The following is a 72089-nucleotide window of genomic DNA, read 5'->3' as shown; positions in this document are numbered from 1 at the left end:
CTTAAAGATTTAACCTCACTGTGCCTGCTCCCTGAATGTTGTCTTAAGGATTTAACAAGGGATTAACGGTCGCCAATGAGTAGTTTTCAGTTATAGTCTGTCCACAGTAAAGATGAGTTGTGATCCATGGTCTGCTGTGAATCATAACGTGTATGTGTATATGTTAGAGCCAGATTGTGAAATCAGTCATTCCGTGAAATGACTTAAAAATTCAGTAATTTCGTAAAATGACTAAGAGGATCAGCCATTTCGCTATTGGCTATATAAATAGGTTTGGACGTTTCCATCAATTTTATGTAAATGTGCTTGATAACGATTGCCAATGTTCGTGATGCACGAAACAAATCGCCAGCACGCATTTTGTGGCCCCGACTCTCAGAAACACGAAACACATGAAAAATCAGTATAAATGGCCTGTCCAACACTGCAATATCGGTGCACATAAAGTCACACAGAGAGAATGCCAAGGTTAACCCAGGAAGAAAGAGAACGAGCAGTAGGGATAGTTGAATGACTGACCCTCTTAGTTATTTCACGAAATGACTGAAATTTTTAGTCATTTCGCGAAATGACTGATTTCACAATCTGACTGTAACATATATACACTGGGAAATATGCAGTCCATACTCACGTTCTCCCCCATTTCTTAATAAGTGTATCATCCCGTCGCCGAAATACCTTAGTTGTGCGTGCGGCGTTAAATAAAGAAAATAACTAACTAGCAGTCCATACATTCGATTTTCATTGAAATGGCCAACGTTCAAGTTAAAGTGAGATTTATTGCCAATACTCAAGGTGGACAGAACTTAGTTTATAATGGACACAGATTTTGTATTAAGACCAGGAAGAACACAAGAATCCATTGGCGCTGCTGCAAGAAGGATTGTCCAGCAGCCAGCAACACCCACAACAATCTTATTACCACTTACAGAAATATCTACAACAATCCAGGGGAAGAACAGGACATCAAGATTCAGGAATTCCTTAGTTCCCTGAAATCCAAGGTTAGGACAGTGGGCGGAGCTGTGCCTGCGATCTACCAAGAATAACTTGGCAGTAAGTAATGATACCGAATAAAACTAGTATGTATACATTATTAGTAAGTCTTATGTGTACGAGATCAGGATTTTAAAGTTTGCAGACTATGTGGCAGACCAGTGGATCGAAGCTAAAGCTAACATATTGTTATGATTTAAACAGATTTTATTCATTATGAATAATGACAAGGATTGGCAAACAAGCCAAAGGCTTATCTTAATACCGCTCCAATACAAAAGCATTGATTATATACATATGTATGACATTTCAACAGTAACTCACAGAAATAATTAAGTGACATGGAATTTGATCAATGAAATAAATTAATTTAAAGTAGGCTTACAGTTATGTATTACATTGTAATTCAGTTTATTATTTCTTAAAACGTATATCGACAAGATTTTTTTCAATAAAACAATGAACAGATTTAACAATTTGCAAAGTTTCAGTTTCTGATGCTTCCGTGTTTCCATATAGGACCGAATTGAGGTTACATTCATTTCTAGAAAAATGCATACCATAATTTCTTAAAATATCATAATATGGAAACAGAAAAAATAGTGTAAATTATCTTCACAAATAGCACCACAAGAACAAGATGGGTCATTAGATATAAAACGATTAACTTGTGCGAGTTCAGATCTTTACATCCTAATCCAAGTCAACAGTGCATAATTTGACAGAATCTTTTTCCACAATTTTTACCAAGGGCAAATTTAATACCTGTGTTGTGTGAGATTTTATCTTTGAAAGATTTAGAAGATCTATTTGTTTAATATCATCTCGTAAAAAGTTCCAAAGTTCTACTGTGCTTGGTAAGAATGAGCTACCGTAGAATGTTGTTCTTGAAGGAACGTTTGTAAATTTGTTGAATTTCTCAAATCATCGGAAATATCGCAGATAAGGGTCTGGAAGCATATTACATATAAAGCTAGATGCTTTATTGTGTATCATTTTATGAAAATGTTTAACTTTTGTACACGTCTTCTTTCAGCTAGAGGTAGATCAGTTTCTTCATACAATTTGTTATGGCTTGTACCGCGTGTTGCCCCATATGTAGTTCTCAAAGCATCAAGTTGTAATTTTTCTACCATGCTTTTATGATTTCATTGTACAATTGTCCCATATGTGGCTGCAGTAATCAATCGAGGGTAATATGAAGGATTTATACATGATTTTAAGAGTGTTTCTTGATAAACGATATTTAAAACTTCTCAAGCAGTTTGTCATCAGTGAAACTCAATCTATAATGCTATTTACATGTATATGTGAGGTCCAACTTCCGTCTGATTGAAGAAAGAGTCCTAAATGTTTATGTTTAGTTACATTTTTCATAGGGATACCTTGAATTGATAACTGGGGTTTAAACACTGTAACCGCTTCTTGCTAAAAGGTATACTTTCTGTTTTTTTCGGGATTAAACTTAACTTGCCAATTTTAGCCCATTGTTATATTTGTTCTAAGTCGTCATTTAAGCGCATAGCTGATACATTTTGATTATCTATAACAACATAAAGTTACGTATCATATCTGAGATAACAGTGGTCCTTACACTGATCCCTGAGGGACACCGGCTAGTACAGGCTTATATTCTGAATTAAATCCATTTTTAACAACTTTCTGTGCTCTACCATGAAGATAACTATCGAACTATGTTAGTAGACTACCACCCATTCCAACAGAACGTCATTTATTCAAAAGTCCCTGATGCCATACCTCATCAAAAGGTTTGCTGATATCGCAGAATACAGCCCTTTCCTCCTCACTGTTATCAGGTGAACTTGAATAATCATAAATAATATAAATCCATCAATTGATAACTAGTCGAATCTCCAGCAGTGAAACCAGATTGCATCTTACTTATGATATGGTTGTCTTTGAAGAAAATATAAACATATTTATGTACACATTGTTTATATACTTTTGATACACAACTTGCCAGTGTTACAGGTCTATAGTTACTACAGTCATCAATATTACCTTTCTTGTGGATGGGAATTACTGATGCTTTTTCCATATTCCAGGGAAGGAAGAGGTCTGAAGGGATTGCTTGTACATCTTCGTGAGGGGACATGACAAATTATTTGCATTTAGTTTCAGAAATCTATTCCCTACACCATTAGGTCCGGTTGCCTTTCCATTGTTAAGGGAAAGGAGAATAACTCTATGCTTGGGTTAATTCTATAGAGGATAAACAGTTTTCATTTATCATATTAGGAATTTGGGGAGAGCATTCCGGGTCTTCAACAGAGGCCTTGGCGATGAAAAAAATCATCATTTGATACATATATATTGGATCATCACAGATTACATTTTAATGCGAGATCGGTGGAAAACTTGTCATTTTATGATTTGTATTGAAATAAGTTTTTATCAAGCGCTACCAAGTCTTATTATGACAAAGCTCATTGTTAATGCCGTCTAACTTCAAAAAAAATATTTTCCTTTGCCTTTCTGACTGTTGATGCAACACAATTCCGTAATTTCCAAAAAGCTTCTCAATCAGATTGAAGATTACGTCATTTTGCAAGCATGTGCAAGATGCGTCTGTGTCGGACAAATGCTGCCTATTGTTCATAACTTCAGTTTCATTTTGCTTTCAGTGTGGTATAAACGTCGAAAAGTTCTAACAGTTTCAACAATGTCGTCAAACTGCTTATTTGAGTAATAACACGTTCTTTTATGAAATACGAAACTACGAAATCAGTCGACATATTTCAGCCCAATAGTGCAACACCCTTTCCTTTTATCATTGATCAGACAAGAAACAGGCCTAAAACACTCGGTAGTAACAAATAGGGGCCGTGTGTAGGTGTCAGCACTTCGTGAGACCTTAGTACTCCCGGTGACAAACAACGTACACTTGGTCCGGTCTAGTAAAGTCATATTTGGCGGTCGCGCAATTTGGAACCAGAACTGGTTCTTGAATATATATGCTTGTCACCGGATGTAAGCTGGGCTCCGTCTCGCATACCGCAAGTTGGCGCGCTAAGGGAGCCGGGAACCAGTTTAGTACCGGAAGCAGCGCATCGCGAGACTTACAGGCCCAATTGCTATGTTAATCAATCAAATGCAGTGGACTGTGTGCTGGTTACCTCTCTTTTACTCATATTTTCACCAAGCTCTTTTACTCTATAATTTTGCACGTTTATGAGCTGTGTCTTGAGATTTTAGCTCCATAACTAATTACAACATCAGCAACACCAGTAACTACTCTACACATTTCATTGGTCAACTACCTTGACATATCCATCTTTATTAGTCTTGTCGACATCATGTCCATTGCCGCCGACAACGTTGGTTCCGCCCTCTTGAATTTCTTTTGCTTCAGGTGTTAGTTCCATAAATTCACCATTGGTGTTAACACAATCAGGATCGCATGCTGCAGCATCAGGTGGATCCCAGTTACGATCGGTTTCAGATATCGCGTCCTCACCTCGCTCATCTGAATCAGGTAACATGATATACTTTTTGTTCTTGGCACTCTCAGTAGGGCTATTCTCTTTAACAGCCTTGTCACCCTCGTTCGCCATGTGTGCATCGTTACCCTCAGTAAATGTTGCAGGTTTATCCTGTACAATACCATCAATGTCCTTTCCAAGAGGGATCATTTCCTCTGTTTCGTCGCTGAGCTTCTTTGTAATTTGTATTTCCATGGTGTCCTCCAACGCACGACCGCTGGTTTCATTAAGTAGAAAAGTTGCAACTCCATTCATGAAGATCAAAACGCCCATAGCAGCAAACGGCGACGTAAGGTCATCCGAACCCCCCTGCATAGAGAAATAGAGATATGGAACAAGATTGTGATTATTACTTGTACAGAGTATTTAAGGGCGTTTTGCAAGTTGTCTTGCTCAACTCATATCAGCATAGGAGTTAGAGTAACAGTTGTTGTAAAAACCTCCTCAAAGTCCCAAAAGTACGACCAACTCTACATGAACGCCGAACCTCCTCCTACTCTGCTGCTGTAGAATGGAACAATCTTCCTGAGCATCTCCGCCTCTGTACTGATCTCTCCTCGTTCAGGAGCCACTCAAGACACACCTCTACAATTAGCTTTTTACCAGTGACTCTTCTCTATTCTCTCTTCTTTGACTTACTACGTATATAGTGACTCAGGAACTCGTTTTTTCTGCGCTTTGAGCATGTCACGGACATGGATATATGCGCTATATAAATAGTCTATTATACTATACTAAGCAGCAAAAGAAACTTCAGTTTGGAATTTTCCTTCGCAGAAAACGGATAACTGTAAACTCATTTAATGTGTTGATTGTATATTTTGACAACATCTCCAACTTTACCTGAGCAAAGACATTCCTTCCCAAACTCAGAATAGAACCCAGGAAATGGTCTCAAAAACGCAACCTGATCTCGGAGATGGTACGGTGTTTTCAATCTTTTTCATGCAACTCATGCTGCACGTGCTGTTCACAAGGACCAGCCCTATAAAATGCACCCCCAAACCTGGTTGAAACATTCACATTACAACGTCAGCAGGATGCCCCTTCTCACGACAGCTCAGAGGAACCAGGTGCTAGAAAGACTTGAAACTGGCCACACTGCACACGCCGTTGCCAATCATTTCCAGGTCAACGTTCGGACCATCTACAGGCTGCAGCAACGTTTCCGGGCCACCAACACCACAAATGATCGCCCCGTACTGGCAGACCAAGGGTAACGACAAGACCGCCATGTTGTGCGACAGCATGTAATCCCTTCATGCAGGCATCCAAAACAGCACACCAGACAATTGGAACACACGGAAGACCAATCAGTACTGATACGTCTTAACAGCGGGAACCTCCATTGCCGTAGACCTTACCGTGGACCTATTCTCACCCCTCGTCATCGGCGTGAACGTCTACAATTTGAACTACAACGCCAAAACAGGCGATACAGGCAATGGAAAACTGTTCTGTTCACAGATGAGAGTCGACGACGTGGCCAGCGTTACTCAGACCAATATGTTATGGAAAGAGACTCATGGGGAGGTGCAAGCATCATGGTGTGGGGTGGAACAGGTTTGAACCAGAGTGGGTCCTGTGGTGTTCCAGAACCTTGGTCCAGGGACAGGAGGTGGCATCACAGCGGTGCACTACATCGACCAAATTCTCAGACCCCACGTCATACCACATTTCGAACGTCACCGGAACAACATTTTCCAGCATGATAACGCCCGGGCCCATACTGCCAGAGCTACACGGCACTTCCTACAGCAGAACGGTGTCAATAGTATGCAGTGACCAGCCCTTAGTCCTGATTTAAACCCAGTTGAACATATTTGGGATGAAATTTAGAGGAGACTGAATAATGTCATACCAAGGCTGAACACAGCCGATTTATTGCGCCAGGCCTTTCTCAGAGTGTGGTTGAAGGTGCCAATGGCCTTCATCAATCGATTGGTGCACTCCATGCATAGACGCTGTGCTGCAGTTATTGCCGCTCGTGGTGGTCCCACTAGATACTGAAGTCAACGATTCTGAATGGACTGCAAACGTTCACGTAATGTCTTGGAATTGTGCTGAGGTATTCAGTGATGTGTCAAGATATAGTGCACAAAACAAGTTTTTGATCCTCTTATTATGTCCACTTCTGTAATGATTTGATTACAGTTGCTATCTAATTTTTTAATTCGTACTGACGTTTTTTATGGCTGCTGAGTATGTTATATTTTCTTTTATATTTCAGTTATATCTGATGGGAGAAAAGCCTTCACAGTGGTCTTCTTTCCAGGGATCATAATCAGGGTGAATTTGGGATTGTTGTCCAACATACAGCAGATCCTGAGATGTAAGACCTTAGAAATCTGCACATTTGTTAAATGTTACCCTTTCCAGGTTTAGAGTTTTACACTGAGTATTACCTGAAGATCTCTATCAGAATACCCTCTGAAACCATCCCCCATTCACCTCCCTGCCCTTTCTTGCGTTTCAGGCATGATTACACGGGAAGACTTAGTGCAATGTTTAACATGTGGTCTTACTTACTGCAGGCCAGAACGATAGCTTCTTTTGTGTGATAACTTCACTGACTAACGCAAAATGTCCAAAAGAAAATGTTTATGACGAGGGCATGGTCACACTTAACTTAGATTCGATTTGTCTTTTGACACTCACAGTACTGGTTTGTTTTGTGAACGATATTGGTTCCCGGAACACAGAGCTGAGGGCAAAGTTAAAATCACCCTTGGCTTCTAGGGTTCTGTGCAAGACGGCCCTGAACTATTATTACGCTCCCAATGAGCCATTCCTCACTGACATTGTCTGCTGACTATGGCATGGGTATACTGGAACGATACGTTTATGAAAGAGTCATGGATCAAACAAACATTAAACGCACAAGCGCAATCATTTGAACATTTGAGGGCCTGTAAATTCCGTACCAGTGACAAAACCTGTGCTGCTAGTACTCCGCCAATTCTGGCTACTGTGTTCTGGGACGCATAGGCAAGGTTCCTGGAATCAAAGACAATATGAATCTGTCAATTAGTATCAACGTGAACCATCGCAGTACCTTGCATAATACAATCAGTAGAATTAAATACCTATGTATTTCCAACATACAAAGAAGAAGTTGACATCCATAATATTTTGTCTTACACTTGAATACCAACTTCGATATGCCTCTCAGGAATCTCAACATACAGCTGCTACACAATAAAGAATAATTCCATTATATCAACATGCAAGCAACGGCTATAGTATCAAAACATATCGTTTTAGGATACCTGACTTCAATGGAAATCATTTACTCGTTTCAGCTTAACGTTTCCAAGTCTGCCATGCAATGCATTTTGTGAACAAAAACGATGTTGAAGCTGTATCGTCGTTTGTGGGAGAAAATATTCTTTTCAGTCACAGTCGTCATGGCATACTTTGAAGAACAAGCAGTAAAAGATCGGGTTTGTGATTTAGGGAGGGGGTTAGAGGTATATTTGTACCTGATGACTGTTGGGTATTGCTCACTCGTCAGTGCTTGCGTGAGGGCCCATGCTGATATAGTTAGAAACTTAGCCAATTGTGCAAAGATGTTCTCCAACGTGCCCTTTATGTGAGGAGGGGCTAGATCGAACAGAAAGTCATATATATAACACAAAGGCGAAGGAGCAAAAGAAGCATACCGAGTTCTTCTTTATAAATAATTGAAAAGGGAAAGAACAGATATGACGTTTCAACCACGTAAACCCCACACTATATGACTTGTTGTTTTACTGTCCTGAACAAAAGAAAGTTTTACTGGTTCTCAAAGGTAAACAAAACTACTACCCGTTCTATATTATGCGAAAAACTGTTTTTCGTTTATGTGTAAAACTATTTAAAGAAAATAGTTTTGAAAAACGGTGGTGTTTTTAGTGTGTGTGCGCGCGCACAAACATACACACACACGTTTCATAATGGCTGTTTTGGGAAAGAACTTACCCAGACTGTTAGATATTGCAACTCCACAACACGAAAAAGAAGACAGAAAGAACAAAATTGCACAAGACCATCTTCGTCCAAATCTGAAATATACATAAAAATGCCGTTTCACAATCTCCAACAGAACATTTACTGGGTAACGACTGAAAACTGGTTACTGTGTCCAAACACACACAAGCACACACACACTTCTTTCATATTTTGCACCTTGTGCGTGCTGTCAACATTTGCTCAGAAATATATTGTACATATATTGTAATATAATGCAACACTCACTTCAAAATGATCGAAAATATACTGTGAGATTATTGTTCGAGCTGACAGTTTTCCTCTAATCATTTACATACAGTGATGACACAAGGAGAACAGCAGGCATGGATGGAAGTTCAAGCACCGCAATAGTCATCAAGTTCAAGTAGAAATCTCCAGAAAGTTTCTTCACACCAAAAGAGATGGCATAGTACACAACAGACAAGGCAAACCTGGAATGTAAATATACATAGTCAATGTGAACAACCTGTTTCATAAATGTGTCCTTGTTATTAATGAACAAGGAATCCAGCGAACCTCTGATTAATATGTCCTCGGGTGTGGCTGAAAGTCATATCTGACTAATGTATTACACAATCTGGATTCTCTCAGCATGTCCACAACTTCTGTGATACATTCTGCCAGTTAGGGCTGAGTCCTGTTGGACGGAGTGATCTGGCTAGAGAGTCGGAAGATACACGGGGCTGTATCGGGGATACGTACCATATGTACCATGTGATGACCGTTTTCTTTGTGAGACTTCTGGTCAAGAAAAGGTGTTTATAAGTATATGATTTTGCCTTTTCACCCTCCACCTTCTCCTCCTGAGCAATAAGCTCCAAGATAGATGTGTCCGGCATTGGTTTCTTGTTGTAGGTGGCCATCTTCTTGATGGCCATTCTCGCTTCCCCCAGACGTCCTTTCACAGCCAACCAGCGTAAGGACTCGGGTACATAACTGGAAACGTTGTTTTTGTGAATACATGATGCTATAAAAACGCACATATTTGCAGAGTGGAATGGTGAAAAAACCTGCAGTTTAAAAAAGATTATTGAATTTATACCTCTTAACCTATGTTATATGGTCAATCAAAGTATACCCATTTACACACAAGATTAAAATTATAAGTTATTTTATTTTTCTTTGGAATATAGTGAACACAATTTGAAAACTTAACATCACTTGTCAACGGGAAGTCCTCTCTGATCACATCCACGTTAGCATGATATGATAAGTGCTTCTCAGATATACTGGATAAGCATGTGTGTGTTTCATGGAATAATTGTCTTGAAGCGATCATTAATGATCAGTCGGAGGCTGATCTAGGGTTTTTCAAACGGCTTATTGTGTGACATTTCTTTATTCTCACTCTGGTATATGGTATTCTGTGATATCATGATGCATATGCATATGTACGGACATTTTGTGAGGTTATTTGGTGAAAATACAACATGTTAATCGGTTCTATTATCTGGTGATGCCATGGAACATGCTAGTTTTCTACTTGACACTGTACTAAAGCAGCGACAGACTATGACGTCTAATATGACGTCGGGTCACGTGATGGCAACTAAGTTCATTAACTAGCAGTAGTTTCTGGAACAGGAGTAGTTTTCTTCTTTAAGATTCTTACTGCGTTCACCTTAACCTTGCGCAGAGTTGTAGGGGTTTACAATAACCATATTCCCACAACCATATTGAGCAAGGACGTTATTATGACGAACATGCATGTATGTTATTCTTTCCACCTTCCTGCAACATTGTGGCAAAGGAAAGTGTTCGTTTGAACTGAACCTTAAACTACTTACAACCATCCCAGCAATAAAGGGCCTGACAAGGCTGCCGACGCGAGATGGACCCACTTCCAGTGTTGGATCCACCACACCAGGGCAGCAAATATTACCACCCCCAATGCCCACGTTGGGAGAGATGCCACCAGAGAACGGTACCGTCTACCCACGAACTCCATTTGGTAAGGGTAGTTGACCGTAAACATCATCCCAAGAGCGAATCCAAGGAGCACTCTGGAACCAAGCAAAGGACGACGACGATGATGATAATAATGATTCTGGTGATAATGACACTGGTGGAGATGCTGAACTCATTGCTGGTGATAACATCGATAACATTAGATGCAGCTGAAAATAATAATGAAGATTACGATGAAATTGATTGTGATGGTAATGATGATGACGCCAACGCGACGACGATGATGATTGTGGTGACAATGACACTGGTAGAGAATTTGAACTCATTGCTAGTGATAAAGTCGATGACATACTGAAGCTGATAAAATAATGAAGACGATCCAGACACTGATAATGATGGTAATAATGATGACAATGATGATGGTATTGTCAATCTACTTTTATTAAAACGTGCACTTGTAGATCCTGATGTAATTCTCAGATATATGGTGTTAGTCCTGATTTCTGGAATAGTACTTTGAATATCTGGTTACTGGAAGCTGGTACCAGTTTTGGAATTCCAACAGTCATTTAGCTGTATTTTCTAGCTAGTTTTGATGTAAACTTTAATAGTCAAAAGGAATTAAATACACTTCTCTAAACGAAGCTCTGTACTAAATTAGTTATAGGGCTCCAAGCATCTAGTACTGGAGCAATTTGTTAACATCCATTGTGATGTCGCTCGGTCAATCAATATAACATGTGTGTTGGAAACTTAATCAGTATGGAAGGTTTCAGTGGGATGTGCAACACACCTCATGACAGCAAACATAACCCAGGATACAGAGAAGGCGGTAACAACATTTAAGACGGTGTTCAGAAGTAGGGCCGTGTACAGGACTTTCTTCCTCCCGTATGCGTCTGAGAAGTGACCTGCAATGGCTGCTCCCACAAACACGCCCGCCATTTGGATAGAGATGATGGTGTTTCCGACCCATTGTTTTTCACATACCAGATCCCACTGGAACAATATGACATCATCAGACGTGATTTCTACACGACGCACAGATACGGTGACGATATTTGCAGAAGATTTCACTTTACTTTTAGGATTTATTTCCTGGCTAGTTCTTTGTGTCTTTTGTTAGCAAAGCAGCCAATAGGAACATAAAGTCATAGGAACATATTGCCGAAATCATGATGAATTGTTTTATACAAAAAATGATTTTTCAACAAGATATTGCCCCAGCTTCAGGAAATACATTGCTTCTCTGTATGGGTGATAGAAAGAGGGACCAATGACAGCCTATATCGGCATAGAAAATCAATTTCATGCTGTTCGTGAGTAAATACCTCACAATCATTAGTACCTCGGAAAGACAGAAATAAATAACGATTGAAGACACAGGCTTTCACTACACGAATACAAAAAACATTATTGCTAAAGAACGTTTATGGCGATACGCTGGATTTGATTGTAATTTAGAGAATCACTGAAGAGCTTTTGAGGAATCGTGGGTCATAACATAATCAAATTGGGTGTTGAAACTGTCGAGTAGAGCAGTCTTTTGATGAACACTTTAGTCCTAAATATTTCTAGATTCAATATAATTTAAGTACTTTTATCCACAACCTCCTCAAGGGAAGCTGTAGTGCGGAGAGTTATCTAAACTCTTTGCTGGAGTGTCCAATGCAGGTTATGTTGGGGATAGATGCTCTTGCGTGATGCACACCTGTGACCAACACTGGTAGCAAACCATGATGTAGCTACAGAGATGTTTGAACCAACACAAAACGAAAACCTACAGCGAGAACTGAGAGTCATCAGGTTCATCGCCCAATCACATGGTTAGCATGTGTTCCATATCATCCGGCGGATTTAGCACACTCACCTCTGTAACTATCGTTTTCATATCTTTATCAAAATGGCGGACGCATGTCGTGTTCCAGTCGCAATTCTTGTAACTGCCATTTGCCAAAGTGATTGATGATGTGTTTGACGATTCGTCACGTGACTCACACCACCACCCAGGGTTGACGCCGGCAAACGCCATCATCATCATCGATGACGCCATCACTACTTTGGTGAATCCGATCAAAGGGATGATACATAGTTGATACTTCCCAAATCCTCCCAGCTCGTCGATCAAGGACTCTAGATGCATCTTCTACTATAAATATAGAAACGTGTGGGATGTGTTGTTTCTTGCCAAACGCTCATCTTGTTTTTTTAATTTTCTTGCAGTTGACTATTATAGTATTACCTTAATTGACCATTTGAGAATTTCTTGTATTCATGGTCGTTTGGTCATTATTTCCTTGTTAATATCACAATTGAAAAAAGTACATAATTGGTATTTGGTTGGTATTTATCACTTACTAACCATTTTTCGAGGTACGCGTGTCCGCTGGTCTATATCAAAGTCCATTTTCTATATCCATTTAAAAAGTTGATATTCGTACAGATCGCTGTTCTTATTTCGATTGCTGACCGAAATTTATCATTGTCAACAAAAGATGGTTATTGAATGGTGATGCATTTGATACGGGTATCATAGTGACCTAACATTTGCAGTATTCATGATCAGGCGACTGTTTTCAACAAAGTAACTTAGAAGGTTCGATTCCCCACATTGGTACAATGTGTGAAGCCCATTCCTGGTGTCCCCCGCCGTGACATTGGTGGAATATTGCTAAAGCGGCGTAAAATTAAACTCACTTCACACCAGTTAAAAACTTGACTTGGTGGGTGCATTGGTTCCATATGTCTGCACACTAATGTTAAACAAAATCTTAAACTTATTTGAACAAATAACAGTCAACACATTTTCCATGGTCCACATCTATTATCGAGTAAGACGTTTCAGGCAGTTTGGAAATAGCCAGGAAGGACTTTCATCAGGCAGGACCGACACCTCAAAATGATACTGCCTTTTAAACGGTAAATGGTATGTACAATTCTCACATAGCGAAAACCTACAATGCAAGACAATAGGACTCTAGAATGTTATTAATGCACGCATAAGAATTCCAATCGCCGTCAATTAAATCGTACGTTACCTTACAACAGCTTCTTTTTCTATCAATGTGTCCAAACTGCAGTCAGTCTCAAATATATGGTCCACAGTACTGTAATTTGGCAAATTGGCACATAATGACCGTGCTATGTATACGGGAACTCAATTGGTTATGGGCTTGAAGCCAACAACCAGAGCCAAGGAGACAGTCATGTAATAGCTTATTTCCATACTTTCCTCGGTGTGTCGGCCCATACACCTACAGTTTTTGACGTGAGGAGGGCCTCTGTAGGTGTATGGGCCGACACACCGAGGAAAGTATGGAAATAAACTATTTACACCTCACTTGTAGGCGAGTACTACAAGTGAGGTGAGGTGAAGTTGGGTTTAACGTCGTGCTTGAGAATATTTCGGTCATATGACGACGTGCATGCGTATGTGTGCGTATGTGCGGCTGCTTGTACTAGGCCAGACTTAAGATGGTTTCATAGTGCTAGCCCACTGAGATACCATGCCGCAGTGAAGCATGAATACCCCACTCAGACACATTATACTGACTCCGAGCCGACCAGTTCTTGTTGTACCCATTTATGCCGAGCGCCAGGCAGGGACCAACAAGTACCATATTTTAACGTCTTTTGGTATGACGCGGTCGGGGATCGAACCCGCGACCTTCCACTCTCCGGGCGGACGCTCTAACCATTACACCACGGAGGCGGTCCGAGTACTACAAGTAGTGTAATTTATGTCCAATATTATATATTTTCACAAAACATTTCCTTTTTGGAGCCCCTATCTAAACATACGGCTGTTGTCGATATCAACAGCGTGGGCCTGTGCGTTGCCCTGACATTGCACGTGAATTTCGCTTAGTAGTCATGCCATGGCTCTGCTCCCATGCATTTCACACGTTGTATTTGGGTAAACCATTTCAGAGAATGATTTTTAGTTTTGTGCTTTGGATAGAATCTAAACTTTGCAATATAACTTGTAGTCTTAACTTTAAGATGCGCATTTCCATAAAATAAATTCTTTTCTTTTACTAGCTACAATTAAGCTTCGAAAAGTTTTCAACTGCAGTTTAATTGACAGTGTTTTAGTGGTAGTGTTTTCGGGTACACTTGTGGAGTCGTGCAAACAATGCACCTGACTTGGCCACTTGATAACACGTGATCATGAGCGTGCACCGTGTGCTTTCACGATGGAGATGAGCGACAGTGAAGACGCCATTTTGTCAGGACATTCAGGAAAGGTACGTGAATATGAATTTGTAATATTGTTCATATCGTTCGACATTATAGCATCTGAATACAAGGATGAGCAGCTCACAAGTCTTTCTCCTTGACTCTACTAAACTTTATATACATGTTAGATAATAGTTTTGCCATGTACTGATTACAGTCATAATTTATGGAAACATTATTTTTTTTGTGTTTTCCGTGGAAACCTGACATACAATTGAACTTGACTGTCTCATGTTGCACACAATGAAGTGGACGTAGATGAAGATTGTTATTTTTTAGCACATGGCATATCTGTTGGTCATGATTAACTTGTGTATTAAGTTTGGTGAACCTAGCATGTATAATGTCTTTCAGCGGCATTTAGAAGTTGTACGTTGATGTCCAAGATATTTGTATGGATTAAACTTCATTTTAATTTTTTTTTCTGGTGGTTTTTAATTTTATAGCATCTGATGCTTTATACTTAAAAAAGAAGTTTAATCCATAAACATATCTTGGACTAGCATGTGTAGTTTCGATGATATGCTGTGGCCAGGTAACCATCAAACACGTTTTGCACCAAGTCATGTAATGATTAACATGTGTGTGAAGTTTGGTGAATCTAGCATGTAAACTTTAAGAGATATGCTCCGGACAAACTTTCGGGACGGAAGGACTGACGGACAGACACAGACAGACGGAATGAACGCTACTTTCTAACTTCTTTGATCAGTACGTAGCGGGGGTATAATTAAATGTTTTTGATGCTGGTAAAATGGCTCGCAAATATTGCAATTATCGTTACAATAGTTCAGCTGCGTATGCATACTTTGAATCGTTTTTTACTTGGTTTCAGGTTACCACAGCTACACGTCTTTTCGGGAATCAGGTCGATGAACAATTGGTCATGGAACGAACAGGCAACATAAGCTCGGCAGTAAGGCTGTACAAGAGAACTTCTGTCGGTCTTCAGAAGGAGATATCGGACATGCTGCAACCACCAGCACCGGGCACGAAGGCCACGGGTACATCTTCCCCACCATCAAAGAAGATCGAAATCGAGACAGCAGATAATCAAGATGCCGCTGATGAACAGCGAATCAAAATTACATGTACTAACTCCCCGGGAAACGTCATTAATATCAGTTTGTAACAGGTCCAGAATAAATGACTAAAATGATTCTTGTTATTTTTAGAAGTATAACAAAACTGTACGTGTATGAAAAAACGGTAGGTGTATCGGCTCATACACCGACAGTTAGAATAAAGGTATCCCATGGCAACGAGCCACAAGTGAGGTGTAATGCTTAATTATTATCCCCCCCCCCCCCCGGCATATCATGCGGGGGATATAGTCGTCGCCTCGTCCGTCCGTAATCATTTTGTTTCCGGAGCATAACTCCAAACCATTCGATATTTTTCAACAAAGATTTGTAGATATATCAAACAGAACCTAAGGTGGTGCCTTTTGCTATTTACAGATTTTTGGCATTTTTATTTTTCTCAGTTTCCATAGAAACGTTTTGGACTCAGTCTTAAAGGAAGGGGTGGGCTTCGTTTCCGGAGCATAACTCAGAAACCGTCGAATATTTTTCTGCAAAACTTGGTAAATATATCAAACAGAACCTAAAGTGGTGCCTTTTGCTATTTACAGATTTTTGGCATTTTAATTTTTCTCAGTTTCCATAGAAACGTTTTGGACTCAGTCTTAAAGGAAGGGGTGGGCTTCGTTTCCGGAGCATAACTCAGAAACCGTCGAATATTTTTCTGCAAAACTTGGTAAATATATCAAACAGAACCTAAAGTGGTGCCTTTTGCGATTTACAGATTTTTGGCATTTTTAATTTTCCCGGTTTCCATAGAAACGATTCGGACTTAGTCCCAAAAGTGAGGGGTGGGTTTCGTTTCCGGAGCATAACTCAAGAACTGTTCAATATTTTTCAACAAAACTTGGTAGATACATGTATATCAAACATAACCTTAAGTGGTGCCTTTTGCTATTTGCAGATTTTGGGCATTTTTAATTTTCCCGGTTTCCATAGAAACGATTCAGACTTAGTCCCAAAAAGGCGGGGTAGGTTTCGTTTCCGGAGCACAACTCTAAAACTTCTTAATATTTTTCAGCAAAACTTGGCAGATATGTGAGGCAGATCCCAAAGTGGTGCCTTTTGCTATTTGCAGATTTTTTGTCATTTCTATTTTCTTTGGTTTCCATGGAAACGATTCAGACTTAGTCTCAAAAGGGCGGGGTTGGTTTCGTTTCCGGAGCACAACTCAAAAACTTCTAAATATCTTTCAGTAAAACTTGGCAGATATGTGAGGCAGATCTTGAAGTGGTGCCTTTTGCTATTTGTCATTTATTTTTTTCATGATTTCCATTCAAACGATTTGCACTTAGTCTAAAATCAAGCTGGACAGATGATTTGTTCTTTTAAAGATGTGGGGCCCGGGGGAATATGTCTTCTGATGATGACTCTTGTTATTATAAGTCACACTCGAGACCACACAAATGACGTAGTCTGTGACCCAACATACTATTCAAAGGCACAATGTCACACATGTTCGACAATATTTTGGCCGATATTATATATATTGGGGCATGTGCACTCACTTTAGTTTCCTATAGAAGCAATAAAAGACTTATTCCTTACGACTTGTCTGAAATCGATAATTGAAACTTCGAGGCGAAAAGCTTCCAAACAGAAAACACTTGACATATATGAAATGTAAACAATTGCTCCGTACATCGACAACTGTCGTACGCGTTTTTTGTCGGTGTTTGCCGAACTGGTTTCAATCACAAGTTGTACGTAGGATATTCGTGAAGAGTGCTCCCAGGGACATAACTCTTTGGGGTTCGCTTGAAATAATGTTCGGCCGGTAGAAGGCTCGAGAGTCGATTTAATGCAACGTTGCATCAATTCATTCGAACGTTTGAAGTTAATATTGTAATCTAAATGCGTACTTTTTTAAAAATAAATTATATGGTAACTTCCCTGAGAGCTGATAGTTAGTATTGTTGAGAGAAATGCTTTATATATTTTTAGAGAAGTGTGGTGTGATATAGTGCCTTTAAAAGAGGAAACGTCTGGACATTAGTATGCTTTATATGTTGAAGCCGTGTCGTTCGTGATATGTGGTTTAATACCTTCCCGCATTAGCTTTAACACCACAAGCGATAAAACTCATAAAACCACATTTACCCCGAATGATACTGCTATAACGAAATCATCTTGCCAACATTTTTCAACCTGCCATTGTAAAAAACATACAAACAATATAATTTGCTTTGACACGGCTGTTACTATAGAGCTGGTTTATGCTGTGCCATGCGACAGTATTGACCCTGAACGAGATTCAAAGTCTAGGTGCAGGAGATTTATTATTCCGACCTTGATTCAAGGTGCAGCCAGTTTTCATTGTGTATATCTCCCGCTCATACATACATTTTTCCCTGGCGCAAAGCAATCAGATCACAACATTCTGACATTCTAAGGTATGATAGTCTATCTGATACGAACCACGTTAAAGGCAAGACGTGTTACAGAGTGAACATCAGATAACAAACTTAATCTGATGTCCTCACAAGAAACATTGTGACGATCATAATACCTTGAATTTCAGATATATGTGGCAGATAATGAAGGACAAACTAGAAAAACTGGAACCAAAAAATGTCGTGGAATGGTCCAATCTCATCAATCAAATATGGGTAGATCAACCCCAAGAATACATAGACAATGTGATAAACAGCATGGAACGCCGCATCCAACAGTGTATGGAGAGAAACGGCGCACTAACAGACAATTGACTTGCATATTCTTAAACTTTGGTATCCAAAATACGTGTATGTAAAATATCTTTAAAGTTGATTGAAAAAATGTTTACTTATGTGAAAAGTCGCATTTTGTCTGCTCTTTACTGTATGTACCATCCATAAAGAGAACCAAAGAAAAACACTCAAATAATCTGAACATTGTTTTTAGTAGATATCATTTAAATTTAAATTGAATAACTTACCATAACTGACTGGAAACACTGTTGTTGATAATTATTACAATCAATTATAGTCATTCAATCTTTGTTGTTATTTCATCGTTAGATAGCATACTTATGTATTTGTTTGTCACCACCCATTCTCGAAATCTGAACTGTACACTCTCAGGGCCTAGGTATCATGTTCTGACTGCTCATCTTCCTTTGGCGCACTGTTATCAATCAGCTCCACAGTTATTTGCACCCTTGACTGACACATACTTCCTTTGTCATAATCACCACATTGTATTGAATTAATATCTTCTTCTTCCGCTTTAGGATTGTCTCCTTTCGCATCAACAGTACCATTCCTTATCAAAGGAATACCTTTTAGGAGAATTTCTTCTGTCTTTTCATTCGATATTTCTCTTGTATATTTCTTCATTGTATCCTCTAATGGCGTTTTGCTTGTCTCCTCAAGGCCAAAGCATGACCATGCTGTAAAGGACATAAAAATTCCCATGGCGACGAAAGGTGGCAACAGATCGTCCTTGGAACCCTTACAAAGGAAAAAGGTCGCTGAAAAGGTTACAGGCTTTACACTGCTCATAGTAATAGTGCAGCTTTTCAGGCAAGGAAAAACAAGATAAGTTCTCAGTAGAGATTGATTTGAAATATTTAACAAAAAATAGAATGGTTGAGATCATCTTGTCTAGTCATCTTTTCCAAATTGAGCTAATTTCAAAAAATATGCAGAACTATCAGATTTTGACAGATGTCATGTTTACATTTTGGCTACCACCCTGTCATCACCCGTTCAAGTTAGTTTGCTATAGAGATATATCTAACAGGTGTTGTCCCGTCACAGTGGTGTGTTACAAAATATAGTATGACCAGAAATTATTGAGAATTTTAGGAATATGTTTAATTGGATTTCTAGTATAAACAGCTTTGACCAGCTATCAAGTGCTTGGTTTCATTCAAGAGAGACAACTCCGTTAATCCTTTTTTCATTAGTGTGTGAGGGGCGGTGGGGTAGCCTAGTAGTTAAAGCGTTGGCTCGTCACGCTGAACACCCGGGTTCGAATCCCCACATGGGTACAATGTGTGAAGCCCATTTCTGGTGTCCCCCGCCGTGATGTTGCTGGAATATTGCTAAAAGCGGCCTAAAACCAAACTCAGTCAGTCAGTCAGTCAGGCATTAGTGTGTGAAGAGTTATCCCCCCTTTGTTTACTTGCTAGCAGACAACATTTTCAGTGATCCTCAGTATGGATGATTTAGAGAAGAGGAAGTTGATTTTAGAGTATTATAACAAGGACATCAGATCAGCTCAAGTGATTTCAAGTAGAACAGGCATCCCTTTGTCCACTGTTTATCGTGTTTTGAAAAATATTGCAAATGGATATGGCATTGAGCACCAGGGAGGCGCAGGTAGGCATTTGATACGTGAGTAATGAGTGAAAAAAATTACGATCTTAAATTCTCAATAATTTCTGGTTGTACTGTACATTTCGTAATGTGTGAAAAAGAAAACCGTATTGTTATTGAAAACCTTTTTCTGTTGATAGATTGGCTTGATATAAAGACATATATTTCCTTACCAAAGAAAATATCTGAGCTGCCATAATCCCTCCAATTCTCGCAACTGTGTTTAGACCAGCAAGTGCCAAGTTTCTGAAATAGGTGATGAAGTCTTCTAATATCCGTTTATAAACTGATTTACAATACATATGCAATACATATCTTTGCCACTATATTCATGTAACACAGGGGAGATTTTCGTTTGAACCGCCTTGGGTAATTTACTTGAAATAAAAGGACACAATAATGCCCCAAAACAGACGGAGGACAAACGAAAGCAAGGTAAATTGAAAAGAAAAAAAGTCTTGTTAAATTCTCTTAAGTCTTGTGTATATTTAACCATCACTCTTTCCAGCAAAACTTTCTACAATTCGTGTCTGTGAAAGAAATTTGCAATCGTGCTTTAAATTCGTACAATTTATGCCGAAGAAGACAAGTTTTTAACTGCCACAGATTAGATTTCTAAAATACACGTCATCAGTGGATTATTATTCCAGTTTTTAAACGTTTTAACTCAAATTTCTTTTAAACAAATACAATCTTGTACAAATATTCTTTGAGCGCTGAGTACAGTTAATTGTTTCATATGTATATATCATCGCTTCTTATAGATATGTATGAGTGAGTGAATATTGGTTAACGCCGCATCAGCAATTATTTGCGGCAAGAAATGGTATTTGTGTTGCAGTATATTAATAATAATAATAAAAGGGATGCTAAAAATCATTTATATTAATCATAATAAAAGTGATGCTGAAAAGCATTAAAATGTCAGTCAAATATGACATTCAAGGGTAGAAACTGGCTGCTGTGTAGATATTTATGACTGAAAATATATCATATCATAAATCAAAGTGTGAGATAAAGTTCAGGTCATGAGTTAATTATAGAAAAGTCATTCACATTCCTTCGTATTTTTCTGGGCGGTGGGGTAGCCTAGTGGTTAAAACGTTGGCTCGTCACGCCGAAGACCCGGGTTCGAATCCCCACATGGGTACAATGTGTGAAGCCCATTTCTGGTGTCCCCCGCCGTTCTGGAATATTGCTAAAAGCGGCGTGAAACCAAAACTCAGTCAGTCAGTCAGTCGTATTTTTCTATTCTCTCTCTATTCCTTTTCTAACCAAAACCGTACATATGCATCTAGAGAATAATCACAAATACATGCAATTTCGCTTTGTCGAGTTCTGTCCCTTTGCCATGCAAGGAACCGCTGCTCGTGAGTTTCGTTAATAACTAGTCACCTTCAGCATAACGATCCATTTGTTATTTCTAATCGTATCACCTGACAACAGTAGGGAACTGTTCACTTGACAACGCCAGAGCCAATAACCATGCACTGATGTTGAATAATTTGGCGGAGATTGCAAATCCATTTTCTAGCGGCACTTTGATATCTGTGGGAGCTGCAAAAAAAGTACACCTTGCATGTGTTTTCCACATTTTCTGCCTTAAGGACAATTGCCTTTCCTCAAACATAAACACCATTGCCAGTAATTGTATACCATATCACTTCCATTCGTTATATTCTTTTCGAAAAATTTATGCTTTCATTGAACTACTTAATCAATTTCACACAAATATTCCATCGTTATGTTTCCAACAAACTCTATTTTTTAAACAAAACCAGCAGTACAAACATAAGTCACCAAGCAGTGTTTACTCACCTAGCTTTGTTACTATGGCAACACCAAAACAGGCAACAGCTGAGAGCAAGAACAGTATAGCGCACGCCCAACGCCGACTGAACCTGTGTGTCCATAAAAGACCCAAGTTCTAACAGTAAGCCTTTCAACATGTGTCAGTTATCACGCGAACATGTATGTTAACTGTTTTAACATGCACTGCACACCAGTATAGTATATTTAACCTTATGACATATATACACAAAGAACTTAATCAAGCACCCCCTGTATTTTTTTCAACACGTACATAAAACCTCACGTGGTAACAATGATGGAAAAACATTTTTTTCTGACCCGTATAATGCTTTGACTCATAAAAAACGACCAAATGATTGGAATCCATGTTGATTCTATTATCATAATTGATCCTTTTAAAGAAAAAACACTGATCTTCATACAAAACCATGTCTGTACAAGTATGGCCCTGGAATGTATAATGTTGAATTTATTGGTGAATGTTAACATTCAAGATGTCATTTTGCATGTCTTACACAGTTCAAGGGTTATAACCGAGAGTAACCTCCATGTGACTGTATGACAGCCAGCACTCTCCTCCTCATACCCCCTGTCAGCCTCCTGATCCTCCGAAGTGGCAGTCTACGCCATTCCTTAAGTAAAGCAGCTTCCAATTGGGCCAGGTTCTGTACAGAAGGATCCCTTTGTTGCACACGACGACCAATCATGTCCCAGATATGCTCCAAAGGTTCAATCATGATATATGTCAGGGGGTGCTTCACAAGTTCCTTGTGTAAATGTCTTTTTGTTTCTACAAATGTTATTTAAAAATTGTATGCTGTCAAAGTTGCATCATTAGTTTTCCTTATGCTTTAAGTTTGTTTTATGCAAATAGAATACATGAACTGGTTGCCGAGTGAGGCTCAGATGCACTGTGTGTCAGTTGAAGAACTGCAGTGTCTTACATGCTTACACTGAGACCATGAAGAGCTGTACGAGAGCCATCGGAACCTCCAGAAGCCCCATGATCAGCAGGTTCAGATAGAAGTCGCCTGACAGGTTGTTCACACCAAACGAAATGGCATAGTACACGATGGACAGAGAGAACCTTAAAGAACAGACATGTAGAGGTTTAAATATACGAGTGGTCATTCTGATGCTCACGATGATACTAGTGATGATCATTGAACGTCTAAATGTTGAATCTTTGCAATATGTGGATAATAGCGATGACATTAGACTGCAGATGATGATGATGAGGAGGATGTTAATAGGTTTAGGATGATGAGGAAGTCGACGACGATGATGGGAGACTGCATACATATGTGTAAGTAATACCAAATGTACAAAGTATTTACCAAATAAAACATGTTATCAGAGTTCTGGACCTCAGTTTCCTGGTTCGGATTAGATCTATGTAGGAATAGGATTTAGCTTTGACCCCTTCCGCCTTCTCTTCCTCGGCTATCAGCTCCAAGATGGACAGGTCTGGAACGGTCTTCTTGTTGAACTTCGCAATCCTGTTAGCGACGCGCCTCGCCTCCTCAAGACGTCCTTTCACAGCTAACCAGCGGAGTGACTCTGGCATTACACTTGGAGCAAATGTTGAATGTCGTGTCGAGTCAATAGGAATTACACTCACATACTGACTGAGCATTTTAGTCGTAACATGGAACTTATATGATAAATAGTATACACTACCACGTTAATGCATATCAATGAAAACTATACAGCTGTGAAGAAAATGGCACATATGATATAGTGTAAGGCCTCGTTTTCATGTATAGTGTGGTATCTCGTTATCTAACTTTACGCTTTTATGGAGAGGCAAACCTTTGCATGGTTACAATTGGATTCACCACTGTGGAGAGTTGTGCATGTCACTTTGACCTTATATTGGCGTATTCATTAAAGTGAGCTTTGTTCAGTAAAAGCTATCCTTATATCCAATTCCCTCGGGGAATATCAAGTACAACACCTAGTCCACAGATGATTGTGTATATGCATTTCTTAAATAATTCACTTACAACCATGTCAGCAGCAAGGGAATGTTGAATGCAGCGATTGCTAGATGTAGCCACTTCCAGTTCCGGAGGATCCAACTAAAAACAGCAAATAGCACTATACCAAGGGACCAGGACGGGATCGTGGCACACACCCCTCGCCATTTCTTTCCCACAAATTCCAATTGGTACAGGAAGCAGCATGACAGTGTCATTCCAACCGCCAGTCCGATGATGACTCGGATCACAGTAAACATGACCCAGGACACAGAGAAAGAAGCTGTGAGGTTGCTGATGGTGCTCAAGACCAGTCCACCGTAGACCACCTTCTTCCGACCGTATCTGTCAGCGCAGTAGCCTGCAATTATGCTGCCGAAAAGGACACCAACCATTTGTATGGAGATAATGATATCACTGACCCACCTCTTGCCACATACGAGGTTCCACTGAAATAGCCGGAAGAATAAACAGGCAAGTCATAATATATTTAATCTAACGGATGTTATATTTCGGATTACACTTTCTTGCCGTGTTCGAATCCCGGATGGGACTCAACCCCACAAAAGTACTAGAATCAGTACTTTACTGAGAAAGAGTAATCCCAAATTTGGCATAAGTTACATTTGACCACTTTCCAAATGGCATTGTGTATTCATAATATATTTAATGTTTCGGTTCACCTTAGAAGTGGTCTTTTCACACCATACCACAAATCTATGTATCAAAACAAAAAAGACGGTATCTGCCCAAACAAGATGCTATGATACTATATTGATATTATTTAAGTTAGTGACTGAGGTATATTTCATGCCAATTTAGAATATATATATATATATGAGTTATATCAAAGCAGGTCGGCTTACTGTGAAACAAATACCCAAGTGACACAGGTCCTGGATGTATGTCTGGTTTATAAAATTAACGAACACCATATGATGCTGGCAAACCATTAAACACCATAGGATGCTGTTACATTAGAGTTGATCGAGGATTAAATCCAGACTTAGAGGAATTAAATTCTGGAAACTATGGAGACCAAAGGATCACCCTTGCCCCCTATTCTACTGGATGCAATTTTACCATTGAAAGATTGTACGACTTACCTCTGATACTATGGTTACCGTTTCGGACTCAAATATTCTCTGACAAGTCTCATTCCACTGACAATTTTGGTAACTGCCATTTGTGAAAATGGCGGCGTCATCCTGATCACGTGACTCGCACCACCAATCGGGTTCAACCCCTGCGAATGCCATTGTCATCATAGATGGAGCGGTAAGGGCTTTACACAGTGCGAGAACACAGACGATGCATCTCTGATAGCGACCAAAACTGCCGAGATCTTCGATGAGACTCTCGAGATGCATGGTACAAAACGGAGGATTCGGATCAGGGCAGATTGCTGATACAGTTTGACCCTGAAAGAGATGTGTGTTGCTTATTTTTATTTGTTCTGCAGGTACAGGATAGGCTCTCCATTTCGCGAACAAATGATGTAATCCCTATGTGATGGTAATCCGTAAACACATGTTCACAATGAATTGTACAATATACGCAGCTTTCACCGTAGTTTTTCTTATATGACTATGAAACGTTTCTTCGTTTCTGTCTACTCTGTCTACTTTCGGAGTTCCAGTCGAATTACATCATGTCTTTTCTCAATTTGTTTTGAATAGTCAGACGAAGTTTATTACTATACTTTATTACATTCGCTTACATTGGATACATTCGCTTACATTGGATACATTTTAACACGCTTACATTGCTTACATTGGATACATTCGCTTACATTGGATACATTTTAACATGCTCAATTATATCTAATTTTGCACCACTGGAAGCGCTCGTGAATCTCCAACATTCCAAGTATACGAAAATCAGTTATCGCCATCTCTGATGCGTAACACCGAATCGAGGTTTAATGGGTGCCTATATTTCGCCAAATAGTTCAATGTCTTACATTATTTCTCAACAAAATATAGTTTCTTAGAATACATTATTTTACTTTGAAAAATTTGTTTGAAACTTACAAATTAAAATGACACATTTTCTGACTGACCATATCAAATATAAACACAGTTGGATCGAATTGAATGGGACCTACGACCCTAGATATTTAAAACAACAACAATTGTAAACACAATTCAAAAGGACCAAGCATTTACCTCAAGACAGCCGTTTGTTAGCCAAAACAGTGTTTGGCTGTGCATGTGCAGTAAACGCTCCAAAGTCTTTTCAGAAATCCCAAACAGGTTTTATCGCTTAACTGGCATACAAACATATCGCAATGAACCACTGAATGTGCAAATGAATATTGTGGGTACACGGTACATACTGTGATGAAGAGGCTTCGTTGCCAGGAACGTGGCAAGCTGGCTTCACTTCCTACAGGTTTAGGTTTTAACTATGGCCAGACCGAGATCGTAATTGAATTACATTTCGGAATATTCTTAAAGGGACAGTCCCATGAAGGTTTTGGTAGCGTGGTGTTCAATTAGGTTAAACCACCAGCAAGGTTATGGACATTGAAGTCCAAAGGAGACTCCAAATTTCTTAAATATGGCACATCATAAAAAGAAATGTAAAATAGTTTGTGTGTGCTGTTCCTTGATTCCCCGACCTATCTTTTAACTTCCTCTTTGGATTAATTACAATAAATAACAAAACTTCAATGAATAGTAAGTGCATGTGCGTAACAAGATCTTTAAATATTTCTCTCGGCCGAAATCATTTTCAGAAATTGCTTTGTAAAGAAATTTAATATTCGATTTAAATTATCTTTTTTAATCTCAAGCCTTGTGGAACAAAGATTCCGTAAAACTAAGTGAGAATCGTTAATTTAGTACTCCATGTGCTATATAAAATAAACATTATTCATGGAATGATAGAAATTACTTGACTTTTGTATGTAGCTTACAGTCCAGGAGAAGATCTTTAATGTTGTCTTTCTTCAACTGTTCTAATTGTTGTATATTTATAGAGGACTGGTCCTATCGACTGGAGTCGTGTAGATTGTCAGGTTTGTGTTATTCGTCACGGAGTAGCGATTCCTGCCTCTGCATATTGCAATTGTGAAGGTCCGGGTTCTATACGGTGACGTTTAATAATGGTCATCATAAAAACAACAATAACACGGTGTGTACATCTACCGAAAATTCTTTGCTGCATTCATATATTTATATCTGTGAAAAAAATAATATACAAATGTAGACTTAAGAAAATCTGGAGCTAAGAATTGAACGCTTGCAAAGAGGTCAAGGCCACAAATACTTTTGCAATGTTCTTTTTGTGTTGTTGTTGATTGGACGAAACAAAAACAAATAAGAGTATTGACGAAGCAAGAAATTTAGAGTGCAGAAAACCTCACTCACCCTTTCATGTTCATACAGTCATTTTGATGAGAGGCATCATCTTAGAATAGCAACAAAACTCATTTGGTAGTTCCAAATGGCGTTCTCGATGTGGCGTTCATTGATGGCGTTCTCGATGTGGCTCAAGACAGTCTGTTTGCTGACTTGTCGTTATTGCTAAGTTATATCAGCATATGAGTTCGGATTAATTCTGGCCAGGGATATATAGTGATGTAGAGACTTGCTGTAGAGAAGTGTAAGCCCAGTCAGTGATGTGTATCAATACGAGGTTCCCGGGGTCTTTCCACTGACCATTGTCACAATAGCTCTAATTAAGTATTTATATACTCAGCAGCAAAAGAAACCGTAAGTACGAATTCAAAATTAGATGGGCACTGTAATCATATCATTACAGAAATGGACATAATAAGCGGAACAAAAACATTTTTTGACTCATCAGTGAATAACTCAGCACAATTCCAAGACATTACGTGAACGTTTGCAGTTTGCAGTATCTAGTGTGACCACCACGAGCGGCAATAACTGCAGCACAGCGTCTATGCATGGGGTGCACCAATCGATTGATGAAGGCCATTGGCACCTTGAACCGCACTCTGAGAAAGGCCTGGAGCAATAACTCAGCTGTGTTCGGCCTTGGTATGACATTATTAAGTCTCGTCTGAATTTCATCCCAAAGATGTTCGATTGGGTTTAAATCAGGACTAAGGGCTGGCCACTGCATAATGTTGACACCGTTCTGCTGTAGGAAGTCCCGGCAGTATGGGTATTATCATGCTGGAAAATGTTGTTCCGGTGACGCTCGAAATGTGGTATGACGTGGGGTCTGAGAGCTTGGTCGATGTAGCGCACCGCTGTGATGCCGCCTCCTCTCCCTTGACCAAGGTTCTGAAACACCAAAGGACCCACTCTCTGGTTCAGGCCTATTCCACCCATGATTCTTGCACCTCCCCATGAGTCTCTTTCCATAACACATTGGTCTGAGTAACGCTGGCCACGTCGTCGCCATATTCTTGTTCTGCCATCTGCAGTTGATACGCAGTACCGACTCTCATCTGTGAACAGAACAGTTCTCCATTGCCTGTATCGCCAGTTTTGGTGTTGTAGGGCAAACTGTAGACGTTCACGCCGGTGAGGATAGGTCCACGGTAAGGTCTACGTCAATGGAGGTTCCCGCTGTTAAGACGTCGGCGTACTGTATCAGTACTGATTGGTCTTCCGTGTGTTCCCACTGTCTGCCGTGCTGTTTCGGATGCCTGCATGAAGGGATTCTGTACATGCTGTCGCACAACATGGCGGTCTTGTCGTCTTGTGGTCACCCTCGGTCTGCCAGTACGGGGGCGATCATTTGTGGTGTTTGTGGCCCAGAAACGTTGCTGCAGCCTGTAGATTGTCCGGACGTTGACCTGGAAGTGATTGGCAACGGCTTGTGCAGTGTGGCCAGTTTCAAGTCTTCCTAGTGCCTGGTTCCTCTGGGCTGTCGTGAGTCGCGGCATCCTGCTGACGTTGTAATGTGAATGTTTCAACAAGGTTTGGAGGTGCATTTTATAGGGCTGGTCATTGTGCACAGCAAGTGCAGCATGAGTTGCATGAAAAACATGGAGAACACCGTACCATCTCCGAGATCAGGTTGCGTTTTGGGGACCATTTCCTGGGTTCCATTCTGAGTTTGGGAAGGAATGTCTTTGCTCAGGTAAAGTTGGAGATGTTGTCAAAAATATACAATCAAAACATTAAATGAGTTTGAAGTTATCCGTTTCTGCGAAGGAAAATTCCAAACTGACGTTTCTTTTGCTGCTTAGTATATATGACAGGGGTACAAAAATGGCAATTAGCCTGTTCAAGGGATGAATATCATGCCCATATTATTCTATCAAGTTATGCCTTATAGGAGGTATCCGTATACAGTTGTGGAGCAAGAGTGAAGCACCACATGATGACGATGACAACAACAATGGATATTGGTTATTAATGCTTCAAGCCAACTGTTCATGGGGTGGAACAAAATTATACATTGTTGATAAAGTTAATTAGCAATGATAGCTGCAGTGCTCTGTTGCTTCATCAGTTAGGCTAGCCGGATGGGATCAGAAATCTTTGATCTCTGTTGACTGAGAGCTTGTGTTGACGGATTTGTACTGCTCCTGACAGTGTGGTGAAGTGCTAGAGGTTTTTTAGCCAATATTTCAAGATTGTCCAACTAGATGTTCTGTCTTCTAAAACGCCAATCAATGGAGACGTGGCAATTAAGGCCATCAACAGCCTCGGTCGACATCACCCATCAACTCGCCCGCTGGTAGAGCTATCCGCCATACTGCCTCCCCAAGGCTTGAAAGGGAAAGATTCAACATCACCGGAACATAACCGTCATCTCCTGATTATCACTGACCACATCAACCAGCTGACAAACACACTCAAGACAGGTTTCTTCAAATCACTCCGCTCAGTTCACACCAAAAAGAGCTTTGAAGACTATTGCGCCAGCACAAAGTCTTGACATTAGCACTGAGACCAAAAGGACCGATTGATGGTTGTTGCTATTATTATGTGTGCTGATGTTATTCATAAAATGACAATAACAAGACAGCAATTCACACAAATATGTGTTGTCACGATGTATATTCTATATCCGAACATCGATCTTTGTCTTATCTGTGTGCATGAACATTCAAAGAAATCGTTATAGAATAGAAAAGAAGGCCCATATGCGCAACCAAATAAACCCACTGCTTTGCTTGAAAGGCCAAGGAGTAGATAATAACATCAGGCTATGAGAAGGCTCACTCTGAGGGCGTGGGTTCGAATCCCGGATGGGACAAAACACAAAAAGAAGTAGACATCGCACCTTACCAAGAAAGTGAATTCTAAAACGACAGAAATCGTTATAGAATAGAAAAAGAAGGTCTACATGCGAAACCTTAGCCTAACATTAGGCTATGAGAAGGCTCACTCTCAGGGCGTGGGTTCGAATCCCGAATGAGACATAACACCAAAAGAAGTAGATATTTTACCTTACAAAGAAAGTGAATTACTAAAAATGGATACAAGAGTTCGTCACTTTACAAAACGCTCAGTGAAACGTGTGACGAAAAGTGCGTTTGATCCCGCACTGTGAAGCGTGAACCGCGTGTTTATTTCAGCGTGCAGGTCATTGACAGCCAGCTGGTGTCGTCTGCTTGACTTCATTATTGCGCAGTCAACGTAATGGATCGCAAATCCGCCAAATTGAGCAATGGGGAACGATAAAGGATTGTAAAAATATCAAACATATTCGAAATCACTCAAACTTACAAGGTTATTTGCCATACCTATATGTAGGACAACCATAAGCAGTGTTATCAGAAAATATGGGCGATTAGGCTTGGTAGATGGTGCAGTGAGAGTGGAAGAAGTCTTTTCGAATTATATATGAGACAGAACTCTCATGGGTCAATAAATAAACAGAAAAACAATTTTACAGGAAGTTACTTAACACTTTAACTTAACGAAGAATACATCCCAAATAGGCATGTCAGTGGGACAGATTGGTCGGTACAGTTTCCAGATCTCAATACCATACAGAACATTTGGATAAACATCAAAGAAGTCCTCAAACGCAGGTCCAAACTCTCAGTTCCTCCGCTGAACATTTCGTGACTACCAATGGCATTTGATCAATGTCGGTCTAGGAGTACATTCGCCACTTGTATTCTCACAATTCCAGCCACGATGCCTTAAGTAAACCTTATATCGGGCAATCTGGTCAAACTTTAGTGTAGCTCATTGATCATTTCTTTTAAACTTTGATTCTTCAAAGATGCAAGTTTTGTAGACAAACAGATTCCATATTGAAATTGTACAATCAAGCTTGTGATTATAACTTTACTAAGGAGAAGACGAACGATTATAGTCAAGCAGTTTACTGTCAGTGGTGTTGTGGACTTGCATGTGATGATGGTTGACCTTTCTAACAATCGCCCTCCTGACTTTGAGTGATTCCTTACTGGATGGATTGTACATTTTCTTGATGTAAGTCGTGACCGACGATACGTTGCTGCTTTATTGTTACATAATTATAGGGGTGGTGGGGTAGCCTAGTGGTTAACGCGATTGCCCGTCACGCGGAAGACCCGGGTACAATATGTGAAGCCCATTTGTGGAGTCCCCCGCCGTGATATTGCTGGAATATTGCTAAAAGCCGCGTAAAACAAAACTCAATTAATCAATACATAATGATAATGTGTATAACGATGCAAAGGCGGCCGCAATACAATAGAAATTCAGCGAGCAAGATATGTTTGATGGATGTGTCTATCTTACTTCTCTTTAACCAGCTTTGTAGCTGTTGGTGGTCAATCTGGCAAATATTTATGTCTTCTATTCTTTACTGTTTGCCTGCGGATGAACGGTACTTGATCAAAACGTTAACATGAATATTTCAATTCCATTTATGATTAGTTAACTAATGTTGGTATATGACCATACACTGTTGGTATATGACCACACACTGTTGGTATATGACCGTACACCGTTGGTATATGACCATACACCGTTGGTATATGACCATACACCGTTGATATATGACCATACACCGTTGATACATGACTGTTGATATATGACCATAAACCGTTGGTATATGACTGTATATGACCATACACCGTTGGTATATGACCATACACCGTTGGTATATGACCATACACTGTTGGTATATGACCATACACCGTTGATACATGACCGTTGATATATGACCATAAACCGTTGGTATATGACTGTATATGACCATACACCGTTGGTATATGACCATACACCGTTGGTATATGACCATACACTGTTGGTATATGACCAGGTGTTGACAACATGAATACGTGCAAACACCTAGTTGCGGGTACAGCAACGTGCAGTAGACTTGGACAAAGTACTGTGACTATGTGTCCCAGTCCACCGCGCTGTGAATGGGTACCTCGTAAATATGGGAAAGGCCACATTTACTCGGTGCGCCTAGTGGCTGCAAGAGTTGTATGATCCCCAGGGAGTTGAGATTGATAATACAATGTGCCATTTGAGCAGGTGATCTGGATACATAAATATATAAAAATATATATAACATGAGTCAAACTGTATACCTTCATATAACTACGTCTACACCTACTTCGTAACGACGTTTAGTCCTGCAACTTTCAAATTTTACAGTATTACAGTGCCATCTTTGCCCAAAGTACCTATAGAAATATTGTCAATTATTAACGTAGCAATAATACAGTTGTAGTTGGGCAACCGTATTGAATACGCAAATTCAATTCCTAATTTCTTCTGCCATTTTGCCTTTGAATTGGTTGAACTATCACGCTGCATTTGTGCATAATAAGTACATCAATGCGAAGTTGTTTTGAATAAATGAATAAAATCCCATCCGTGAAGTTTGTGGTTTATTTACGTACTATTCTGTTACTGGAAATCTTTTTTGTCAATTGTACTGAATTCGCATGTTTTTCTTTTTATAAAATGTCCACACAATGTATTGTTCTTATTGTGGAAAAGGTCACGGGTGTTATGTTATAAAAAAAACATAAACATCATTTGACAGCGGATATGTCACAAAACCCCTACATCCAATTACAACTATATCCCAGTTCCCCTACAATTACTTCAAACAACAGACGCGGCATTTACCCGTCTCGCATAATGCATGAGCTCATCCAAAGGAGTGATTGCAAAAAAATAAGGTCTAGAGTAAGGATGGGCTTAAGGGGATGCGGGGAGATTGAGAAAAGCTTACGGATTTTTTTATGAATTAAAGGAAGTTGCTTAGTTGTTTTTGTTGCTGAATGAAGCATGAATGGTGAGAAGACAACTTTCATAAAAAAAACAAAATAACAGCTGCGCGTATGTTGAAATTCACTGTTATAAAAATAGAAAGAAACAATTAGTACAGTAAGAAACTGAGATGAGACGATTTACAATTGAGATGGCTTGGTTTAGTATATAGATACATGAAACAGACTGCCATGACATCAACACGGCTGGTCTTCGCTGGATTATGGGAGGTTACCGTTTGTTTCCGATTGTTTCAGAAAAGAATGACATTTTTCAGTGAAAACATCGCATGCATTATGCAAGGAAGATGCATTACATATTTTCAGAACATAAAATTATACGTGAAGAAGAAAGGATAGCTTTATCCAATGTCGACAGCTGTGCATGTTGTGAAAGAAGAACTGCTCTTTGGAGTTCCACAGGGATCAGTCCTTGGTCCGATCCTGTTCACAATGTACACTTAACCTCTTTGGGCTGTCGTTCGAAAACATAATCTGCAATTCCATCTGTATGCTGACTGACTGACTGAGTTTTGGTTTTACGCCGCTTTTAGCAACATTCCAGCAACATCACGACGGGGGACACCAGAAATGGGCTTCACACATTGTACCCATGTGGAGATTCCAACGCTTTAACCATTAGGCTACCCCACCGCCCCCCATCTGTATGCGGATGACACCCAATTGTACATATCTTTTAGACCACAAAGTAAACCATCAGTTGAGTTCTCCTTTGCTGTGATATCTCAATGTGTTTCTGATATCCGTGAACTTTTTGAAGCTAAATGTCGAAAAGACGGAGCTTCTCATTTTCAGTCAAAAATCCAATTTGCAAAATCAAAGTAAAAAGGCTCGCAATCTTGGAATAATTCAGGACTCTGTTTTTTTCGCTTGAAGACCTTGTGCTTGTATACAACGCTGTTCACGGTATCGGCCAATCGTACATCAACGACCATTCTCTTCCCACAGAGGTTACTCCTGTCATATCTTCCTACGCAACCTCTGTTCTAATACGGCCCTTTCATGGTGTGAGCGTTCAAGACTCGTGGTTGGAGGCAATCAGATTTAGTTGTGCAATCAGCGACGTTGTTTCAAAGGTGATCATTCGCAAGGCCTCGGTAATATCTGTATGCTTCGAGAAAACTAAATCTCTTCCCCTGCGCGATGCGCAAACGTTTTATTCTAGACAGAACTCAGTCATGTTATGGCGGATCAGTGGCGTCTCCATCGCCCTTGTTGACAACGGCCAAGCTAGCCATTAAACGTCTTGTGTGTAATATCCACACAAGTCCCCGGCAGATGGGGGATATTTGCGGCCTCTCATTTGCTTGTGTTAGTTAAGTTGAATCTAAGTCGATGTAACACGTGTTCTGATTGGATAGAAAGAAGGGAGATAATTCGTGTTGCGATCTTTTGCCGCTAGGGGATTTTACCAGAACCGGGAAATATGGCCGTATTAGAACAGAGGTTCGTAGGAAAATATGACAAGTAACCTCTGTGGGAAGAGAATGATCAACGACTTGATTTAGTTCCCATCAGCCATCCCGTTCCCTACGTTCTAGTAGTGCCCAGCTACTAGTTGTGCCGTGTACGAGGACGAAGACATTTGGAGACAGATGTTTTGCAAAAGCAGATCCTATGCTTTGGAACAACATCCAATTGTGCATTGCAAGTGCAGAGGAAATCTGTACATGTAAGAGAATGTCTTTTTAAAGACATATTAGAGTTCCGAGTGACTCTCTCCTTGTCAGGCTCATGCGAAAGTACCTTTGGGCAGGACACATCTGAATATTGGTGATATGTATGTATGTATGTATGTATGTATGTATGTGTGTGTGTGTGTGTGTGTGTGTGTGTGTGTGTGTGTGTGTGTGTGTGTGTGTGTGTGTGTGTGTGTGTGTGTGTGTGTGTGTGTGTGTGTGTGTGTGTGTGTGTGTGTGTGTGTGTGTATGTATGTATGTATGTATGTCGTAGTCGTGCTCAGCTGTTAAAGGCAAGCGAGAAAATGTGTTTTGACTTTGTAAGTATATGTAATCAATTAAATTAAAGTGTATATAGTAATCGCAATGATTTCAGATGTTGTGATCTGGTCATGTTTGTTCCGATGTTTCAATGTACTTCCGTTACTGTGTGTATTGATATCATGCTACTTCACGGAGATCACGCAATATGAAAGACCGAGAACCACTGTCAACCATATGGAATTGTGTCAGTGTTACTTGGGCTTAATGCATTTGAATTATATTATACTCAATTAAATTATTTCAAAGCAAAGTGACGAAACTTTATTTGGTCGTTTTATAGCATTCCTAGGTATTTGTTTGTTATCAAAACCCTTGAACTGTACACTAAAAGGACCTTGCTGTCGTGTTCTGACTTGAATTGATTGTTCGCCATTGGATGTTCTTAGTGGATTTGGACAGCCTCGTGGATACCTGCCTGATATCCGATTTAAGAAACTGCACAAAATAGAAACTTTCAAAACATCTGATAATTTTCTTTAATATGCATATTAGAAAGTTATTTATTTGAAAAGGTAACCATAGATTTTAGTTAACTTGCTTTTGACAATGATTACAATCAAGTGTTTGATATTTCACCGTTGATCCTTTATGACAATTCTATGTATTTGTGTATCAACACCGAGGCACTGAATCTGAACTGTATCCTCTTAGGGTCTAGATATTGTGTTCTGACTTGCAGAATGTATAAATCCCCCTTTGTTCTCCCCCTTCATCCTTCTGTGGTAAACAGGCATCAACCACTTCCACCGGCATCAACCACTCCCACCATTACTTTCACCTTTGACTGACAAATACGTCCTCTTTCTTCAGTACCACCACATGTTTTTAGAAACGTTCTACATTCTTCCGTTTCTGGTATGTCTTCATTCGCCCCAACACTGTCATTCATTGTCAGAGTAATATCCTTCGGAAGAAGACTTCCTTCAACCTCTTGATTTAACCTTTCTTGTGTATATTTCTTCATTGTGTCCTCTAATGCCTTTTTGCTCGTCTCCTCAAGACCGAAGCATGCCAATGCTGTAAAAGACATTAAAATTCCCATGGCGACGAAAGGTGGCATCAGATCGGTCTTGGAACCCGGGCAGAGGAATAAAATTTTGTTAAAGACAGGCTTTACATTGCTGATAGTAATAGTGCAGCCATATCAGGCAGGAAAAACAAGATGGTTATTCAAGTAGAGACTGATTTGACGAATCTAACGAATCGGAACGCTTGAAAATATATTCACCTTTCTTTGTCATATTTTATAAATTAAGCCATTAAGGTCATCTGTTCTTTAATTTTTGCTTTGACATAGATGAGTCTAACAACGTGGTATTTCAACAAATGTAGTCCCCTACAAGCGTTTGTTGCAAAATATATTTCGTAACGTCTTAGGGATAAAAACTATTGTTGCTTGTAGAGTGGTTGCATATATAGACTTAAATTTCTTTACCAGAGAGAATATCTGAGCTGCAACAATGCCTCCAAGTCTTGCAACTGTGTTGACACCAGCATATGCCAAGTTCCTGTAACAAGCCATGCCGTTTCAAATTATACAAATGATTTACAATATAGTCTAAACTGTAAAGTATCACAAATTATGTCAACAAATCACTTTTATTAATAAACGAGCACAACGATGTCTCAAAACAGGGGCAAAGTTCAACGAGTTTGTTTATGTCACTGAAAATTAAAAGAACTGTTTTCAAATCAGATTATGTCTGTTTTAACATCATTCATTTCCGTGTGTAAGTAGTAATCAATGTACATAGTATGGTTATTCGATTCACCTGACCACAGTTGGGAATTGTTCAAGTGACATCGTCGCAACCAATGCCCATGCACTGATGGTGGATAGTTTGGAGGAGATTGCAAATCCATTTTCTAGCGGCACTTTGATGTTGGCAGGAGCTATAACATGGTACAACATGTGTGTATTTACAGTAACTGGTGAATCATATCATAAAGATGTCAAAGTTTATATTCTTTATGTCTTGTTGATCCACTGCCAATAGCACGTTCCTGAAACTACTAACAGCATTGCCATCAATGCCATATTACTTCCCTTCAGCTTTACAATCATTCTCACCAAGCAGAACCAAGACAGACATGAATACTCACCTAACTTTGTTACAATGGCAACACCAAAACAGGCTACAGCGGAGAACAACAGTGGTATGGCGCACGCCCAGCGTCGACTGAACCTGTGTGATCATAACGACACCCGAGTTCTGACAATAAACTTGTGCACATGATTAGGCAAGTGGACTCACGTTAATGGCTGGCCAATTTTTCTGTTACAGTCGAATAAAGCCCAACTAAGTTGGACAATAATACACATACTAACTATTGGAACACATATGGATTTTACATCGACTGGGAATCGGCAGCAATCCCTGAAAGTTCTTGGTTAGCTCAGAGAATACTGAGTGTGATATGTTAAACTGTGAAATTGCATTCCAAAGGGCTAGTGTTGTAACATCCACATTAGATGAGAATAGTATAAGAAGACACATATGGCTCTTAAAGTAGCATAAATCCTTACACTGAGACCATGAAGATTTCCAAGAAAGACATCGGAACCTCCAATAGTGCCATGAGCATCAAGTTGAGATAGAAGTCGCCTGACAGGTTCTTTACACCAAATGATATGGCATAGTACACAATGGATATAGACAGCCTGAAACAACATTCATGTGGAGCTGAAAGTAAATGGGTGGTCTGGTGATAATTATTGCAAGGTGAGATGTTGAACCTTTTCTAGAGATAATGTCAAAATGCAGCTACTGATGATGATCATTATCATCATTATCAGCATCATCATCATCCCGAAGATGAGCCTGGCATTGTCATTGTAATAGGATAACAATTCACAATCTAAGTGAGATGTACTGCTACAATGCAGATATCTGTTTGAGTAATTCAAAATGTGCAATGTATTTACCACATAAAGCTTGTTATCAGAGTTCTCCACCTCAGTGCTCTGGATCTGACCAGATCTATATAGGAGTAGGATTTAGCTTTGTTCCTCTCCGCCCTCTCCTCCTCGGCGATCAGCTCCAAGATGGACATGTCTGGAACAGGCTTCTTGTTGAACTTGGCAATCCTGATGACGACGCGCCTCGCCTCCTCAAGATGTCCTTTTGCAGCTAACCAGCGGAGCGATTCTGGCGTCACACTAGCAGTTAATGTTGAAAGTATGTAAGTGTACTTTGCTACTTGGTGTAAAAATTCAAAATGACAGACTGAACACTCTCGTTATCTCGTTGAACTTACAAAAATACAATATACCCGCAACCATGATTGTGTTCCTTGTTGAAAACGATACAGATACATTGTGGCTTCAGATGAAAAGAGAATGGTATATAGTTGGTCTTTTCATACTGGTGGTACAAGAAATTGGGTTTCAAAATCAGGAGTCTTTTTACAATTTAAGAACAGACGAGTAAGAATGTGTGTCAATATTTATTTTTCATTTTTAACATGTTTGTGTACATGTATATATTAAAGTACCGTTTGTTCCATGACACGTGGTCCAATAACAAGTACCAAACAAAGTTCAAACTAGTAGTCACAGTGTAGTCCATAAGCCCCAACACAAATTATTGCGTATATAATATTTCTTAAATAATTCACTTACAACCAAGTCAACAGCAAAGGGACGTTGAATGCAGCAATTGTTAGTTGAAGCCATTTCCAGTTCCGGATGAACCAACATAAAATAGCAAATAGCACCACACCGAGGGACCAGGATGGAATCGCAGTACACGCCCCTCGCCATTTCTTTCCCACATATTCCAGTCGGTACAAGAAGCTACAGGACAATGTTAATCCTACTGCCAGGCCGATGATGACTCGGATCACAGCAAACATGATCCATGACACAGAGAATGAAGCTGTGAGGTTGCTGATGGTGCTCAAGAGCAGTCCGCCGTAGACAACCTTCTTCCGTCCGTATCTGTCTGAACAGTAGCCTGCAATTATGCTGCCGAAAAGAACACCCACCATTTGCATGGAAATGATGGTGTTACTGATCCACCTCTTGCTGCACACGAGGTTCCACTGAAATGGTCAGAGTTGTAAAAACAGGCAAAATAAAATAACTGTTTCAGACAAGCTTGGTCTTGTTTTTACCTTAGTAGAGCAGGAAACTACCGTATCACCCTATTCAAGATTTGACCCACGAAGACGATATAATGTCAACAGAGGACCTTATCAGAGCTAATTGAGGATTAAAACTGAAGATTAGAGGAATCCAACTCAACAAAACCGCGCCAATCGAATAACAACGCCTCAGACGAACGGATCACCCATGTCCCTGTTTTACTGGATGCATTTCTACCCCCCTTCACCCATACATGATTTCTACATATCGAATCTTGCACGCTATGAGACTTACCTCAGATACAATGGTTACCGTTTCCGACTCAAATATTCTCTGACAAGTTTCATTCCACTGACAATTTTGGTAACTGCCATTTGTGATGATGGCTGAGTCACCCCGATCACGTGACTCGCACCACCAATCGGGTTCAAGGCCTGCAAAAGCCATCATCAGCATAGGTGGGACAATAAGAGCTTTGCACAGTCCGATAATACAGTGGACGCATCTCTGATATGGACCAAAACTGCCGAGGTCTTCGATGAGACTCTCGAGATGCATCGTAGGAAACGGAAAACAATGACTAGGGCAGACTGGTGACAGGTTCTTCTCAGGTTGATCCTGAAAAAACATTTGTGTCTTGAACAGATATGGTATAATCCATAATTGATAGTGATTCACTCACTGCGAAATTGGAATCTAGAATATCAGTATTACGATATTATTATAAGTAATGGCTGTCAGCATTAGAATAGTGGTCAGTGTTTGTATTTGTATTTGTATGGTTTTAGAACATTAGTATAAGTATCGTAGTCTTAAAATTGGTAGGGAAATATTAGTAATATTTTAGGTAGGCCAGAAATGTCAATTTATTTGGTTGCAGTAGTTGAAATGTAGTGTAGCTATTGGGGTATGAGTATGTGTTAATTTGACATAGTAGCATGTGACATATTGAAATAATGTATGCGTTCGCCTGAATCATCATGTGAACTATTACTACATCAAACGCTCCAAACAATTAAAAAGCAAAACACAAACGTTTTGTGGTCAATTTTACCTCCAAACTAACACACACATGCTCGACCCACCACACATGTACATGTGCTTTGTTGAAAATATTCGCGATCTGCACTCTGCGTTGAAGGTGTTTTGTTCTTTATGTTGAAGGTGTTCGCCATGTGTTTTCTGTGGTGAAGGTGCTCAGTGCTCTGCGTTGAAGGTATGCTGTTTCTCAAACTACTTCAACTTTCTCAAACATGGCACATCATGAAAGAATTGAGAATATCTTGTGGTTGTTGTTCTTGTTGGTGGTTGTTTTTTTTTCTGCCTACTTGTTAATAAACTCACTGGATAAATGAAATATATCTTCAATAGAATCGAAAAAAATGTCAATATGCGAAACCAAATAAACCCACTACTTTGGTTTTTTTTATAGAACATCATTTTCACATTTTTACATGAAAAGGGCAAGGAACTGACAATGACATTAGGCGATTAAGTGCCTCATTGCAAGAATGTGGGTACAAAGATAGTGGAAGAGTTTTGGGAATTTCAGAAACGATACAAAACTCTCACGGATCCATAAGAATAAAAAAAGCAGCAGCTATACAACTTGCATTTTTACCTTAATTAAGAGTACATACAAAACAGTAGTGTCAGTGGAACAGAATCTTCAACAGTCTCCAAATTTCAATGCCATAGAGAACATTTGGATGAATCACAGAAAGATTCCTCACACAAATTACTCGGCTGAGGTTTCCACGACTATCAATGACACTTGGATCAATGTTGGTTCAGGAGTATATTCACCACTTGTATTCTCACAATTCCAGTCAAACTTACACACAACAATCTGCCCAAGCTTTAGGGTAGCTCATTAAACAGTTCTTTCAATTTTCGATTCTTCAAAGATGCGAAGAAACGAACGGGATGTTGAAATTGATGAATACTTATTCAATCGACTGTATCAAATGTAAAATATGTTACAATAAATAGGAAAAGATAAAAATATTTCGTATGAATATTTTCACTCAGCGAAGTGATGGTAGACATGAACAAAACTAAAAACCTTCGTCTAAAAAATGTTATACAGAGAAATAGTTCGGCAACCTGTTGAATTCAACAACAGCTGTTTTGTTCACTTTGTTTATAGGGTCATTGGAATGTCTAGTTCTTAATCTCCGTTCATGAAATACTGCAAAACATCACATGAAAGCCTGTGTTTTCTGTTCACCATGATGAAATTTAAATATATACTTGGAAATTTGCCAGCAAAAATTCAGAATTAGTTCTGCCATTTTGCCCTTGAATTGCTTCAAGTACCACTTTAATGTTTGTGTCACGTATGCATAATTATGCATAATATGCATATAAGTGGCAAACTATTTAATCGATACAATTTCATCCTTGACAATTAATGAGTGGTTTATTTAATTACTTTTCTGATGCTAAAGAATGTTGTAAACATCACCTTGATTATGAGTAAGTTCTTGGCAATTAGTACTGAATCCCCATTCTTTTTATAAAATGTCCACATTAGCTATTTTGTTCACATTGTACAACAGGTCCTTCTGCGTCAAGTCAAGGTGTACTGTAAAACATAAACATCATGTTACAGCTTGTTTTATCCCTTGTTTAAAGACACTATTGTCAAACTTTGTACATCATTACTACTGGTGCTCCTTATATATCTTGTAATTATGTTGTATGACTTGTAATGTGGGCCGTGACTGAATAAACCATTATCTTATATACGGCACACACAAACGTCTACAGATGGTGTCTATGATAACCCAATATACTAAAATATTGATGAAAAGCATTCCAATGACTAGACCAGTTACAGTGGTAGACGCCTTACCTTCTGATTGCAGTTGTGTGGTCCCGCACTGTACATGTACAGATGGAAGTCTTGTCGCTTGATAATCCTGTCCTTATCACCAAAGCAAGCATCTACACTGACGTAGCATCTTGTATTGTTGCTGCTGTTTCCTATGTCAATCTCGACTGTCTGGCTTTCTGAAGTGACGAAGCAGCTAAATTAGTAGACACGATGTCATGCAGGATCCCGCAGATAAGGCTATGGTAGACGAGGCAATGTTCATTCCATGGTCACTCAAATGAAACATGCAACAGCACTGGCTAATGACTCTAATCCGTTTGCTACAAGATCGTACCGATGAATACCGATAAAATGGCGAATAAATATACATTCAAAAGCAACAAATAGTCTTAAATGGCATGAAAGTTAGTCATTTGTGCAAACCCAACCGTCACTATAATTTAAGAAATTGGCATGAAGAAGGGTAAAGTTGTTTAACAAATGTTTATGTAAATGTTGTTTTTTAATCAATGTTGTGACAAGGGGGTATAATATGTATTATAAATGCATATTTATAACGCGCTTATTCCACATCCTAGGGCATACTCAGAGCGCTACAAAATATGATTATTACCCCGGATAACCCAAGCTGCCTGTGTGGCGGTTAATAGTCACTTATCCCACCGGGTACCCATTTTCTGCTGGGTGACCAGAGGCAAGTTTGAACAAACCCACTTGCCTAAGGTGAGACCACATGTATCGCGTGTGCTTCGTTGTGGGGCAGGACTGAAGTCCTTGAAACTTTCCGGAGTCAAGCTGCCAAACACGATCATCCATCCAAGGCCCCTCCGCGCCCAACGTTGCATAACTTCACCTGAATTGTGACCTGCAGCTGAGCTCAGGACTACATACCAACAGTATGCAGTGTATGTTGAACAACACACCATTCGCACGTGTTTTGCCAACCCACTACTGTCTTTTCTGCAATAAAATCCTATCAAAAGAAATGTCCACATCGGGAGCGTTTTATCTTTCGATAGTAGATATTTAACCGTATACACAGAGGTAGCCTGTAAAATATTCTGATAGGAATATGTTAGTAATGTTCTTGGTGTTGCTATTCAGATAATTATAAATGCAGATAATAAAATATACATGCTAATTATTTGCCATTATTTGGATTATAGGATAAGTCAGATGTTATTCAGATCAGTTGTAATCATGACTAATTGTAGGACTCAAAAGACGGATATGATTCATGGAAGGCTATACGGAGGGAATTTTTTTATGTTCATACAGGTGTTTTGATGAGAGGCATCATCACGCGGAGAGCTCATGTAGTAGTTCCATCATCATTTAGGGATGATATTCTCAGTATAGCGCATGGTAGTTCGTTTGTTGTCCTCTTGTTTAGACTAGGTAGTACTAACATATCAGTTCGGCCAGGGATGTATCGTAATGTAACGACTTGCTGTGGATCTTGTCATTTCTGTGAAGTGACAGGGAAGCCTAGTCAGTTGACTTGCTTACAGTGTCGTGTATCAATGCCAGGTTTTTTCCCACTGTGTAGGATCACGAAGTATGACAGGGCTACCTACACTTACTCTGATCGAGTGACGGATTTTATGCCTAGATTATTGCAGCAAGTTTCTCATTGGATAAATGTCAGCTCAGATTTAATGCATATCATCCATGAGTTCCATGAGCTTTAGTGCGTTTTCATCAGACTTTTAGAATTATCTTGAGGTACATTTGTTCTGAGCATAGAAAAGGAGACTGTGATGTTGGAATCCAATATTTTTGTATTTTACTTCTATTGATGCTGAACAGGAACTACCAGGTTTTTGGATTATGGTCATACCCTACGTCCCTAAGACAAGTGGTTAAATGATACTCGGTCTCTGACTTGCCTAGGCTTTTTGGCAAGGATATTGAAAAGGGCTCTGCAAAAGATAAATTAGCTAAGCATCGTTTGATTGCTACTCAGTGTAAGGCTCGGACTTTGACAAGGAGGCTCGCGCTAGAAACTTAATTCCGAGTACCATCCAAAAGTGTTCCAACAAGGCTAAACGCTTTGGCCCCTTCATAGTCAAACTCCAGGTCAGGAAACGAAAAGAGCTCTAAAAGGTTTGTATCCAAAATATATACTAAGAGTCCTTCCAAACTATTATAATTATAAACCTACTAGGAAACTAAACGAAAGAGCTGGAAAAGGTTGGTTTCCAAAGTATATTCTAAGATGTCAAAGATATTTTATTGATTAAACTTCTTTTTAATTTCTCTCACGACGTTTCGAGACCATTCCAGGTCCCTTCATCAGGTGAACTGCCAACCCACTACTTCTTTTAAAAGAAGTTTAATCCATAAAAATATCTTGGACATCAATGTACAACTTCTAAATGCCACTGAAAGACATTATATTCTAAGAGTTCCCCAAATATAGAATGGAATATAATCGGAAAACTAAAATGTGAAGATCCACAATGTTTAGCACCTAAACCACAATAATGATATTTTAATCTAGAAAAGACATTGCTGATAAGTTGGCACAAATTCACCATCTTCCAAGTGTAAAGCCAAATTCTTGAAGTTTCAAAACTATTTAGAAATGAAATTCATTATGCCTCAGAAAATGATGAACCATTTTCTTTGAACGAATTATTCAAGGCTTTGATTAAGGCTTGTCATACAGCATTTTGGGCCAGATTATATCAGTTTATAGTTATGTAAGCATATTCTAGAATTTTCTCTTATAGCTCAATTATATAAATTTAACAATGTTTATGAAATGGGATATTTTTTTTGTTCGTGGCATTTAACTACTATCATTCCGAGGAACCCTTCTAATTATCTCCCAATAGCTGTGTCTGCAAAACTATCGAACGAATGAGCGATTGGTGCCTAGTCTGGTATATTCAATATGTACTATATGGGTCGTCTGGGTCGTATGAATTATTTTGCATGATATTTTGAAGACATACAAATTAAACCAGGCTCCATATTATTCATATCTCAAGGCTGCCTTTTATCAGCCACTCTTTTTATTGTGATAGTGAGTGAGTGTCCTTGCAAATGTTCGGTCATTATTTCTTGATGATATAAATAGTTCATGCCATACTACAAAGATGAACACTGTTGAAAGACAATTACATCTTGCCCTAACAAAATTCATAAGTGATAACCAGAAAAAGGATTTATATTTTCCAGATTTAGATTTGTCATGACCCAACAATGTTATTTATAGAGAAAATTACAATCAACACAGTGAAAGAGACCAAATTGTAGGAACTGCTTTTGGCAATTCATTTCTCAGATTAAAATATCAAAATTAAAAGTCCATAAGCTTTTGATTTACTAAAGGTATTTGTAAATGGTTAATAGGTATGGGGACCAACAAACATCCTTTTAAATCTAAACTTAATCACGTGTGTTTCCTACAGGGTGCACCTTGTGAATCGTACATTCAAGAGCTTAACACTCTTCCCACGCAAGGTCTAAGACTGGGTGCATTTGGAACTTCTCCTGTTGAAAGCGAATGTTTTGCGAATGAACCTTCTCTAGATATCAGAGTGATACCACTGCAATAGGTCACAGAAAACCTATTCTTGCCTTTAACGCTGTTTTAATCCTCCTTGTCAGACACTGCATGACAAATCCTATTTCTCCTATCTTCAAAAACGTGTTGCAGATACATGTTAAATATGTCTGCTTTTGGCGATTTCCAATTTCCTAAACTGACATGGTGGCTGTTGATACAGCTTGATGTAAAATTGTGAATAGTGGCATCATGGAATTGGCTCACGTGAATCACTATCTTCATCAGCTCATGACCGTCAATAATACAACGTAAGTCCTAACATATTGACAGACCTCGCCCAGATGAACACTGCCGGCTGTAGTCAACTGCATTGTTCCAACAGACATTACGAAGCCACCAGCTGTGATCAGCAGAGCGTGTTTTAAATGAAGGTTATCTTCTGCTTTTCCAGATCTAAATATTTATATTGCAAAATACGAATGCTAATATTACCAGGAGATTAGGTTTTTAAATATGCGTTTCCCCTTTGTAAGAACCACATTTGCTCTGTATCGCTGGGACCTTAGACATGCCAGTAGTCTGTCCAATACTCCAAACCTTCCGCCCAACCTATTCTACAATGCAATCATCCAAAATGAAGCCAGTCTAGACTTCCACTAGTTTTGAATCTCCGAGCTCACTGGGACTAATTCAATACAAACGGAGTTATCTATATCTATCCAAATTTTCTATTTTCCGAGGCTTAGCGGTTTGTATAACGTGCCAGGATCCGGTAATTATGGATCGAAACATACTCCGTATATGCTTACTGGTTTTTCTCCAACATTAGACAACTGTTGTTAGATCTAATATTTAACTTGCACGCTGTGTAGCCTGTTTATGGCATTTGTGAACAAACGAATCACCATTCATGTTCATCATTACTAGTAGTTACTGATGTTGCTATCATTTCAAGTGATATTAATAATGAAATTAACTTTAGCTATGTATAACTGAAAATGTTTGACGCATCTGAATCGGAATCAGGTTTTCCTCCCGAACGAGAACCTCATTTCAGGTTACCCTGACAAAGAGTTCACGACGATCAAGATGAGATAACGTGATTTGATTATGTTCTTTATTACCTCCTTTGGGTACACACAGGTTTTGCGCCGCCATATAGCTGGAATAATGCTGAGTGCGACGTAAAACTAAACTCACTCACTCACTCACAGGTTTTGCAAATTGACTGAATTTTGTTCAGTTCAAACAGACAAATAATATACTTTGAATGTTCAGTTAAGTGAGGGAAATATTTCAACCCTGAAGTGCATTATTCACTACAGGATAACAATAAGACACAATTTTCGTCAAGATCAATACTTTTCTTGTACACAGTTTACAAAACTCTAATCAAAACGGTCAAAGAGACCAATTTGTGAGAAGATTGTCTTTTATTGCCATATTAACATGTTAAAGTTAAATGCTTAGAATACTGTCCTCATATACCAAAGGAAGTTTTAAATGCTAAAAATGGCATACCTTCGAAACCTTAACACCATTACAACCTCTGTTGAAAGCTAACTTATGTTTAAGCTAATGAGCCACGTCTACATATCAGTAGGATAAAACTGGCACTGCAATGTCTTACTAAAACCCAAATCCACTTCATCTATTCTTACTTTAACACTGCGTAAATCCTCCTCATCTGATGCTGTATGATACGGAATGATTTCTACAATTGCTGGATTCAAACTGCTTGAATTGCAATGGCCAATACAACTTGATGTCAAGTTCGATTTTTACCAACTCCCTGTTATATCAACAAGCCATGATCATACAAACATTTACACCGTTTAATAGAAGAAAGGTGATACAGTTTCAGCAGCAGCTGTTCCACCTTCCCATACTTTTTCATTTCAGCTATCTGCTTGCCGTCCCAGATTCATTATTTTTCGAGATTGTTTATCATGCCTTCAGGCAATTATAGGAACCGTAAAATTGACCATCCTTATATAACTGTCATTTTGAAATGGTGTTTGAATTTGTCCGTATGGACATCCTCTTTTGCTGGCTTTCCAGTGGGAAATTCTTGATGGAAAATTCTAGCACGTTTGAAAGCTGCTGTTTTGGGATATGTTTGAAATTCGTAACAGAAAAAGTGCAATAACCAAATACTTAATGGTCTTAATTGGGCATTACGCCTTTACTGATCTGTGTCGTGAGGACAAATTAGTTACGATTAGCAGACGTTCCACTTGACACTGTCATTATACCAGTTTTATGTATTGAAGACAGAGAATCGCCTAAATGTATGCCTTTTTCATAGCCATCTGACTGGCAACCACCTCTTAGTAATGTGTGGATATGCACAGTTACTTCATTGTTATTTACTGTTCAAACTATTTCTGAACTTTCAATAAAGTTTCTAACCACTTCGTTTTAGTGAATTGGAAAGAAATTAACTTTGTGATGAAGATTAGAGTTTATTGTTTTAGTGATCTTTGATCTTTTCCATAGAAAACTGTATTTGCTTTCAAGAAGCAGATAGCTACATTGTTGCTGATTCAGCATGACTCACCTATCTATTCACAAATCTATAGCGTAGGCATGTGTTTGTAATCTTCCAGTTCCCTGCTGTGGTGTTCTGACTTGAATGTTTGTTGTTTGGTGCCTCGTGGATACCTGGCTGGTATCCAGTACAAGTAAGACAGTGTATGCACTATTGATAAAGCCAACAAAAAAGAAACTGTCAAACAGTCTGATAATTGTTTTAATATGCGTACCAGCAAGTTATTTACGTAATTTGAAAAGATCACCACAAATGTTAATTTACTGACTGAAAACGCCTGCTGTTGACAATGAGTACAATCAAGTGTTTAAAATTTGACCATTGATCATTTATGATCGTCAGGTGACATAAGTATGTGTTTTTTGTCACCACCAAGGTCGGTTGTACTGTACACTGGCCGGACCTATATGTCATGTTCTGACTTGAGGAACGTGTTACTGCTCCTTTGTTCCTCCCCTTCATTCTTCTCTGGTTTACTGTTATCAACCAATCCCACAATTGTCTTCATCTTTGACTGGCAAGTACCTCCTCCTTCTTCACTACCACCACATGATTTTGCATAGTAGGTACAATATTCGTCCATTTCTGCGATGTCTCCCTTCGCCCCACCACCGTCATTCATTGTCAGAGTAATATCGTTCAGAGGAAGACTTCCTTCAACCTCTTCATTCACGCCCTCTCTTGTATATTTCTTCATTGTGTCCTCTAATGCCGTTTTGCTCGTCTCTTCAAGACCAAAGCATGACAATGCCGTAAAAGACATCAAGATTCCCATGGCGAGGAAAGGTGGCAGCAGATCGTCCTTGGAACCCTGGCAGAAGAATAAGAATTTGCTAAAGAGGTTACAGGCTTTTGCACTGCTCACAGTAATCTAATGAAATAGAATGCTTGAAATATATTCATATTTTCTTGTCATATTTTCCAAATTTAGCTATGATTTCTTCTTTTATTTTATCATCATCCCCTTAAATCATAGTTAAGCCTAATAAAGAGGTATTTAAAAAAAATTGTAGTCCCCTAACGTGTCAAGGATAAAACGTTGTTGTTTGTGGAATGATTACACCTAAAGACTTTAATTGTTTTACCAAAGAGAATATCTGAGCTGCCACGATCCCTCCAGATCTTGCAGCTGTGTTTTGAGCAGCATATGCCAAGTTCCTGGAAAAGGTAAGGCAGTCAATAAACAAATACTAGTCCTCAATTGTAAACTCCATTGCAAGGAATAAGATCACTAATTATACCACTTTCATTAATATAAAGCAACCAATGTCCAAAAACATACTAAGAGACAAACGAAAGTACAACGAGTTTGTTTTTTATATCAGTGAAAATGAAAATGATCTGGTTATGTCTATGTCAACATCACTCACTTCTGCAACAGTTTGTAAATAGAAATCAGTGAATTGGTAATGTTTTCAAAACTTCAATGACGACATGAAATCTAAATAGTTTGGTTTCAAAAGATAAGATGTCAAAGATATACATTTGTAGCAGTTGTGTATTATACTGTATTGTTTCTGAACGGTATAAATTGTCTTTAAAAGCATGTATTGAGTGCTTAGTGCCAGTACCCTTTCGAGTTCGATATAATACTGCTTACGTTTGATTTTTTAACTGAAAATCAAACATATGACAAAAGTATTTATCACAAAAACATGACAAATACTCAATTCATAAAAGTTATTGAGTACAAGCAAAGTATAAATACTCCTAGGAAATCCCTTGATATTGTACCAGTCACTCAGCGAGCATACAGATGCGGCACACACCGAAGAGCACACTGGAAGACACTGGCTGAACATTTTACTAGGATTGTTCTTTATACTCTGTACAATTACATGACATTAGTTTAGATATTAGATTACTGAACTCTACGGATGCATTTGGAGCACGAGTGGCCATGCAGATTAATGAGCAATTTTTTCTGTGTCGTGTTGTATTCGTTTTACTCTAGCCAGAATCCGCGTCTGGAGGGTTTGAATACCATTTTCTATTACGATTGTCGGTTTGTCGTTAACAACTAGTCACTTCAGCACTACAATCTACACTCAGTATGGCTATTCGAATCACCTGACCACGGTTGGGAACTGTTCACTAGACAACGTCTCAATCAATGTCCATGCACTGATGGTGGATAATTTGGCGGCGATTGCAAATCCATTTTCTAACGGCACTTTGATGTCTGCAGGAGCTGTAAAAAGGTACAGTGTTACAGGAAATGGTTAATGATATTATAAAGATGACAAAACTAATATTATTCACGTCTGGTTGAAGCACGGCCATGTACACTTTCTTGAAACAAACAACACCATTCTCATTAATGTTGTAACATACCTCTTCCCTTCCTTGTACATGTTTACAACGAATGTCCTGCTGGGGAGAATTATCCCACATCTTCTTTATTTCCCATATGTTCTAGTTTCACATCAGATTTACCAATTGTCACAAAGCAGAATAGACACAGACAAGCATACTCACCCAGCTTTGTTACTATGGCAACACTAAAACAGGCAACAGCTGAGAACAAGAGCAGTATGGCGCACGCCAAACGCCGACTGAACCTGTGTGATCATAAGACCCGAGTTTTAACAGTAAACATGTGCATGTGAGAAGTTTTCAGACATTGTAATATGAATACCATTTTGACACTCATAGCTAACCATAAAACGTGCATATCCATTTGTTATGAATTATACAACAAATTAACATAAGTCAAATGAAGCCCAACGTACAACGCCTTTTCCATAAACACAAAAAACTGGAATTGGAATAGATATGAATTCTCCCTTATTCTTGAAACTTTATGTTACTGGTTGTGTAATGTTAAACTGTGAAATGGCATTTCTGAGGGCCTGTGTTATAACATCGGCTTTAGTTCGGAGTAGTACCAGCAGACACACATACACAGTACGTCCACGTTTATGCTGAATAACTACTTAAAGTTGCATAAATCCTTACACTGACACCATAAAAAAGTTCCACGAAAGACATTGGAACCTCCAGTAGTGCCATGATCATCAGGTTGAGATAGAAGTCGCCTGACAGGTTCCTCACACCAAATGTTATGGCATAGTACACAATGGATATAGATATCCTGAAACAACATTCATGTGGAGATGAAAGCAGATGAGTGGCATGGTGTTGCTCATGACAACACAGGTGATAATTATTGCAAGTAGAGATGTTGAATCTTTGTTGGTAATGATGATGATGATGATGATGATCCCGAAGATGGAACTTGCACTATCGTTCACAATTTAGTTGATATTTTCTTCTACAATGCAGATATATATGTTTAAGTAATTCAAAATGTGCAAAGTATGTACCAAAGAAAGCTTGTTATCAGAGTTCTCGACCTCAGCATCCTGGTTCTGACCAGATCTAAATAGGAGTAGGATTTAGCTTTGTTCCTCTCCGCCCTCTCCTCCTCGGCGATCAGCTCCAAGATGGACATGTCTGGAACAGGCTTCTTGTTGAACTTGGCAATCCTGGTGATGATGCGCCTCGCCTCCTCAAGATGTCCTTTTACAGCTAGCCAGCGGAGCGATTCTGGCATCACACTAGCAGTAAATGTTGAACATCATTTTGAATTGGTACACCAAGTAGCAAATTACACTCGCATACTGACTAGAACATTCTCGATATTGAACGCCAATGTCCATGTTCCTCGTTGAAAACAATACATTTGAGAAAGAGAATGGTATATTTGGGTTTAGTATTAGGTTATTTCATGATTGTGCTCTAACACGGCTCGAAGAAATGTGGTTTCAAAATCAGGATTCGTTTTGCAATTTCAGTTAATATTCTTCATAGACATTTTAATGTAAGGCGAACATGTGTGTAAACATGTTTGGCATTTTGAAAAATGTATTTGTGTACATAATAATTCACTTACAACCAAGTCAGCAGCAAGGGAATGTTGAATGCTACGATAGTTAGATGTAGCCATTTCCAGTTCCGGATGGACCAACATAAAATAGCAAATAGCACCACACCAAGGGACCAGGATGGAATCGTAGTACACGCCCCTCGCCATTTCTTTCCCACATATTCCAGTCGGTACAAGAAGCTACAGGACAATGTCATTCCTACTGCCAGGCCGATGATGACTCGGATCACAGCAAACATGATCCATGACACAGAGAATAAAGCTATGAGGTTGCTGATGGTGCTCAAGAGCAGTCCGCCGTAGACAACCTTCTTCCGTCCGTATCTGTCAGCGCAGTAGCCTGCAATTATGCTGCCGAAAAGAACACCCACCATTTGCATGGATATGATGGTGTTACTGACCCATCTCTTGCTGCACACGAGGTTCCACTAAAATTACCAAACGTTATATATACAGGCAAAATATAATATATATAATGTTTCAGACCAGTTAAGTGTTGGTCTTCTTTACACCTTACGAAAGCAGTTTGTATCAAAACGAAACAAGTGAACCCCACTGCTCAAGATACTGCACTACTATATCGATATTATTGAAGTGAGTGACAGAGTTCAGGTAAGGTATATCACTGCAGGTCGGCTGACTGTGAGAGGAAATACCCCTGATGTTAGTTCTTTGATTTTGTTTGTTGATTGTTTAACGTCGCGCGCAGCAATATTCCAGATATATGGCGGCTGTCTGTACATACTCGAGTCTGGACCAGACAATCCTGTGATCAACAGCATGAGCATCAATCTACGCAATTGGGATACGATACGATGGGATACGATAACATGTGTCAGCTAGCCTGACCAACCGATCCCGCTAGTCGGCTCTTACAAGCATGGGTTGCTGAAGACCAATTCTAACCGGGATCTTCACGGGTGTAAGTCGTTTGAAGCAATTAATGAAACCCTGAAACCAACGAGAACGAAATGATGACAACAAACCACGGCTTCTTATCCGACCTGATCGAAGATTAGCCGAATTCAACTCAGCCAAACTGTCGCTGACTAATAGCTACGTCGCAGACGAACGGATCACCCATGCCTCTATTATGTTGGATGCATTTTTACCAACCTTTAGCCATGTGGGGATTTTTAAATACCGAATCTGACACGATATGACTTACCTCAGATACAATGGTTACCGTTTTCGACTCAAATATTCTCTGACAAGTCTCATTCCACTGACAATTTTGGTAGCTTCCATTTGTAAAAATGGCGGCATCATCCTGATCAAGTGACTCACACCACCAATCAGGTTCAACACCTGCAAAAGCCATCATCATCATAGGTGGGACGCTAAGTGCTCTGCACACCACAAGAATACAGTGGACACATCTCTGGTAGGGACCGAAACTGCCCAGCTCTTCGATGAGATTCTCAAGATGCATCGTAAGAGACGGAGGAAAAGGAGTGCGGCAGATTGCTGATACGGTTCTCCTTCGGTTGACCCTGAAATACATTTGTGTGTTGAACAGATATGTCATAATCCCTAATTCTACCATGTATTAAAACTCGAAAAATTCAATTATACGATTTCTCCCCCACAATTATTAGGGAACATCACTATCACAATTATTACCTTCTATTATAAAAATATTCAAACTCAATTACAATATACACAGCCCCAAACATAAACAAACAATATCTAACATATAAATCAGAAAGCCTTGAAAAAATACATTCCTATCTATTCCTATTTGTGCAGCCAAACGTTCGTAAACATTTACCTACCTGGTAAATGGTATATTTGTTTCCGTTTAGAATGGGAAATTCGCAAGATAACGGTCAGGCGAAACACAAAATTTATGCCACTCATACTCCATCATGTCCCGTTGCATCGTTCAAAATGTCAAAAATTGAACCACGAGAATTCCGCACTCTGCCACCTTCCCCGCAAGGTTTCGTTTTGAAAAAAGCTTGGCCACCATCCAGTCCCAAATGATGAGAACAATGTTCCATCCCAAGTTAGTGTACACAAATTCATCAGAAAGCAGCACTGTCACTCTTTCGTCGCATGCCGGGGTGGAGGCACGTACGTGAAATCATGATCGACACTCGCCGGTCATAAAAATCAACAGTCTTTGATGAGTTACAGGTCGTAGGTCGATCAGAAAAGGATCTATTCTTCGATTCTGCAGGGTTCAGATTCGACAGTCAGTCAAGTATTTTCCACTGTCACTTCGAATTTCAACCTTTCGCAAAATGGTGCGCCATTTCAAACTGTTGCGTAACTGTCTACTTCCAAGAAAATAAGAAAGTCAGACGATTCCATTATAGTGTGGCCAGGGGGTTACTGTAACACGGCACACAAAACAATAGGCTGGTTTCGGTCGTGTGGCGTTATGATTATAAAAACCAAGCTCTTAGGTGTTACATTATTGCATTGAATAACCAGTAGTTTGTTTTCTTTGGACAGAATCTTTTTTTATGTTGCAATGTTAAAAAAAATACGAACGGCACCTACCACTCCCTTCACAGACGAGTTCAATTCGCCTCTCGTCCCATGCCGGATTAGGCAGGACGAGGAAGTTCGATTTTAAATCGGTTATGGCAGAATGGAGATAAACGTACTGTGTTTGGAAATTAGATGAATGTTAGACCGAATTGATAGTCTCTAAATTAATCATTTGAAACCTCACGCGTGAACCCGAACATTCATCTAATTTCCAAACACAGTACGTTTATCTCCTAAATGATAGTGAGTCATGAACACATGCTGACTATGAAGTCGGGATCAGGAATATTAGTCTTAAAAATATCGGTATTGTTAGTAGTATATGGAATATTAGTATAAGTAACAGTTGTCAGCATTAGTAGTATGTCTTAGAATTGAAGGTAGAACATTAGTATTAATATTTTAGTATTAATGTAGGAAAATATTGGTAACATTCGAGGTAGGCCAGGAATGTATCTAAACTAAAGTTGGTCAATTTCGTTGGTTGTATTTGCTATTTTAGAATCAATTGAAATTGTAGTGCTGTTTGGGGGGTTAAAATATCTCTCAATGGAATGAATACAGTTTAAAAACTTCATCTATAGTTGTAGTTTCTTCAGTATTTGACAAAATAAGAAATTGTTCGTTTTTGCTGATATATGAAAGCTGAGAATATGGGCCGAACAAAATGGTATGTGTATATTTCATTGTTGATGTAATTTATCCCTGTGTTTGAGTAATGTTTAAAGGGTAAAATATTTTTTATTATATAAATTATTTAAGTTTCATTTCAGTGTTTGGTTAAGTGTAAATTTCAGTAAATTTCTGTATATTTTTTAAAGGTTAGGTGTAGGTTAATGTAATTATTCTTTCTAAGATTTGAGATTCATTTCTGATAATATCTGAGCTGTTATATATATATGTTATAGACATATTTTTTGTATTTTCCTTTGTTCATATTTTATTGGATGTAATTCTGAGGTATGTAAAACGTACTTATTATTGTTTATTTGTTTTTTTTACAGTCAGTCGTTTCATTCGTTGGTCTGAAACAATTGTGGGAATTGTGAACATGAATATGAATTTTGACAAATGAAAACATGAACATGAGAACAGGCATAAAGAACACTGACAATGAGATGAATTTTCATTTTCTTTACTACACTGACCACATCAACTATAAGTGCATCAAATGCTCCAAACACTCAAAGATAAAAATGCAAACGATTGGCGATCAATTTTATCTCTTAACTAACACAGGACATGTTCGAACACGTCAAAATACACCATCACACACGTACATGTGCTGTGTTGAAAGTATTCGCGATCTGTACTCTGCTTTGTTCTTTGTGGTGAAGATGGTGGTCACATGTGGTCTGCGTTGAAGGTATTCAAAAGAAATGGAAACAGATTGTTAGATATAACTTTTCTTACCAGTTAATAATAAACTCACTGAATTAATCAAAGACATCTTCAATAGGACAGAAAGGAAGGTCCATATGCGAAACCAAATAAACCCACTACTTTGTTTCTGCAAAAAACCATTTCTAGAAAACACTTTTTTTTAATTTGTGTTATTGAGAAGGGAGAGATTTATTATATTTTATTCATGTCCCTTACCAAATCAGAGGGGCGGTGGGGTAGCCTAGTGGTTAAAGCGTTGGCTCGTCACGCCGAAGACACGGGTTCGAATCCCCACATGGGTACAATGTGTGAAGCCCATTTCTGGTGTCCCCCGCCGTGATGTTGCTGGAATATTGCTAAAAGCGGCGTAAAACCAAACTCAGTCAGTCAGTCAAAACGGCTTCATGTCAGAATGGTTTTAAAAGGTAAAGTGACCATTAATTCAATTTAAACATCTTCACGAACATAATCTTAATACATTTTATTCATTTTGTTGACACGTGAGAACATTTCTGTAATTTGCACTTAATGTGGAATTGTTTTGACCTTTTGATGTAATTGTGCATCCTACCTGGGTGGTTGTAACTATAATAGGATCCCAACTAAATTTATATCCACGTTTCGCCTAACATTATACTCAACAAGAAAAATTCTTCTGACGCCATTCAAAGTGATATAGAAGAAAAAATATCAGACAAATACATTTAATGTGCATATCAGACATCTGGCTTGTGAATGAATTTTAAACATAATCTTGGATTAGACACGTTTGTAAACGATAAGATGACCATGTGAATGTTGTCGGGCTAAAGTCACAGTTCACACTCTAATACTGGGTATAACCACCAGTGGTGGTCGGCCACTAAGGGGACGGTCTCTGACGTGACTGGTTGGCTGATGTCGATGCCACAAGTTCCATACAGTGTGGACATGTACATTAAACCGACAAGCAACCTCCTGTTGTGCAGTTCCGGCTTGGAGAATTCCAAGTGCCCGCCACCGTTCATTTTCAGAAAGCCTTGGCATCAAAAGAGTTTACTTGTTGTTCGAACTTCAATGTTTTTTCAGGCAACACTCGCTGAACGTGTCTTTATCCACAATGAAAAAAATTATCCGCAGCTCATGTTTAAATGCCCACATACTGTCTCGAGTTTTACGAAATTGCACGTGCAAAATCAGTTTCACCTGGATTTCAAACAGTCACTTCAAAGTTGTGTCCTACACTCTGTTATCGTATTGTGGACGTGTTTTTTTATGGTTTGGGTTAAACTTGATCAAATTTATCCAAAAGTGTATGTGTCACAAGAACTTTTGTGTTACCGTCAATGTGGTCTATTCTTGCATGACATTACCTGTCTCTCAAACGAGGTAACCGGCACTAGTAAACAAGTCGAATATAGGTTTGAAGCAGAACCATAATGTTATCTGTTAAGATATATAAATATGTATTTTGTACACGTTTAGTTTCTTTCAGCCGTTATGCTCAGAGTTCCCGATACTGTTTAGCGCCAATGTGTACGACACTGTATTTACATGACGTCAATTCTGAAAACAAATGGTCACTAATATTTCCATACAACACAAATTGAAGCATCTATATAATTTGTCAGTCTCCCTAACCTTATATAATCTCAATATATAATCGGAACCGGATCCAAACTTACCCACGCCTAACTTTCACCTAATCCTAACCCTAATTCTTAGGCTACCGAAAAGACAAAAGCAAAAGGTGACAATTCATTTCATAAGTATCATTTCTTTCTTTGCAATCCATCCGTGAAGTTCCGGGTTAGGATATTGATCTTCAGTAACCCATGCTTGTCGTAAGAGGCGACTAACGGGATCGGGTGGTCAGGCTTGCTGACTTGGTTGACACATGTCGTCGGTTCCCAGTTGCGCAGACGGATGTTCATGCTGTTGATCAATGGACTCGACTATTTACAGTCCGCCGCCATATAGCTGGAATATTGCTGAGTGCGGCGTAAAACTAAATTCACTCCCTCACTCTTTACAATCGGTGGGTGGCACATTCTACAAAGTAACTACGTTTACATTATAATAACTGAGGTGAAAACGGCTTCATGGGGCGGTGGGGTAGCGTAGTGGTTAAAGCGTTGGCTCATCACGCCGAAGACCCGGGTTCGAATCCCCACATGGGTATATTATGTGAAGCCCATTTCTGGTGTCCCCCGCCGTGATGTTGCTGGAATATTGCTAAAAGCGGCGTAAAATAAAACTCAGTCAGTCAGTCAAAACGGCTTCATGTCAGAATGGTTTTAAAAGGTAAAGTGACCATTAATTCAATTTAAACATCTTCACGAACATAATCTTAATACATTTTATTCATTTTGTTGACACGTGAGAACATTTCTGTAATTTGCACTTAATGTGGAATTGTTTTGACCTTTTGATGTAATTGTGCATCCTAGCTGGGTCGTTGTAACTATAATAGGATCCCAACTAAATTTATATCCACGTTTCGCCTAACATTAATAATGCTGGCACGGAATGGGCCTAGAAACTCGTAACACGTTGTGAGTGGAATGTTAATTTTCGATATCCTATATACAACCAAATCCATACATCTTAAAGGGACACTGATCCAGAGTGATTAATGTTTCGCGCCAACATTCGCCAAACTGCCAAGTGGTCAGTCCCTGCTCCCTCGACCGTGACCGACACGGGGACTGGACAATCGTCCGCTTTGGCAGAATTTCTTCAACCTAAACAATGGGGCAATAAGAAATTGGATGCCCATTAGATGAAATTATTTGAAAATATCCCCAGCAGTCCTTGCCTGATTGTAATAAAGTATCCCAACAGTGTAGACATTTTCGGATTTTCTAATGGGTGGATGGTATGATGACTGATCCAATTTGATTCTATTTCTGTTGGTGTTTTTTTACCTCGATATCAATCAGGACATGTAACACGCTCATGCTTATTGACCTATGGTATTAAAAACGCACATTTGATTTATTTGAATCCGTAAACTAAAGGTCGGCAGAATTTTATAATTTCACTTAAATTGTTGATAAATTTTGAACTTGCTTTAGTCACGATATGGCTGAAATACTGCCGATGTGACTTAAAATCTTAACTCACTCACTCACCGTAAACTAAAGCAACCTCACCTTGCCATTGCTAGACAAATCTGAAAATTTACTTAGGTAAAGAAGGTATGTACAGTTTTTAACTTTAGTACACAGCAAATGCTTACATACATTTTTTATGCAACAATAAAGTTACGTTCGTATGTTATAAACAGCATAGACCCGAAGCTCTGTAGGCAATCAAAAATGCACGCAATACAGCGATTACCAATACTTTGCTGTAACCCATGTTTGGTGGTATGAACCTGCACATATCTAATTGTCATCATTCACTTGATGGTCAGTTAGTGAATTTATAACAGGGTATAATTAGTGGTAACACCACTCAGATTACCCGACAAAGGTTCCCATTTAGTATGTCTCGTGTCTGGAGTAAATACTCAACATTATTAATTAAGGTCAGATGTGGCAAATGTATTACATGTTATGCAATATGTGCAGCAAGAGAATTTATCAACAGATTTCATCTTTGTTGGTCAATGTCAAGATGTACATATATGACTTATCCTACCAACTGCACCTGTGTCCCTTTAAATATATGACCCCCAACGTTACAAGTGTAGATGTCACTGTGATATAACCATGTTCATATTCGTAATTACACATGGTGTCAATTCGCCATCATCATTGAAACACGTGTAGCTCTTCAAAGGTGGAAACACATACATTCCATGTATCTTGTAAACAGCAATTAATCTTAGTCTCAGTCAACAACGTCAAATACATGTAAGAGGGAAAGAATGTTTTAATAATTACAGAATGAAAAGAGAAAGAGATTACTTTTGTGAAGAGCATTAAGTGACACTGAAAGTCGTGAATGTGGCCAAACCGAGTTAATCGAACCCAAATTTATGTTTATTCATAAATTCAACATTCGACATTTGTCATGATGTAAAAGTTACAAGAAATCTACTTTCCGGAATAAAAAATGAGACTGAACTCTAACGGTTCGTTAAAAGAAACGGAAAGGCAACTTGCGGTGTGAACGTGCATATGTTATTTCGTTGTCGGAGCACTGACTGCGTTTGAAAGCAATACAATGCCCTGAAATATATTCATATTCTTGAAGCGTTCACATTCCATAGTATTCCTACTGGCAAATCAAACAACTGAGCAGTACCTATTTAGAGTTACAAATCACACAGAGTTAGCAAGGTTATTTAACATAGCTACCTGTTGGACAACTATCAACAGTGTTGATAAAATATGGCCAATTAGGTTCGGTAGATGGTACACAGATAATGAGGCGGAACTCTCACAGATCCATTAAGTAAACAGAAAACATCTTTGCATCTCCCATACTTTAATCCAATGAAGAGTACATCCAAAACAGTAGTGTCAATGAGACAGATTCGTAGGCAGTCTCCTGATTTCTAAGGGAACATCTGAATAAACATCAAAAGATGACCTCAAATACCTCAAAATATATTCTGCCAAGTGTTTATGATAGGCCAGTAACTGTAATGAATCCGTCAAAAGAGTTGCAAATCTCCATTAATGTAAATCCGAAAAAAAACCATCACAAGAATGCCTGTTTCTTCCTTTTAATCTGATTACTTACCTGGATATTAGCTAGAGAAAACGTCAATTCCAAATTTGTTCCGATGTGTGTGACGCCATTTTGCTTTTTACACTGGTGAAACTATCACGTTATCTTCTTTGAGAGGCATTTTAGAAGTTGTAAAGATGAAGGAAAACCAAGTTCTATGGATAGTCAACTTCCTTATTCCAATGAATACGACGTTTCGGTGAAGATACTAACACCGTTATGAAGCAAATGTTGTATCACTCGTAGTGCTTGATAACGGTGTACCCGGGTCTTCGGCGTTACGAGCCAATGCTTTAACCATTAGGCTACCCACCGCCCCTCATATAAGGCAACTCAATCAAGACCACTAATATGCTTGTAACTTGACCTTTTTCAGTTTCGTGCCCTTTGACTTACTGTATTTTACAATATTAATCATGACAGAAGTAATTTTCATTTTATTTTGTTTGTGAACAGGACTTTTGAAGTTAGTTCTGCCGAAACCATAGTCATACTGAAAACTGTACTGCATCATTTCGCAGGAAATATGGGTCTGTGACATGCACTTTTTTGAATCTTGAAGAATACATAATCAGCTTTCCCACCAATCCAAATTTCAGGAAGTTTTCATTTATTTGGATTATTGGTTCCAACCTCTTTAAGCAACGTGTTTGCTTCAAAACCTACTCAGTAAGACTCTATGAAGTAGTATTTTGGTAGATATAATACCATTTTGCCTTCATATGTAACTCTAGTAAATTAACAAAGCTGTACAGAGCTTTAGACATGTCACATTTACCCACTGACATTCGCCAATATCCACTTCGCATTAACATACACATCCTGTGCTGATTTAGCATGAAACAATAAAGGTTAATTAGGGGAGTCCCAGTATTTTAATAAAGTCAAAACACTGGACATCACTTCCTGCCCAGGACGTGAGACGTCACAAACTACCACGAGAAGTAAGTAACACATAGACACATGAAGGCAAACACATAACAAGAAGACGGTGTCTTTACTATGGGACTCTCGGTACATAGTCATAGTTGTCTTTTACTTCATCGTTAAATATATATTTTCAATCAAACTATACATTTGTAAAGGCAGAAAGTGTATCTACCCATGTTCACTAACACAGGACATGTTCGAACACGTCAAAATACACCATCACACACGTACATGTGCTGTGTTGAAAGTATTCGCGATCTGTACTCTGCTTTGTTCTTTGTGGTGAAGATTGTCGTCACATGTAGTCTGCGTTGAAGGTATATTCAAAAGAAATAGAAACAGATTGTTAGATAGAACTTTTCTTACCAGTTAATAATAAACTCACTGAATTAATCAAAGACATCTTCAATGGGACAGAAAGGAAGGTCCATATCCGAAACCAAATAAACCCACTACTTTGTTTCTGCAAAAAGTCATTTGTAGAAATCACTTTTTTAATTTATGTTATTGAGAAGGAGAAATTTATTATATTTTATTCATGTCCCTTACCAAATCAGAATCAACTTTATTATTATTAGAAATTATACTCGACAACAAAAATTCTTCTGACGCCATTCAAAGTGATATAGAAGAAAACATATCAAACAAATACATTTAATGTGCATATCAGACATCTGGCTTGTGAATGATTTTTAAACATAATCTTAGATTAGACACGTTTGTAAACGATAAGATGACCATGTGAATGTTGTCGGGCTAAAATCACAGTTCACACTCTAATACTGGGTATAACCACCAGTGGTGGTCGGCCACTAAGGGGACAGTCTCTGACGTGACTGGTTTGCTGATGTCGATGCCACAAGTTCCATACAGTGTGGACATGTACATTAAACCGACAAGCAACCTCCTGTTGTGCAGTTTCGGCTTGGAGAATTCCAAGTGCCCGCCACCGTTCATTTTCAGAAAGCCTTGGCATCAAAGAGTTTACTTGTTGTTCGAACTTCAATGTTTTTCAGGCAACACTCGCTGAACGTGTCTTATCCACAATGAAAACAATTATCCGCAGCTCATGTTTAAATGCCCACAGACTGTCTCGATTGTCACGAAATTGCACGTCAAAATCAGTTTCACCTGGATTTCAAACAGTCACTTCAAAGTTGCGTCCTACGCTCTGTTATCGTATTGTGGACGTGTATTTTTATGGTTTGTGTTAAACTTGATCACATTTATCCAAATGTGTATGTGTCACAAGAACTTTTTGTTGTTGAGTATATATCCCAGTATATCCGTTACCGTCAATGTGGTCTATTAGTGCATGACATTACCTGTCTCTCAAACGAGGGTAACCGGCACTAGTAAACAAGTCGAATATAGGTTTGAAGCAGAATCATAATGTTATCTGTTAAGACATATAAATATGTATTTTTACACGCTTAGTTTCTTCCAGCCGTTATGCTCAATGTTCCCGATACTGTTTAGAGCCAATGTGTACGACATTGTATTTACATGACGTCAATTCTCAAAACAAATGGTCACTAATGTTTCCATACAACACAAATTGAAGCATCTATACAATTTGTCAGTCGCCCTAACCTTACATAATCTCAATATATAATCGGAACCGGATCCAAACTTACCCACGCCTAACTTTCACCTAATCCTAACCCTAATTCTTAGGCTACCGAAAAGACAAAAGCAAAAGGTGACAATTCATTTCGTCAAGTATAATTTCTTTCTTTGCAATCCACCCGTGAAGGTCCGGGTTAGAATATTGATCTTCAGTAACCCATGCTTGTCGTAAGAGGCGACTAACGGGATCGGGTGGTCAGGCTTGCTGACTTGGTTGACACATGTCGTCGGTTCCCAGTTGCGCAGACGGATGTTCATGCTGTTGATCACTGGACTCGACTATTTACAGTCCGCCGCCATATAGCTGGAATATTGCTGAGTGCGGCGTAAAACTAAATTCACTCACTCACTCTTTACAATCGGTGGGTGGCACATTCTACAAAGTAACTACGTTTACATTATAATAACTGAGGTGAAAACGGCTTCATGGGGCGGTGGGGTAGCGTAGTGGTTAAAGCGTTGGCTCGTCACGCCGAAGACCCGGGTTCGAATCCCACATGGGTACATTATGTGAAGCCCATTTCTGGTGTCCCCGCCGTGATGTTGCTAGCATATTGCTAAAAGTGGCGTAAAATAAAACTCAGTCAGTCAGTCAAAACGGCTTCATGTCAGAATGGTTTTAAAAGGTAAAGTGACCATTAATTCAATTTAAACAGCTTCACGAACATAATCTTAATACAATTTTATTCATTTTGTTGACACGTGAGAACATTTCAGTTATTTGCACTTAATGTGGAATTGTTTTGACCTTTTGATGTAATTGTGCATCCTAGCTGGGTCGTTGTAACTATAATAGGATCCCAACTAAATTTATATCCACGTTTCGCCTAACATTAATAATGCTGGCACGGAATGGGCCTAGAAACTCGTAACACGTTGTGAGTGGAATGTTAATTTTCCAAATCCATATACAACCAAATTCATACATCTTAAAGGGACACTGGCCCAGAGTGATTAATGTTTCGCGCCAACATTCGCCAAACTGCCAAGTGGTCAGTCCCTGCTCCCTCGACCGTGACCGACACGGGGACTGGACAATCGTCCGCTTTGGCAGAATTTCTTCAACCTAAACAATGGGACAATAAGAAATTGGATGCCCATTAGATGAAATTATTTGAAAATATCACCGGCAGTCCTTGCCTGATTGTAATAAAGTATCCCAACAGTGTAGACATTTTCGGATTTTTCTAATGGGTGGATGGTATGATGACTGATCCAATTTCATTCTAATTCTGTGGGGTTTTTTTCCCTCTATATCAATCAGGACATGTAACACGCTCGTGCTTATTGACCTATGGTATTAAAAACGCACATTTGATTTATTTGAATCCGTACACTAAAGCAACCTCACCTTGCTATTGCTAGACAAATCTGAAAATTTACTTAGGTAAATAAGTATGTACAGTTTTTAACTTCAGTACACAGCAAATGCTTACATACATTGTTTATGCAACAATAAAGTTACGTTCGTATGTTATAAACAGCATAGACCCTAAGCTTTTTAGGCAAACAAAATGCACGCAATACAGCGATTACTAATACTTTGCTGTAACCCATGTTTGATGGTATGAACCCGCACATGTCTAATTGTCATCATTCACTTGATGGTTAGTTAGTGAATTTATAACAGGGTATAATTAGTGGTAACACCACTCAGATTACCCGACAAAGGTTCCCATTTAGTATGTCTCGTGTCTGGAGTAAATACTCAACATTATAAATTAAGGTCAGATGTGGCAAATGTATTACATGTTATGCAATATGTGCAGCAAGAGGGAATTTATCAACAGATTTCATCTTTGTTGGTCAATGTCAAGATGTACATATATGACTTATCCTACCAACTGCACCTGTGTCCCTTTAAATATATGACCCTACTTTATTTTAATAGGACACACACAACGTTACAAGTGTAGATGTCACAGTGATTTAACCATGTTCATATTCGTAATTACACATGGTGTCAATTCGCCATCAACATTGAAACACGTGTAGCTCTTCAAAGGTAGAAACACATACATTCCATGTATCTTATAAACAGCAATTAATCTTAGTCTCAGTCAACAACGTCAAATACATCTAAGAGGGAAAGAATGTTTTAATAATTACAGAATGAAAAGAGAAAGAGATTACTTTTGTGAAGAGCATTAACTGACACTGAAAGTCGTGAATGTGGCCAAACCGAGTTAATCGAACCCAGATTTATTTTTTATTCATAAATTCAACATTCGACATTTGTCATGATGTAAAAGTAACAAGAAGGGTGACAGTAAAGTATAAACATGAGCAAGACGAGGATTATTTGTGGCATTCAGACATTTGACTGATTCATGTTAACAACAAGGACTTATTGCCTGCTTCCAATGCTGGTTTCTGGAAGCAGGAACGAAACACGTGTCACATTCAAACTATACGACTGAAACGTCTTCGAAATTGAGTAATTTATACAGTAAAAACTGCGTTATTCCAAAGTGTTTTGTTACATCAAGCTAGCGACTGACTGCACAATAGCTTGAATAGGTTATTTGCCATACCCAGGACAAACGTCAACAGTGTGATCAGAAAATAGAAGCAAGTGGGTTTGGCAGACACTTTGGTACAAATCTACTTTCAGACTCTAACGGTTTGAAAAGAAACGGAAAGGCTTGCGGTGTGAACGTGCATATGTTATTTAGTTGTCGGAGCACTGACTGCGTTTGAAAGCAATAAAATGCCCTGAAATATATTCATATTCTTGAAGCTAATCTGGTTTTTACATGGCTTTTTATCATCAAGGCGTTCACATTCCATGAGTATTCCCACTGGCAAATCAAACAACTGAGCAGTACCTATTTAGAGTTACAAATCACAGAGTTAGCAAAGGTTATTTAACATAGCTACCTGTTGGACAACTATCAACAGTGTTGATAAAATATGGCCAATTAGGTTCGGAAGATGGTACACAGATAATGAGGCGGAACTCTCACAGATCCATTAAGTAAACAGAAAAACATCTTTGCATCTCCCATACTTTAATCCAATGAAGAGTACATCCAAAACAGTAGTGTCAATGGGACAGATTCGTAGGCAGTCTCCTGATTTCTAAGGGAACATCTGAATAAACATCAAAGATGATCTCAAATACCTCAAAATATATTCTGCCAAGTGTTTATGATAGGCCAGTAACTGTAATGAATCCGTAAATTCAACATCAGCTGTTGTGTTCACTTTGCCCTTGTAACAAACTTGGAAAACGCACAAATAAATGATGACATTTGCTTCTTTTTCTTAAACAACTTCCGGCATTTTTTTGTGACAAAAATTATGCAATTTTTATCTAGATTTGGTCTGTTGTTTTCTTGCACTCCGTGTTGGTTTGATTATTTTATGTCTATTTGTTTTTGTGTTAGATTGCAATTCATCGGTATCATTTTGTCTCAAACGGACTGTAAGCATGACAAACGTTCAAGGGGAGATAATGTGATTTGATTATAGTCTATATTTCCTCCGAAGGGTACACAAACGTTTCGTAAATTGCTTCAGTAAATATCGTCTTTTCTTTAATCTTACAAAAAAGTTTCAACCGAAGAGACAAATCGGTGTTTAATTTATATGGAATATATTGGTGTATATTGAGTTAAACAAAGGAACTGTTTAGACCCTGCAGGATATACTTCACAACACGTTGTCAATCATCATAAGGCAACACTGACTGACTGACTGAGTTTGGTTTTAGGCCGTTTTTAGCAATATACCAGCAACATCACGGCGGGGGACACCAGAACTGGGCTTCACACATTGTACCCATTTGGGGATTCGAACCCGGGTCTTCGGCGTGACGAGCCAACGCTTTAACCATTAGGCTACCCCACCGCCCCATAAGGCAACTAATCAAGACCACTAATATGCTTGTAACTTGACCTTTTCAGTTTCGTGCCCTTTGACTTACTGTATTTTACAATAGTAATCATGACAGAAGTAATTTTCATTTATTTTATTTTTGTTTGTGAACAGGACTTTTGAAGTTATTTCTGCCGAAACCATAGTCATACTGAAAACTGTACTGCATCATTTCGCAGGAAATATAGGTCTGTGCCATGCACTTTTCCTTTTTGAATCTTGAAGAATACATAATCAGCTTTCACCATTCCAAATTTCAGCAAGTTGTCATTTATTTGGATTATTGGTTCCAACCTCTTTAAACAACGTGTTGGCTTCAAATACTACTCAGTAAGTATCTCTATGAAGTAGTATTTAGGTAGATATAATACCATTTTGCCTTTCATATGTAACTCTAGTAAATTAACAAAGCTGTACAGAACTTTAGACATGTCACGTTTACCCACTGACATTCGCCAATATCCACTTCGCATTAACATACACATCCTGTGCTGATTCAGCATGAAACAATAAAGGTTAATTAGGGAGTCCCAGTATTTTAATATAGTCAAAACACTGGACATCACTTCCTGCCCAGTACGTGAGACGTCACAAACTAAGGGAAGTAAGTAACACATAGACATATGAAGGCAAACACATAACAAGAAGACGGTGTCTTTACTATGGGACTCTCGGTACGTAGTCATAGTTGTCTTTTTACTTCATCGTTAAATATATATTTTCAATCAAACTACATTTGTAAAGGCAGAAAGTGTGTCTACCCAGATGTTCAGGTTTCGTTTTGATATTCTGCAATCCATTTTTTAGTAGTACCCGGCGGCCCGGCCAGACTTTTCTTGGTCAGAGTTTTAGGCACTCCCAACGAGAAGTTAATGGAATTTCATCGAAGTAACGAGAAAATACTCGAAGCAACGAGCAAATACTGGAAATTTCAAGTTTTTGAAAGGAACTTGAAGCAACGACAAATTAATCTAAGCGACGGAAAAATTATTGAAGTGACGAAAACTACTTGAAGCAACAAGTAAGAAAATTCAAGTTTGTGAAAGAAACTTGAAGTTACGAGAAAATACTCGAAGCAACGAGAAAATACTCGAAACAACGAGTAAATAATCGAAGCAACGAGAATTGTCGCTGAGCAAATATTATATTCTACAAAACTGGCAGCATTAGGTTTTCATATATGACAACCCAATACACTAGAATATTGATGATAAGTCTTCAAATGACTAGACCAGTTACAATGGTAGACACTTTACCTTTTGATTGCAGTTGTGTGGTCCCGCACTGTACATGTACAGATGGAAGTCTTGTCGCTTGATAATCCTGTCCTTATCAGCAAAGCAAGCATCTACACTGACGTAGCATCTTGTATTGTTGCTGCTGTTTCCTCTGTCAATCTCGACTGTCTGGCTTCTGAAGTGACGAAGCAGCTAAATTAGTAGTTGTAAACACGATGTCATGCAGGATCCCACAGATAAGGCTATGGTAGACGAAGTAAGGTTCAGTTCATTGTCACTCAAATGAAACATGAAACACACAATGCAACAGCACTGGCTTATTGACTAGGAAAAGTCAGGTGTTATTCAGATCAGTTGTAATCATAACTCTTTGTGTTGGGCTCAGAAGACTGGTATGATTCAGTGAAGGCTTTACAGAAGTCTGGTGAATTTTATGTTCGTACAGGACCTCACACCACCAGTATGTGATACAGCACGCCATTCGCACGTGACAACTGCACGTGTTTTGCGAACTCAGTACTGTCTTTTCTGCAATAAAAGCCTGTGAAAAGAAATGTCCACATCGGTAGCGTATCTTGCGATAGTAGCTATTTAACGGGATATACAAAGGCAGCCTGTAAAATATTCTGATAGGAATATGCTAGTAATGTTCTTGGCGTTGCTATTCAGATAACTATAAATGCAGATAATAAAATATTAATGTCATTTAAAACTATTTGCCATTTCATCGGTACTATTTTGCAGCAAACGAACTATAGTATAAGTCAGATGTTATTCAGGTCAGTTGTAATCATAACTCATTGTGTTGGGCTCAGAAGACTGATATGATTCATTGAAGGCTATACCGAAGTCTGGTGAATTTTTTTTGTTCGTACAGGTGTTTTGATGAGAGGCATCATCATGCGGAGTTAGACAATAATGGTAGAGCTCATGTAGTAGTTCCAACGGCATTTAGGGATGATATTCTCAGTTTGGCTCATGATAGTTCGTTTGCTGGTTATCCTGTGAGGATCAAGCTCTATGAACGTGCCATTTTGGACTATTTCTTGTCAGTGATATTTAGTGCTGTAAAGCTTGTCATGACTGTGAGGTGGCAGGGGAATCCCAGGTTCCCCGCCGTGGTGTCAGACACAGACATGGGCAATATCAAGCCAGTCAAGCACCATCGCAACAGCCTCGAGCTCAACCCTCGCAAGGGAAGGCTTACTCAAGGAAAACATGGACACCATACTGTCACAAGGAGTGATGGGGGCTAGCAACAGCGATGGGGGTAGTACCAGATTACTCTTAGTGAACACATGAAGAAGGAGTGCAACAGATCCGTGTGATGCCCATCAGTTGAAAGATGGAACGTTTCAGCATTCTGTCATGAATCTCGTGGACATCTCTGATGTCCGAGTGTTCTGGAACGGCATCATCATTCCTTCTCCCTCATGTAGAGATCATTTAATTACTCTATGAGAAGTTCTAGACAGACTCCGGACATATTACCTCATGGTGAAGGCAGTCTTGCAATGGTGATTTTCGTACTTCATACTGTCAAATAAGTAAGCGGCGGGACTGAGAATGTGAAAGCAAGGAGTCATGCCAAAGCAATTTAGTTTTCTGAAATAAATAACTGTCTGGAACAAACTTACAGCTCCCGCAGAAACAATACCAAACCAAAAGCATTAAATGTTTGCATGATATTCAGTAAACATGTAAACAATTTCGAGACATTACTCATTACAAAGAACTAAAACCCCGTGAAGATCAGGGTTAGAATTGGTCTTCAGTAGCACAGGTTTGTCGTAAGAGGCGACCAACGGGATCGGGTGGTCGTGTATCCCATTTCCGTAGATCGATCACTGGATTGTCTGGTCCGGACTCGATTATTTACAGACCGCCGCCATATAGCGTTAAACAACAACCAACCAGTAAAGGCTAAAGGTATCTACCTACTACGGAATATAAACGAAAGAGTTGGAAAAGGTTAGTTTCCGAAATATATACTAAGTGTCCCACGAATAAAGCATGGAATATCATCAGAAAAATATTATTTCGAAAAGACATTGCTGATAAGTTGGCAGAAACGACCGGCAGAAGTTCATACAGCATTTTGGTCAGATGATATAAATTGATAGTTATTGAAGCATTTTCTAGAATTTTCTGTTGTAGCTCCATTATATAAACAGAACAATGTTTATGACATGGGTTATCATCGTTCTTGGCATTTAGCTACTATCATTCCGAGGAACCCTTCTAAGTATCTCCCAATCGCTGGGTCTGCAGAACTATCGAACGAATGAGCAGTAGGTGTTTAGTCTGGTATGTTCAGTATGTACAATATGCATGAGTCTCCTGGATCGTATGCCTACTTTTGTACGATTTTTTAAGGCAGAAAATTTAAAGTCCAAGCAGGCTCCTCAATATATCTAATGTATTGGATCAGGAAATGGGAATTTCTCATGGCTGCCTTTTAAAATTTATTCTTTTTAGTCTGAAAATGAATGTCCTTGCAAATGTTCTGACTGGAAATATTGATTTCTTGATGATTTTAATATTTCAGAACATAGTAAAAAAGGTGAACACTATTGAAAGACAATTACATCTTGCCCTAACAAAATTCATGTGATAAGCAAAGTTTATTATGACCCAGTGGTATTTATAGAGAAAACTACAAGCAAGAAGTCAAAGAGACCAAATTGCAGGAATTGCCTTTTACAATAAATCGTCTTGCATTTCTCATATTAAAATATTAATATTAAATGTTTATAGTGAATGAGTAAGTTTAGTTTTACGCCGCGTTTAGCAGTATTCGGGCAATATCACAGCGGGGACACCAGAAATGGACTTCACACATTGTAACCGTGCGGGGAATCGAACCCGAGTCTTCGGAGTGACGACCGAACGCCTTAACAACTATGTTACTCCACTGCCAAATGTTTATAAGCTCTTGATATACTAATGGTATTTCTAAAGCCGGATACCAACTCAGCAAGCTCAATTTTAGACACCAGTATGCTGGTGATACAGTCATATACACCGTTTGATCCGAAGAATGGATTTGCATCATAGAAACGTTTATAGTTGACAATTTGAATGTTATATGAATCATTCCGTGGCTGAGAAATATGTGGCCGCAAAGTTGGAAAAACTGAATATCTAATAAGCGTCATGTGATACAACCTGTGATTTGGTTTCATGCCTTTACTGATCCAAGCCGTCATAAAGATGGTGTTATGAGCCGAAGGTGTCTCACTGGACACCATTTCTTGTTAGTGACGTGAGAGGATGAAACAAAACTATATCTTTTTATAATCCCGTCACTGTGAAGCACCTATTTTTTGGAATGTGTGGATTTGCACTGTTGCAACAACGTCCTTATACTGTTTAAATTATTTCTTAACTTTCTGTTACTAACAACCTTTCTTTTATCACATTTGAAGGAAATTATCTGCATGACTGAGTCTTGATACGGATTGTAGGTCATTCCAAATGCTATTATAGACATAACAATGTATGTCGACAATATCAACTGGTCTCTGCATAAGAAAGGGAATTGTCAAGTTACATTTAATCACTATCAGCTATTCAATACACGCACAGAAGTTGATATAGACTTAGATGCTTAAGAATTAGATTTTGCGATGAAAACCTTGAAATCGTATAAACATATTGAGTTAAGACCAACTGTCGTTCATTTGACGATTTCTGCACGTCGCATGACTATGTTGTCAGTCAAGCAGAGAGTTAATGAACTGACAATAGTTAGCGCATAATGGCTCTCGTGAATTACTATCTTCATCAGTCAATGAACGTCAACAATACAAAGTCAGTGCTAAACTATTGACAGACCTCGCCCAGATGAACACTACCTAGTCGGCTGTAGTTAACAGCATTGTTCCAACAGACATTACGAAGCCACCAGCTGTGATCAGAAGAGCGTGTGCTTAATGAAGGGAATCTTCTGCTTTCCTAGATCTACA

The 72089-nt window shown here is 38.9% G+C and overlaps 2 protein-coding genes across 2 annotated transcripts; one reads left to right on the top strand and one right to left on the bottom strand.

The window, feature by feature from the left end:
* The first annotated feature begins 14439 nt into the window (after window positions 1–14439).
* On the top strand, window positions 14440–15816 carry LOC124287213. The gene is made up of 2 exons (XM_046723711.1): window positions 14440–14665; window positions 15493–15816. The coding sequence occupies exons 1-2, from the start codon at window positions 14615–14617 to the stop codon at window positions 15787–15789; spliced, it is 348 nt and encodes a 115-aa protein (XP_046579667.1). The 5' UTR covers window positions 14440–14614; the 3' UTR covers window positions 15790–15816.
* Window positions 15817–18601: 2785 nt separating this feature from the next.
* LOC124287240 (organic cation transporter protein-like) lies at window positions 18602–26231 on the bottom strand. The gene is made up of 9 exons (XM_046723740.1): window positions 26170–26231; window positions 24938–25252; window positions 23859–24280; window positions 23190–23423; window positions 22805–22939; window positions 21859–21941; window positions 21477–21597; window positions 20214–20286; window positions 18602–19170 (listed from the first exon to the last, which is right to left on the bottom strand). The coding sequence occupies exons 2-9, from the start codon at window positions 25199–25201 to the stop codon at window positions 18805–18807; spliced, it is 1698 nt and encodes a 565-aa protein (XP_046579696.1). The 5' UTR covers window positions 25202–25252; window positions 26170–26231; the 3' UTR covers window positions 18602–18804.
* Window positions 26232–72089: the final 45858 nt, after the last annotated feature.

Source organism: Haliotis rubra, unplaced genomic scaffold (genome assembly GCF_003918875.1).
Source record: "Haliotis rubra isolate DU_JTF1 unplaced genomic scaffold, ASM391887v1 Scf4, whole genome shotgun sequence".
Taxonomy (NCBI): Eukaryota; Metazoa; Mollusca; class Gastropoda; order Lepetellida; family Haliotidae; genus Haliotis; species Haliotis rubra.
This window is presented reverse-complemented; position numbering and strand designations above follow the sequence as displayed.

Excerpts from the sequence above, each read along its gene's own strand:
- LOC124287213 (XM_046723711.1), top strand. The coding sequence starts at position 14,615 with ATGGAGATGAGCGACAGTGAAGACGCCATTTTGTCAGGACATTCAGGA. Across the intron at positions 14,666-15,492 it reads TGTCAGGACATTCAGGAAAG|GTTACCACAGCTACACGTCT; the intron begins GTACGTGAATAT and ends ACTTGGTTTCAG.
- LOC124287240 (XM_046723740.1), bottom strand. The coding sequence starts at position 25,201 with ATGCATCTCGAGAGTCTCATCGAAGATCTCGGCAGTTTTGGTCGCTAT. Across the intron at positions 22,940-23,189 it reads CTGATAACATGTTTTATTTG|GTTCTCTCTGTCCATCGTGT; the intron begins GTAAATACTTTG and ends CTGTTCTTTAAG. Across the intron at positions 21,942-22,804 it reads CAGCTCTTCATGGTCTCAGT|GTTCAGTCGGCGTTGGGCGT; the intron begins GTAAGCATGTAA and ends ATGGACACACAG.